Source organism: Apodemus sylvaticus, chromosome 4 (genome assembly GCF_947179515.1).
Source record: "Apodemus sylvaticus chromosome 4, mApoSyl1.1, whole genome shotgun sequence".
Classification (NCBI taxonomy): Eukaryota; Metazoa; Chordata; class Mammalia; order Rodentia; family Muridae; genus Apodemus; species Apodemus sylvaticus.
The window spans coordinates 156,752,702-156,824,790 of NC_067475.1; the positions used below are offsets into that span (position 1 = coordinate 156,752,702).

Genomic DNA, 72,089 nt, shown 5'->3' on the forward strand with positions numbered 1-72,089 from the left:
GAATGCAAAAGCAGCAAACTTTGCACCTGTCAATTTTGAGATTAGTGTTCAACATCTTGATTAAAAGGGTATTGGGTTAGTAGGGTACATCTTATACAAGCTAGGGGCTTATATGTTAGAGCATTTCTTTTCTTTTAATCTTTTATTATAGTTTTAATAATAACCATTACTGTATGATGACTTGCTTTTTCAACACATACTCAGGAATGGTGTGTGTATACATATCCATATGTATATACATATGCATATACAAACATATATATATACTACAAATAGTTATTTCACCACTGAACTAATATGCAGTCATTATTGTAACTATCAGGGCTCACTGTAGAGCAAGAACTTTGAAAACTTCTCCCACAGTCTGTATCTTATATCTGATAGCACCCTGAAAATTAGTTACCATGGAAGAATCTTCCAGATGAATACCAGATAAACATTACTATGTCTATTGACATAGTGGTATTTTCAAGAAATAAAAGCCTTTGAGGTTTAGTTGGCAATGATGATGCTATGGTAATTTGAGTGAAGGTTTACTTTGCTGTCTCCATCATAGATCTTTCTCTTCTTGGAATTTCTCTGGTTATTCCCAGTCTTTAATAATTCCATAGACATTTTAGGACTGTATTTTCTAGGTGTTCAAAGTATGCTAGTAATATTTTGATTGAATGTTTAGTTCGAGTTGAATTATGAGTTTTGAGTTGTAAATATGACTATTTTGACAATCTATAAACATAATTCTTTCAATTTTGAAATAACCCTTTTCTTTTTTATTAGATATATTCTTTCTATTGGATATATTCCTTATTTACATTTCAAATGTTGTCCCCTTTACTGGTTTCTCCTGAAAACCCACTAACCCATAACCCCTCCCCCTGCTCACCAATCCACCCACACTCGCTTCCCTGTCCTTGCATTCCCCTATACTGGGTCATCAAGCCTTCTCAGAACCAAGGGCCTCTCTTCACTTTGATATCCAACAAGGCCATCCTCTGCTGAATAAGGAGCTGAAGCAATGGGTCACTCCATGTGCAGTCTAGTTCATGGTTTAGTCCCTGGGAGCTCTTGGGGGTACTGGGTGCTTCATATTGTTGTTCCTCCTATGGGGCTGCAAACCCCTTCAGCTCCTTGGGTCTTTACTCTAGCTCCTCCATTGGGGGCCCTGTGCTCAGTTCAATGGTTGACTGAGAGCATCCACCTCTATATTTGTCATGCGCTGGCAGAGCCCCTCAGGAGACAGCTATATCAGTCAAGCAAGGCTATGTCAGGAGACAGTACATCATCAAGCACTTGTTGGCATCCACAATAGTGTCTGGGTATACAGGATGGATCCCCAGGTGGGGCATTCTCTGGTTGATCATTCCTTTAGTCTCTGATCCACCCTTTGTCTCTGTATTTCCTCCTGTGGGTATTTTGTTCCCTTTTCTAAGAAGGACCAAAATATCCATGCTTTGGTCTTCCTTCTTTTTGAGCTTCATTTATTGTATCTTAGGTGTTCCAAGCTTCTGGGCTACCATGAACATATCAGTGAGTGCATACCATTGTGTTTTTTGTGATTTGGTTTACTCATTCAGGATGATATTTTCTAGTTTCATCCATTTGCCTAAGAATTTCATGAATTCATTGTTTTTAATAGCTGAGTAGTATTTCACTGTCTAAACACAGTGGAATACACATTTTCTGTACCCATTTCTCCATTTCTGTACCCATTTCTCCATTGAGGGACATCTGGGTTCTTTCCAGCTTCTGGTTATTATAAATAAGGCTGCTATGCATATAGTGGAGCATGTGTCCTTATTACATGTTGGAGAATCCTCTGGGTATATGCCCAGGAATGGTATACTTGGGTCCTCTGGTAGTACTATGACCAATTTTCTGAGGAACTGAAAAACTGATTTCCACAGTGGTGGTACAAGCTTCCAATCCCACCAGCAGGGGAGGAGTGTTCCTCTCACTCCAAATCCTTTCCAGCAACTGCTGTCACCTGAGCTTTTGATCTAAGCCATTCTGACTGGTATGAGGTGGAATCTTAAGGTTGCTTTGATTTGCATTTCCCTGACGACTATGGATGTTGAACATTTCTTTAGGTGCTTCTCAGCCATTATATATTCTTCAGTTGAAAATTCTTTGCTAAGCTCTCTACCCCATTTTTTAATAGGATTATTTGGCTCTCTGGAGTCTACCTTCTTGAGTTTTTTACATATATTGGACATTAGCCCTCTATTGGGTGTAGTGTTGGTCAAGATCTTTTCCCAATTTGTTGGTTGCTATTTTGTCCTACTGACAGTGTCCTTTGCCTTGCAGAAGCTTTGTAATTTTATGAGGTTCCATTAGTCAATTTTTGATTTTAGACCACAAGCTATTGGTGTTCTGTTCAGGAAATTTCCCCCTGTGCCCATGTGCTCAATTCTCTTCTCCACTTTCTTTTCTATTAGTTTCAGCATATCTGGTTTTATGTGGCGGTCCTTGATCCACTTTGACATGAGTTTTGTACAATGAAATACGAATGGATCAATTTGTATTCTTCCGCATGCTAGCTATCAGCTGAACCAGCACCATTTGTTGAAAAGGCTATCTTATTTTCACTGGATGGTTTTAGGTCTTTTGTCAAAGATCAAGTGACCTTAGGTGTATGGGTTCATTTCTGGGTCTTCAGTTCTATTCCATTGATCTATGTGCCTATCACTGTACTGATACCATGCAGTTTTATCACTATTGCTCTGTAGTATAGCTTGAATTCTGGGATGCTGATTCCCCCAGAAGTTCTGTTATTGTTGAGAATAGTTTTCTCTATTCTGGGTTTTTTATTATTCCAAATGAATTTGAGAATTGCTCTTTCTAACTCTATGAAGAATTGAGTTGGAATTTTCATGGGGATTGCATTGAAACGGTATATTGCTTTTGGCAATATGACCATTTTTACTATATTAATCTTGCAAATCCATGCACATGGGAGATCTTTCCATCTTCTGAGATCTTTGATTTCTTAACTCAGAGACTTTACTTAAAGTCACACCATGGTATTTTATATTATTTGTGACTATTGTGAGGGGAGTTGTTTCTTTTATTTATTTTTCAGCTTTTTTATCCTTTGAGTACAAGGTGGCCACTAATATGTTTGAGTTAATTTTGTATCCAGCCACTTTGCTGAAGTTGTTTATCAAGTTAAGGAATTCTATTGTGACATTTTTGGAATTATTTAAGTATACTATCATATCATCTGCAAACAGTGATAATTTTGACTTCTTCCTTTCCAATTTGTATCCCTTTAACTTCTTTTTGTTCTCTATTTGCTCTGGCTAGAATTTTGGGTACTATATTGACTTGGTAGGAAGAAAGTAGGCAGCCTTTTCTAGTCCCTGATTTTAGTGGCATTGCTTCAAATTTCTCTCCATTTAGTTTGATATTGGCTACTGGTTTGCTGTATATTTCTTTTACTATATTTATGTATGGGCTTTGAATTCCTGATCTTTCTAAGACTTTTATTATGAAGAGGTGTTGGATTTTGTCAAATGCTTCCTCAGCATCTAATACAAATGACCATGTGTTTTTGTCTTTGAATTTGTTTATGTAGTGGATTACATTGATGGATTTCTTTATATTGAACCATGCCTGCATGCCTGGGATGAAGCCTACTTGATCATGGAGAATGATCGTTTTGATGTGTTCTTGGATTCAGTTGGCAAGAATTTTATTTAGTATTTTTGCATCAACATTCTTAAGGAAAATTGGTCTAATGTTCTCTTTCTTTGTTGGATCTTTGTGTGGTTTTGGTATCAGTGAAATTGTGGCTTCATAGAACGAATTGGGTAGTGTTCCTTCTGTTTCTATTTTGTGGAATAGTTTGAAGAGTATTGGCATTAGGTCTTCTTTGAATGTCTGATAGAATTCTGCACTAAAACCATCTGGTCATTTTGTTTTTGTTTTTTGTTTTTTGTTTTGGTTGGGAGACTGTCTATTTCTCTAGGGCTTATGAGACCATTTACATTATCTATCTGATCGTGATTAAACTTTGTTCGTTGATATCTGTTTAGGAAATTATCCATTTCATCCAGATTTTCCAGTTGTGTTGAGTATAGGCTTTTATAGTAGGATCTGATAAATTTTTGAATTTCCTCAATTTCTGTTGTTATATCACCCTTTTCATTCCTGATTTTGCCAATTTGGGTACTGTCTCTGTGTCCTCTGGTTAGTCTGGCTAAAGGTTTATCTATCTTGTTGATTTTCTCAAATTACTAGTCCCTGGTTTTGTTGATTCTTTGTATAGTTCTTTTTGTCTATACTTGGTTGATTTCAGCCCTGATTTTGATGATTTCCTGCTGTTACTCCTCTTGAGTGTATTTGCTTCTTTCTGTTCTAAAGATTTCAGGTGTGCTGTCAAGCTGCTAATAGATGCTCTCTCCAGATTCTTTTTGGAGGCAGTCAGAGCTATGAGTTTTCCCTCTTAGCCCTGCTTTCGTTGTGTTCCATAAATTTGGGTATGTTGTGCCTTCATTTTCATTAAATTCTAGAAAGCCTTTGATTTCTTTCCTTATTCCCTCCTTGACCAAGTTTTATTGAGTAGAGCATTGTTCAGCTTCCATGTGTATGTGGGCTTTCTTTTGTTTTTGTTGCTATTGAAGACTACCCTTACTCCATAGTGATCTGATAGGAGGCATGTGATTAGTTCAATCTTCTTATATTTGTTGAGGTCTGTTTTGTAACCAATTATATCATCAGTTTTGGAGAAGGTACCATGAGGTCCTGAGAAGAAGGTATATTCTTTTGATTTAGGATGAAATGTTCTATATATATTTGCTAAATCCATTTGGTCCAAAATTTACGTTAGTTTCACTGTGTCTGTTTCCCTGATCTGTCCATTGAAGAGAGTTGGGTGTTGACATCACCCACTATTATTGTGTGACGTGAAATGTGTCCTTTGAGCTATAGTAAAGTTTCTTTAATGAATGAGAGTACCCTTGTATTTGGAGCATATATGTTCAGTGTTGAGAGTTCCTCTTGGTAGATTTTGTCCTTTGATGAGTATGAACTATTCTTCCATGTCTTTTTTGATAACTTTTGGTTGAAAGTCAATTTTGTCTGATATTAGAATGGCTACTCCAAATTGTTTTCCAGTCTTTTAACTCAGAGGTAGTGTTTGTCTTTGACATTGAGATGCATTTCCTGTATGCAGCGAAATGCTGGGTCCTGTTTATATATCCAGTCTCTTAATCTATGTCTTTTTATTGGGGAATTGAGTCCATTGATGTTAAGAGATATTAAGGAATAGTGATTGCTGCTTCCTGTTATTTTTGATGATATTTTTATGCTTGTGTGGTTATCCTCTTTTGGGTTTGTTGAAAGATTACTGTCTTCCTTTTTCTAGGGTGTAGTTTCCCTCCTTGTGTGAATGTTTTCCATGTATTATCCTTTGTAGACCTCGATTTGTGGAAAGATATTGTGTAAATTTTGTTTTATCATAGAATATCTTTGGTTTCTCTCTCTATGGTGATTGAGAGCTTTGCTGGATATAGTAGTCTAGGTTAGCATTTGTTTTCTCTTAGGGTCTGTATGAGATCTGCCAGGATCTTCTTGCTTTCAAGGTCTTTGGTGAGAAATCTGTTGTAATTCTGATAGCTCTGCCTTTATAAGTTACTTAGCCTTTTTCTCTTACTGCTTTCAATATTCTTTCTTTGTTTAGTACATTTGGTGTTTTGATTATTATGTGACTAGAGTTTCTGTTCTGGACCATTCTGTTTGGAGTTCTGTAGGCATCTTCTATGTTCATGGGCATCTCTCTCATTAGGTTAGTGAAGTTTTCTTCTATAATTTTGTTGAAGATATTTACTGTCCCATTAAGTTGTAAATCTTTGCTCTCTTCTAGACCTATAATATTCTTGGTCTTCTCATTGTGTCCTTGATTTTCTGGATGTTTTGGATTACAAGCTTTTTGCATTTTGCATTTTCTTTGACTGTTTAGTCAATGCTTTCTATTATATCTTCAGCATCTGAGATTCTTTCTTCTATTTCTTGTATTCTGTTTTTGACTCCTGAATTCTTTCCAAGGTTTTCTATCTCCAGAGTTGTCTCCTTTTGTGATTTTTTTTAGTTGTTTCTATTTCCATTTTTAGATCCTGGATGGTTTCGTTCAGTACCTTCACTTGTTTGTTTGTGCTTTCCTCTAATTCTTTACGGGATTTTTGCATTTTTCTCTTTGAGGGCTTCCACCTGTTGACCCATGTTCTCCTGTATTTCTTTAAGTGATTTTTGTGTTTCTACTTTATGGGCTTCTACCTGTTGACCCATGTTCTCCTATACTTCTTTAAGGAATTCTTTTTTGTTTCCTTTTTAAGGGCTTCTACCCATTGACTCATGTTCTCAGATGGTACTTCTTCAATGGAGTTATTTATGTCCTTCTTGAAATTCTCTGTCAGCATCATGAGATGTGATTTTTAAATCCAGATCTTGCCTTTCTGGTCTGTTGGGATATCCAGGACTTGTTGTTGTGGGTGACCTTGGTTCAGATGGTGCCATGTTTCTGTTTGTTTTCTGTTGGTAATGTTCTTGCATTTGCCTTTTGCCATCTGGTTATCTCTGGTTTTACCTGTTATTGCTGTCTCTGACTGTGACTTATCTGTCATGAAAGTCTCTGTATCAGTGCTCTGGGAGACCCATTCTCTCTGTGTACACAGGTATATAGGTACTCCTGCAAGACCTGCTCTCTTGTGGTTGTATTTGGGTATGTAGCTATGTGGCTCCAATCAACTCTGAGTGTAGGCAGAAATTTGAAGTCTTATATCCCAGGCTGCTCCTAGGCTCTTGTTTCCTCAGGGTTTCTGGCTGTTTCCTCTGAGCAGCAGGGGTGGTCCTACCTGTGCTGTCTGGCTTCTCTGCACTTCTGAGTGGTTAGCTACCTCAGTGCTCCACTTGGATATGGTGTGCAGTGGTAGAGGTGGTCCTAAGCCAGAGACAGAAACTGGAGGGCTTCTGCCAGCATGTTCTGGGTACGATCCTCTGTGTGGCAGGGGTGGTTCTACCCGTGCAGTCAGGCTTCTCTGCACTCCTGGGTGGTTTAGCTATTTCCCTGTGCCACTTGGGTATGGTGTGCTGTGCCAGAAGATCAGTAATTTTTTCTCTAGGTATAGTAGTCTGGGCTGGCATTTGTGTTCTCTTAGGGTCTGTGTGAGATCTGCCCAAGATCTTCTAGTTTTCATAGTCTCTGGTGATAAGTCTGGTGAAATTCTGATAGGCCTGCCTTTATAAGTTACTTTCACTTTTCCCCTTATTGTTTTTAATATTCTTTCTTTGTTTTAGTACATTTGGTGCTTTGATTATTATGTGTGGGAGGAATTTCTTTTCTGGTCAAATCTATTTGGAGTTCTGTAGGCTTCTTATATGTTCCTGGGCATTTCCTTCTTTAGGTTAGGGAAGTTTTTTCCTGTAATTTTTTTTGAAGATATTTACTGGCCCTTTAAGTTGTGAATGTTCACTTTCTCCTATTCCTATTATCCTTAGGTTTGGTCTTCTCATTGTGTCCTGGATTTCATGAATATTTTGGGTTAAGAACTTTTTGCCTTTTGCGTTGTCTTTGACTATTGTGTCACTGTTTTCTATGGTATTTTCTTCACCTGAAATTCTTTCTTCTATCTCTTGTATTCTGTTGCTGATGTTTGCATCTATGACTCCTTATTTTTCCCCTAGGTTTTTGATCTCCTGAGTTGTCTCCCTTTGTGATTTCTTTATTGTTTCTATTTCCATTTTTAGATCCTGGATGATTTTGTTCAATTCCTTCACCTGTTTTCCTATAATTCTTTAAGGTTTTTTTTTCTATCTCTCTTTAAGGGCATCTACCTGCTTACTTGTGTTCTCCTGTATTTCTTTAAGAGAGTTATTTATGTCCTTATGTTCATCATCATGGGATGTGATTTTAAATCAGAGTCTTGTTTTGTTTTTGTTTTTTGTTTTTTTTGTTTTTTTTGGTGTGTTGGGGTAACCAGGCCTCACTATAGTGGGATAACTGGGTTCTGATGATACCAAGTAGCATTGGTTTCTGTTGCTTGTGGTCTTGCACTTGCCTTTAGCCACCTGGTTACCTCTGGTGTTAGCTGGTCTTGCTCTCTTTGACTGTAGCTTTTGTTTCCTGCAAGACTATGTGTCAGTACTCCTGGGAGACCAGTTTTCTCTGGGAGAAATTTAGGTATGAAGAGCTGTGTTACGGGGGTCATCCCAGTGCTCAAATGTATGTACCCATGCCTGGGAGACCAGCTCTCTCCTGGCAATATTTGTCTTTGTAGCTCTGTGGACCAGGATCAGCTTTGGGTGCAAAAGATAACAGGAAGACACCTGTTCTAGGTAGGCCCTGGGTTCCTGTGTCCTGAGGGCTCGGGGTGGGTTCCTCCAAGCATTGGGGTATTCCTATCTGTACTCATAGACCTGTCCATACTCCAAGATCCTCTGTCTAACTCAGTCGTCCTCCACACCACCAATGCCTTGGGCTTGGGTATATGGCTTCTTTGGTTTAGGGGTCTGCCTGAGCTCCTTCCCCACTAGGGCTTCCTCCTGCTTGGCATTTGATACCATTACCTTTAGGAGACATCTGTCTAGTCACCCCTTTCCAGATATCAGGTACCTCTCCCCACACCTCACCCCCACATACCTCTGTTTCTAGGCTGAATGTCCCCATCAACTGGCCAGAACACCTGAGCCCACGTCATTGGAGCCCAAAAGAGCAAGCAGCAGAGTAGGCAGAACCAGAATTGGGCTAGGGATGGCTATAGTTTATTGGGTCCCAGAGAGATTCCTCTAGGTAGGAGGCAGAGCTTCTTGGTGTATCTCAGCTTTGGAAGTCCTCATGAGAGGCAGGGAGGTGTAGCTAGAATTGTGGGGCCACTGAAATGACCTCTGACCTCTTGCCTTTGAATGTGGAATAGTATCTTTTCACTTAGGAATGGAGAACAACCCATGTCAGAGGACTCCAAAGTCGAGAGGTGGTCTGACCTCTTTAGGCATCAAGTTCCCTGTTTGATGGGCAAGGGAGATCCTATTGAAAGCCTTGAACAAGCATTTACATTTATCAGTGGTCCAGATCTTGGAGTGGTCAACTCTGGTTCTAACCTTGGGTCTGGTAGATAGAATGGACAATTTCTGTTGCAACATAGCCCAGGATAGAGCTGTGTTCTAACCACTCCTGAGGGTTCTTCTGAACTCCCAGTCCTAACTCCTCTCCAACCCAGATCCAGACCCTTCTTCTTTCACCCCATCTTTTTCCAAGTGACCTTCACTACCTTGCCCATCCCATCCAGGACCCAAGATCAGGAGCAGAGGGAAGAAGGGGAAGGTCTGGGACTTGATTCTCCCTGGGACTGAAGGGACTAGACTTTTTCAGTGATTTGCTTCAAGGGCTGTAGGCATGGGCTGTTAACGATGATTTATCGTTTCATCAGTAAAGCAATTTAGAACTGAACCCTGCTTCCCTCATCTGTCTGTGAGCGCCCTGCCACACCCTAGAGCCAGGGCTGGATTGGGACAGACCAATTGCAGCAAGGCCTAGTAGAAATGAACCAGAGATAATCACTCTGGAGCTCCCTAAGGTCTGTTTCCTTTATGGTATTGGTTCTAAAGGAACTGAATGACCAAAGGCCACTGCCTGCCCCTGTTTGCCCTCCACCCTGTCTCAGGATGTGGGAATTTTGTGCACTTGGCTTTTGAAATGCTCAATTAGGTCCTGAGGATGTACTCAGCACTTCAGCTTTTGCAAAGCTCCTTGTAAAGAGAAATTCTGTATCAATGCCAGAAATCTCACTTCTTGGAAGTGTGTGTGTGTGTGTGTGTGAGCATGTGTGTGTGTGTGTGTGTGTGTGTGTGCATGCACGCACGCATGAGTAGTAGGGATAGGCAGCTAGCTGTCTGCTTTTCTGATAGGGCCTCACAATCAGGTATACAGAAGAGCAGATTTGGGAAATAGGCTTGTCTGATGGGTTGTAGTGTTGTTCATCTTAGGCACACCTATTGTACCTAGAGCTAGGCTGTGTTGGTCCATGAAACTGTGCCCACTCTGAGTTTTTCAAAACATCAAGTAGAATTTAAACAATAGGTTTTATGCTTCTATTAGCCAGAGGGTCAGGCCAGCAATGCTTCACATGGGACTTACAACATAGAGCTAGGCAACACCTACCTAACAACAGCTGGAGATCAGAGTACCAGTCCTAAGTGGCTCTGACAGCTCCCAAACAGGGCTCAAGATCTACAGGAAGTTCTCAGGGAGATTTATGCCCATCTGACAAAGGTCCATTCCATAAAAACAAATGGATTCTCCTACCTGGGCAGGACACACAGAGTATCAGGTTGGATGTCTTTGCAGTTCAAAGGTGGAGATAGGTTGCCCTCTGCTGGCTGTGCAGGGCAGGTCTCGGCCCAACACAATACAGTTAGGCAGTCCCTGGTACGCTGTCTAACTCTTCCCCACTGATCTTCTCACAGATAGGCAGTGCAGAAGGGGCTGCACACATACAAAATAAAGCTTGGATGCCAGCGGGTGGCCATAATTTAGAGGAACGTGGAGAGCCGCAGGGATCTGCAAGCGCCGAACTTGCTGTGTACGGATAGACACCAGGTGGCGCTGTGGGGTCGAGGCCAAAGGCAGCCACTCAGGTTTTTTTTTTTTTTTTTTTTTTTCGTTTTCTTTTTCTAATTTCATTTTATTTTTGTTAGCTACTCCCTTTTGCTGCGGATGTTGATGACTCTGTGCTTCCAAGAGGGCATCTAATCCACCAAGGAGGTGTATTCTACTACTGACCTGTGGCATATCAAACAATGAGAATGACCCAAAGGAGAGAAGCTGACAGAGCGCCCCCCTCCCACTTTTTTTCTCTTTATAATTTTTTATTTTCAATATTCTTTGTTTACATTCAAAATGATTTTCCCTTTCCTGGTTCCCCCTTCCCCATAAGTTCCCTAAGCCCTCTTCCCTCCGCCCATTCACCTATCAACCCCCTCCTACTTCTCTGTCCTGGTATTCCTCATTTTAGGGAGACCTAGGCACAGTTCAGGATGCACTTAGTAGGAAAGAATGGCATAAAAGACGCCCAGTCCCATGAGTGACCTGGGCCTTTAGGGTGTGGTGGAAGAAAGCTGCCTGTGGTGATGGAAGTCCTCGTTAGCTCCATCAGTCTTGCTTCAAGAACACAGTCTGGGTCATCTAAAAGGGTGGCTTTCATGGGAAGTCAGACTGCAGAGATGAGGGAGAATATTTTTGGAAATTGAGGCAGGAAGAAATTGAGTGCAAAGCTAATCTTGCTTGTGTGTGTGTGTGTGTGTGTGTGTGATTTGCTACTAGGTGTTTAAGTAATCCCTAAATCAAGAGTACGTACGTATGTACTTTGTGAAGAACAGAAACCCAATGAAGCTACACTCCCCAGCTTCCTTAGGCCATGGCAAGTGTGGGGGTATTTTGAGAAACAGAGCAAAGATCCTTGGTAACTAGTCACTGGATGGTTCTAACTCCCTTCCTCCAGGCCCTGGTCGAGCATTCAAACATACACACATGTTATGGGAACTGTTGTGGGGCTGTGGATGGGTGCTTTTAAAATAGATCCCAGATCCACCTCATAGAGTCTGATCAGGTTGGGATGGAGCATCCGAAACTGTACTTGAAAAGTGCCTGCCTGAGGTGATGTCCATGGTCAGCCAGGCTGGAGCTTGCGTAGACAACGCCAGCTTTGGAGTCATGCTGGTCTTGTAGCAAGAGAGCCCTTTCCCCTGCAGCTCACTTGCCTTAAGACTAATGGTTACAGGAACTTCTGGAGTTGTCTCTAACTAGTTGTTGTAGAGAGGACTTACCTGAACTTTCTGTTTCTGTTCTCTAGAGTCCATGAGACCAGGTTTAGACTTCTCCCACCTGACAGCTTGCAAAACTTTGAAAACAGCTGTCCTCCAGTCTGACTGGGCTCCTCTTTAACCCCATCCCAGAGAGGTACTTGAAACCTTGAAGGTCATTTTTATTAGCTGAAGAAGAAAGAGGAGTTTTCAGTATATCTCCTTGGAAGAGCACTTAGCAGGTATGTGTGAGGCCTTGGATTCGATCCTCAGACCTTGGTTGGCCTGGCACACCTAGGCGCTTGAAGTACTTGGATGTGTCAAGGCAGAGACAGTGTAGGAAAGACCTATAAACTCCCTAGGGCTAGACTACCCTAATACTGTCTCCTTTCAGTAGTGTGGAAACATAAACTTCTCCTTTCTGGCTTATTCTGTGTCACAGATTATTTAAGGATCAATGATCTTTTGATACTGAGTCAACTCATTCATGGACCATTTAATCAAAGCCAGGAACCAGGGAACAATTTGGGAACTAGTTCAAGGTCAATTGGCAGAACAGGATCTGCATAGAATACCCAGACCCGGGACTTATTCCTGTACTGTAGTACTGTCTATACAGAAGCTGGCTGGTGTCTGGAGGTGGAAGGTTGGCCTGGGAGCAGAGAGCTAGGACTCTAGTGACTATCATTGTTTATGAAGCCTAATTTGTACAGTCTTATCTGGTGCATGCACAAGCACTTGGAGTCCAGTGTGATACCCTGAATTATAGAAGAGGAAAGTGAGAGTCAGTTTAATTTTTAATGGCTTACACAAGGTCTCTGGCAAGTGGTGAAGCCAGGATTAGAACCAGCTATGTCACTTTGGGCTAGCCTCTTTCCATCTGGGTGTCAGCACCTCATTTGTGAAATGAAAATTTTGGCTTAAATTAGTCCTGGGGAAGCACTTTCCAGGCTCTGATATATATATATATATATACACATCTCCTGGGAAATCTTATAAAACACAGATTCTAGTTTAGTAGTTTTGGGCAAAGCCTGAGACCCAATGTTTCTCACAAGCTCCCAGGTGGTGCTGATGTTGGGGATCCAGAGAGCACACCAGAGCAGCCAGGCTCCAGGAGATCCACCTAGTTCTTTGTGTATGAGCTTAAGAAGACTTGCCCCATAGGCCTTGAAAATTCAGGATGTAGATTATCCTGACTGAATATCTTAGTGCACACCTTCCATGTCTAGACAAGCCCTTGTGCCTAGTCTGAAGGGTCTGCTCCTGACCCTTCTATACTTCTGCTCTGTTGACCTTGGGCTGACAACTTCAGAGGGTTCAAAACACATACTGTCCCCTATAGTAGGTATAGAGAGGAGTACCCAAGATCTTTGGGTTACCCACCATCCTGTAGGAGCCATCTGTCTAATCCTTTAGGATTCTTGACAGATATCTACCAGTCTTCTGAGTTCATGGTAAGGCTATATATTTTCCTTCCTTTCTTTAACTTAGATGTGACCATGTACATTACTCATGTGTTCAAACTGAGACAAATTGAATCATATCATTCTGTACAGAATTCTTTGCTTCGTTTCTTGAGGCAGAGTTTGGTTATGTTGCCCAGTCTGATCTGGGGCTCGCAATCCTCATATGTCAGCGTCCAGGGTAGCTGTGATTGCAGGTGTGCATCACAATGTCCAGCGTGTACAGAATGCTAGTTCTTGCTTTGAGTTACAGCTTTGCTATGTAGTCAAGGCCATCCTTAAAGTCACAGTCTTTTGCCTTAGCCTCCCAAGTGTTGGGATTACAGAATGTTTAGAACTCTTTAGAATGTGGGACTGGAGAGATAGCTCAATTAGTTAATCGTCTGCTGTGCAAGCAAGAAGACACAAGTTCTATCTCTGCACAGGCATGTAGGGTTTACTTAAAATATCAATACTGGGAAGACAGAGACCTGGTGTTTACTAGGGAGTCAGCCTCCCTAACCAGTAGTCTTAGGTTCAGTGAAAGACTTTGTCTCCAAACTAAAGTATATGGTTCCTAAGGATTGATGCTCAGGTTGGCTTTTGACATACACATGCATGCCTGCTCACATGCCTCACACAACCATGGGTATACACTTGCACATGTATACACACATAACTCTTGAGGAGCTGTCATGGGGATTTTTACATCCCTTTTGTCTTCCAGTGAGGACGGGGACAAGTACAAGATGGAACTTGTACTCTCTGTGTCAGAGTGAGGAGATCAATTCTTGTCCTGAATAGGGCTGGTGGCAGCAGTACTGTAGCCTTTGCTTGGGAAAATAGTTTTGTAAGAGACAGTTCATCAGTGTAGTGTGAGTAGCCCATCCTGGTGAATATATGCATAACTTGTTACTTGTTAACTTAGATAGGCAGTGTTCAGTCCTAAGAAACATGTTTCCGTGAGGTGAGTATAATGGATTGTCAGAAAGCTAATGTTCTCTTCAGGGTGTCTCTTCAAGAGGGGTAACCTTGCTGAGGAAGAGAGGCTGTGTCCCTGAACCTATGAACTCCACTTCTCCTGCACTGGCAATTCCAGAAAGAGAACTCAGATTTCATTACCCTGGGGCTCAGTCAGAGCCTCACTCAAGAGACCTTCCATGATGCTGCAAGACTGGGCCTGACTTCCTCTCCTGAGCCCCTCCATCCATGTGTCCATCTCTTCTAAACTTGTTTAGACTGGACACCTCACAGCCACCTTCTCTACCTGATCATGGAATCTGGGAACTTGCCTATCCAAAAACTGACAGGAACATTCAGAATTCTTGTTGTGAAATACCTGAAAATCAGAGAGGAAGAAGTTGTGATGAGCTTTTCACCTAGAAAGACTCAGTGTGGACTCCTCTTCTCTGACGTTTTCCCTCCTTTCCCTGTCCTTCATGCCTGTTTTGGGGCCCTCCTGTGAAGATCAGCTCTCCAGAAAGAAAGGAAGGCATCATCAAGTACAGGGAATAACATAGCTGGAAGGAAACATATAGAACCTCCTGTAAATCCCATAGTACCAATGAGGGTGTTCCTTTATACTCTTCTGGGTGCAAACATATGAAATGCAAAGGCAAGTGTTTGGTAGGACCCAGGACCAGCTAAATGGATTGCCTGCCATAGACCTGGGGACCAGGTAGGTAGTGAAAAGATGTCATTCTGTTTTGAATGTTTTTATGGCGCAGGCCACAAGTCAGTGTGTTTCGTTAAGACTGTAATAAAGCCAAAATGGTTCTGTTAAAAAGAGTAAACCACAGAGAGATACTATGAATTGTAAGACACTGAATATTTTTAATGCAATTAAAGGAAAACAATCAGAGAACTCTGAAGTCCAAAATTAGAACAAGAAGTTCCATGATATAATAATATATAAGATGAGAATGGGAGAAGAGATGGAAGTTATTTAAGCTGAAGGCATAATTATAATACTATTATAAGGAAATGTGTCTTATTACAGCTCTTACCTCATTAGCTACTTAAAAATGTTGATTCCTTTATAATAAATATACCTATTTTTGGAATTCTATTGTATTAAAAATACATTTTAATACTTCCATGCTCTTTATTTATGTTTTGGGAGCCTTTGAGCTCAGAAGTTAAGTTGGTACTACATTGTTTTCTGCTGTGCAATAGATGAAAAAATTGTGTTTGAAAGAATATGTATTTTAAAAATATTTACAATATTTTATTTTACAAAGTAAATATTTAGTAGGCTAATTTTACTCAGCAACAATGTCTTTGTCTTGTTTGTCAGATGGAGAAACATTAAATAGCAATTAAAAATAACATGTTATTGTTACCAGAATTACAGTTACAATTATCAGAATGTTGATAAAGACAAACTTGATGCCAGTAAACCACAAGTTCACTGAAAAGAAAAATAACTTGATCGATATGCTGGACATTAGGAGACTGATCAATGATGTCAAAGGGAGAAATAAAGACAGAGCTGAAGATCCAAATAAAAGGGCAGACCCACCTGAAAGCAAAAGGAAACTTAAAATTAGTGGTGACTTTGTTTTCTATTTTTTTGACAGCCATAAAACATTACAAATATTCTAGAATCAAAGGACAAGGATAGATACAGCCTCAGTATTACCTTGTAGTAAGAATATTTACTTTGAAATTGACAAGTTGTGAAACCACGAAATTGTATCTAGCTATTATTGCTAAATTTCCATCAATTCTTCCACTATTTACAGGGTTTCCCATTTACTCACTGAAATTAATGATTTTGCATGGAACAGAGTGAAGCACAGATGGAAATAAATCATTTACCCTAGCCAATTCTTAATTAATATAAATTTGTTCAGTGGTTGCTGACTTTTTTGTTGTTAGATATTTTCTTTATTTAGATTTCAAGTGTTATCCCCTTTCTTCATTTCCCCTCTGAAATCCCCCTATCCCATCCCCTCACCACTTGTTCTTCAACCCATCCACTCCCGCTTCCCTGTCCTGGCTTTCCCCTACACTGAGATTTCGAGCCTTCACAGGACCAAGGCTTTCCTCCCATTGATGTCCTACAAGACCAACCTCTGCTACACATGCTCCTGGAGCCATGGGTCCCTCCATGTATAGTCTTTGGTTTGTGGTTTAGTCCATATGAGCTCTCATGGTACTGGTTGGTTCATATTGATGTTCCTTCTATGGGTCTACAAACCCTGTCATCTCCTTAGGTCTTTTCTCTACCTTCTCAATTGGGGACCCTGTGCTCATTCCAATGGTTGGATGCAAGCACCCCCCTCTGTATTTGTCAGACCCTGGCAGAGCCTCTCAGGAGACAACTAAATCACTGATAACTGGATATTAGCCTAGAAGCTCAGAATACCCAAGATATAAATCACAGATCACATGAAGCTCAAGAGGAAAGGAGACCAAAGTGTGGATACTTCGGTCCTTCTTAGAAGGGGGAACAAAATACTCATGGGAGGAGATACAGAGACAAAGTGTGGAGCAGAGATTGATGGAAAGACCATCCAAAGACTGCCCCACCCGGGGATCCATCCATATAAAGGTACCAAGACCGGACACTTTTGTGAATGCCAACAAGTGCTTGCTGACAGTTGCTGCCTTTTCTGACTTGAGGAATAAATAGTCTCACCTGTTTCATAACTGAGTATTCATTCATAATACAATTTTAAATTTGAGTATCTTTATAAAAAAACTTACAAGTTAAAAAGAACCCAAATTCATAAATGATAACCTACTTTCTTTTGGTTAGATAAAGCAAGTTTCTGTCACGGAAACTAATTTTTACTGTCCCAGTTTGCAATCTTGGAGTACTTAATAAATCTACCACTCAGATTTCAATAAGAATACTTAGTGCACATAAAAATGATTGCCAAGAAGCATGGAAATCTAGTTTACTATTAACATCATTTTCACATAATGCAGTACCTGGAATGGGTCATCTTTACCACAACTATTCCATGGTCAAGGCATAAAGCAAACACTATGGTACCTCATAGAATATTTAGCTTTCATTACACACAAATAAAATAAGTGAATAAAGCAATTGAGCAAATGAAAAGGAAATGAGGGAAATTAGGGAAAGTATATAAAAGAATAAATTTAGTTCAGAAGTATTCTCTTTATATTGAAAGCAACCACCACAAGGAGCAAGCAAAGAATTTGTTCTGGAGAGTCACACATATTTTTGATGTTGAGATCAGAAAATAAAGTAAACCTCTAATTGATTCATCATGAAAAAATTATTCATCACAACAGCAAAAAAATATGCCATGGCATAAAACAAATAAGCCAAACCAACTAACCAAGCAAACAGACAAAATCTGGCTCTTTCTTTGAGATTGTGTGATGCACTTGAGACCTACAATGATCTTGAATATAGATAAATTTGTTTAAAAGAATTTATGGCAGCTGGGTGATCTGTATCCACACATGCGTTCTTCTCATTCATGTTCCACCCAGTTTTCATTACCTTTCAAAAAATAACTTATTTTATTTCTCCTGCATTTGATTGCTTACATATTTCAACTCATATATGTGTACCCATGTTAGTGTTAAATATTGCTTATGCTCTCCTCACAATGGTCTGTGCCTGGGCTTCATGCTCCCTCTTCCTAGTGGAAAGAGAACGTATAATACAGTGGTAAAAGACTTTCCTAGAGTGTTTGTATCATTTGATCCATCCCTTAGTGTCAACAAGAAATGCATTAAAAGCTGTTTTACTAACCTGCAGTAATGATTCTATCTTGACAGTTAAATTAAAATCTGAGATGTTTTTTATAATCACCTAAGTTAATCCTTTTATTAATATCTCATAGAAATTTCATATTTTGCTGAGGAGATGAAAAAGAATAAACCTATATAATTTACCTGTGATGGCTATTAGATTCCCCCCCCCCCTTTTGCACAATGTCAATATTTAATTTTCCAAGTAAAAACATTGGGTAGTTTCCAAATCATGACAATAGTGATATCTATATTCTTGTTACAGATAAGTTAGAAGCATATACAGCTATAAAACAGCATTTCTAGTAATTCAATATTATTCAAGTAAGGTAGGTAGAAACATAATATTAGCATTTTGATTCACCTTAAAGGTCTTGGAAGTGCTGGCTTTTGGTACCTCAGTTTTAAGTAAAGCTATCATATATAACACTCCATGGAAATTGTTCATTAGTCCTACATATTTTATTGAATAGATTACGCTTGCACTTATTATTAAAACTGTAGATAAAATGACAACTTGAGTGACAGCTACAACAGGACTGTGATGGTCATTAAGCATTGAGAAGATGACTGGCATCTGTCTTTCTTGGCTAGCAGAGTAGAAAATCCTTGATGATGAAAGAATTATACAGGTGGTGGCCAATGATGAGAGGGAGATCCCCAAATAAATAACCCATTGCATGGAAGGATACACTCTGTTTATCCATGTGATAGCAACAGAATCTGCAAAAATTGAACAGAAAGTAAAGAACAAAAGTCATTTGGCTTGTTAAAAATATAGCAACACTCATTTATTCTTTCTGAGAGCAATGTGATTTTGTGCCTTCTTATAAAAGGGGGGAACTCTTCACTTACTTTGTGAATGTAATTTGGCTTTACGGTTTCCTTAAAAAAGATACATTAGAAATTGCTATTTTCCATGTTGATCCAACTTCATGATAACTTGTGGAATTTTTCTTGCTTGGCAGATATGTACAGTGAATATCAGCTGTATGACAATATCAGCTAATTTGCTATAGGGAGGCAAAACAATCCATGTTAGATCTGAAACCATTCCAATTTATGTTACAATATGCAAAGAATAGTTGTTGTAGGATTCAGTTGTTTTTCTTTTGGTTATCTGACAAGACATTACTGTATATAGATGGACTCATTGGAAAGAATAATGTCTATTATTTTGAGGACAGTATTGCTACAGAATTGTACAGCTGCTGGTCATATTGAGTCTGCAGTCAGGAAATAGAGAATATGCTAGCCATGCGGACAGATTTAAAACCCTCAGGGGTCATTTCTTGTGAACGACTTTCTCCAATAAGACTTCACTCCTACATTTTCCACGGTATTTCCAAGCTGGAGACCAAGCATTCAACCTCACATGCCTATGAGGGACATTTCATAGCCGAAGCATAGCAGTCAACTACTGCCCCGTTAAATCATTTCTGCCATTTATTAGAGCAATAAACTCAACTTTCCTTTCATGCTCCTTTGCATAGTTGCATAGTTGTCCATGAGTTCATTCTCACTTCATGTCTCCAATATAAATACTGACACTAATTCAACATTATACGTAGAATATCATTTTGGAATTTCTTTTTTGAAAGCAAAATCTAGCGATGGAGAGATGGCTCAGAGGTTAAGAGCACCGACTGTTCTTCCAAAGTTCCTGAGTTCAAATCCCAGCAACCACATGGTGGCTCACAACCATCCTTCACAAGATCTGAAGCCCTCTTCTGGAATGTTTGAAGACAGCTATAGTATACGTACATATAATAAATAAATAAATCTTTAGAAAAAACCCTAACTTATAAGTTAGAACCAAAATCCATGTGCATCTACAGAACAGCTGCTTTACAGGTTGATGGAATCTACAAATGTGAATAGCCTGATAGCAAACAGAATTTTTTTTCTGGGTTTATCCTAAATTGTTAGTATGCAGGCATGTAAACTATAAATACAGTTGACTTGTTCTAGGAAATATCTGAAGGAATTAAATATATATGTGAAACAGGCTTGAAAACTCCTGTCAAATAAATTAGAAATGGAATGATTCTTCAATAGATATCAAGATTATGTTTTTAAAATATTTATTTATTTACTTTGGATGTTTTATGTGTGTACAAGGTGAAATGCATTTACTAACACGTGTGTGTGTGTGTGTGTGTGTGTGTGTGTGTAGGTCATAAGATAAATTGTCAGGTCTCTTCTACAGTGTGGATTCTAGGTATTGAATTCAAGTCACCAGACTTGGTGGCAAATGAGCAGTATCTATGAGCCAAATACCACAGTCTTCACTAATCTAAATGTTTGACATCAGGAATATCAGTCACTATGTTGTAAAATGTACAATAATGTGCAAAATTATTTCAAATCATGCACATGGCAGTTAAAGTCTAGTTAAAATTAAATACCATCGTTATATTTTTATGCCAAAATAATGTTTTTGTATACCTATTTGATGAAATTCTAGTTTTATTCCTTTCTCTTTCTTTTAATCACACTTTCATACTTAGAATTTTCTTGTGCTTACTTGAAAAATAATGTATTGAGCTTTGTTTCTGCTGGTCCTCTGACTAATAACTCACAGTTTATTATTCAGAGGGAGCATTTCTTGCAGAATTTGAGTCAAGTCCTTCCCTTGAATCTTGAGATCTTTAACTGCATTTCAAATTCTCCAAGATGCGATAGTGTTGAACATTTAAGTGCAAGGAACTTCTTACATCTTAGAAGAAATGGTACTCCTCACTGTTACAGGTTTTCGCATGAGGCTGACAGCATATAGGTGGCATAATGGAATAAGCAGACAACATGATATATGTTTTGGAAATTTTATTTTAGAGTCTAGAGAATCCATGCGTAAGATAATGCAACTGCATTCAGGGAAGACAGAAGTGACTATTTCACTCTTGTTTATACCAAACCATACCGGAAGTTGTAATTTCCTTTGGTGTCAAAACTACCAGAAAGGCTACACCAGCCAGTAAATAAAACACAACTGTGATGGAAAGACAAGAAATCACAGACTTGGGAATTATTTTAGCAGGATTTTTTTTAATCCCACCTGTGAAACAAACAAAAGTTTGTTAGAAAAAAAATATTTTTTGTGAACCTTCACATTGTTGTAATAAAAGGAATGAAAAACATTATTTAATTGTCCTAGTTCCTTCAATTGCTTGTATGATACTGTTTTCGTGTTACACAATTTTGTTCTTAAATGCTGGAGTATTTTGTGAACCTATGTTAAATACCAAAGTATATAGATTTTCAAAAATCCCCCATAGATTAAGCCTGGACACCAACAACAGAAATGATAGAGAGCTTACAGTTATGTGGAAATGAAACAATTTACTACTGAATTCAAAAAAATAAATTGGTCAAAATGGAAATCAGTGAGGAGACCAAGTTGTTTTTAGAACCAAATGAAAATGAAAACACAACATATCTAAATGTATGATACACAATGAGGGGAATTTTAGCAGGGAGAGAAAGCGCTCATATTACCATCTTAGCAGCATAGCTAAATGACTTAGAACAAGAGCAGTAAACCACACCCAACATGTAGATGAAAAAATCATCAAACTCAGGGCTGAATTAAATAAAACAGAAACAAACAAACAAAGAAAGAAACAAGGAAAGCATTATATATATATATATATATATAATGAAGTAACATAGAGTTGATTCCTTGAGAAAATTAACAGAATTGTTAAACCCTTGGCCAAAGTAATTAAAAGACAGAGAAGATTAAAATTAATAAAATTAGATACAAATTCAGAACCTCATTACAGCCACTGAGGAAATCACAAAGACATACTTTAAAAATTTGTACCCCAACACACTGGAAAACCTAAAGAAACAGATGAATTTATTTATATATAACACCAAGCCCAGATAAATCAAAATCAAATAAGCAATTCAAACAGACCCATAAGATCTGGTAAAACAGAAGCATTAACTGAAATCTTCAGACAAATGAAAGTACATGACCAAATAAATTCAATGACGAAATTTACTGGGTCTTCAAAGAAGAATTAACAGCAATACTCTGTGGCATAAAATGGGTAGGGTCCACATACCCACCGTAGGGAAAGTAGACAGAGGGAAGGCTGCCCAGCTAAGGCTGCTGTGCTCCCCAGCTGTCAGGCAAACAGCCAGGCAGGGCCCTCATAGGGGAAAATGGGCTGGGCTGGAGCACCAAGCACCAAACCAGGGTAGGGATGGAGGGCGCCCAAGTACCTGTAGAAAGAGAGGCTGTCTAAGCAGGGAATCCTGGGTCCTTTCTGGAGAACAGTTACATGCTCCTACTTGGTGGGTTTTGATAAGAAGAGACAGTCCATAGTTTCAAGGCTTTATTATAAAATGTGTTGCAGTGTAGGGGAATACCAGGACAGGGAAGTGGGAGAAGGTCGATTGGGGAACAGGGGGAGGGGTGGGATTATAGGATTTTTGGAGGGGGGACCAGGAAAGGGGACAACATTTGAAATGTAAATAAAGAATATATCTAATAAAAAATAAAGTTTTGTTCAAAAGAAAAAAAAAAGAAGAAACGTAGGAAGAGAAAATGAGATAGAGTAGAGAGAAAAAAAACATATAGAGATGAGAGCTGGCCATGACCCCATGGAAAGAGGGGAAACAGGGGGACAAGAGCAAGGGCAAGAGAGAGAAGAGAGAGCTAGGAGGGCCCAAGAAGTCTTCTTTTAGAGTGGACTGGGTTACTTGTTGCTAGGTAACTGTAGGGTGGGGAAAACCTGGCTGTAGCTAGGTAACTGTAGGGGTAGAGTTCAGCCAGAACACTAGGGGCCTGAAGCATGGCCCTACATGACTGATGGTCACAGAGTTATGTGGTTGAGGAGCCAGGAGTCTGGGAGCATGGCTCACTGGTTTTGTTCCTTGTAGAATGTTCTACTGGGTTTCCGGAGTAAGCCTTGTTCATGCAGGCCACAGACTGCCTCACATGGTCCCACAATACTCCTCAATTATTCCACAAAACAGAAGTAAAGGAACATTTCCTAATTCTTTTCATAATTCCACAATAACTCAGACACCCAAAACAATCAAAGACCCACAATGGAAGAAAAAACCCACAACCCCTTATGAATGTAGATAAAATATTCTCGATAAAGTATTGCAAAAGATGCAAGAACATTTCCTAAGGAATATTCATCATAATTAACTTGGCTTCATCCCAACAATGCAGGGGTGGTTCAACATACATAAACTGATAAAGGTAGTCCAGTATACAAATAGACTGAAAGACAAATCCACATAATCATCTTCTTGGATAAAGAAAGACCTCTGACAAAATCTAACATGTTTTCATGATAAGACTCCTGGACAAATTAGGGATTTAGGAACATCTGTGTGAGAAAGACTAGTTACAACACAGCCATAGCCAACTTCCACCTAAATGAAGAGAAACTCAAAGCATTTCCACTAAAATTAAGAACAAGAAAATTTTATCCATTCTCCTCACAGCTATTCAACCTGGTACAGGAGTCTCTGCTAAAGCAATAAAACAGCTAAAGGAGATCAAGGAGATAAAAATAGGAAAGCAAGAAGCCAAAATATCAATTTGCAGATGATATGATTTTATATATAAAAGAGCTTAAAAACTCGGCCAATAGACTTCAACAGTTGAAAAACACTTTCAATAAATATACAAAATTAGCACAGTAAAATTACTAGCCTTCCTATATATAGAATGGCTAAGGTTAAAATCTCAGGAGACAGCAGGTGTTGGCGAGGATGTGGAGAAAAAGGAACACTCCTCCACTGCTGGTGGGATTGTAAGATGGTACAACCACTGTGGAACTCAGTCTGGTGGTTCCTCAGAAAACTGGACTTGCCAATTTCGGAGGACTGGGCTATACCACTCCTGGGCATATACCTAGAGGATTCCCCTGCATGCAATAAGGACACATCCTCCACTATGTTCATTGCAGCCTTATTTATAATAGCCAGAAGCTGGAAAGAGCCCAGATGTCCCTCAGTGGAGGAATGGATGCAGGAAATGTAGTATTAATACACAATACATGTGTAAATACACAATGGAATACTACTCAGCAATTAAAAACAATGAATTCATAAAATTCTTAGGCAAATGGTTGGATTTGGAAATACCATCCTAAGTGAGATAACCCAATCACAAAAGAATACACATGGAATGCAATCTGTGATAGGTGGATATTAATTAGCCCAGAAGCTCTGAATACCCAAGGCACAATTAGCATAACAAATGACTCCCATGAAGAAGTAAGGAGAGGGTCCTAATCCTGGAAAGACTTGATCTAGCTTTGTAGGGGCATATAAGGACAGAGAAAAAGGAGGGAGGTGATTGGAGAATGTGTGGAGAGAAGAAGGCTTATGGGACATATGGGGAGGGGGGGATTGGGAAAGGGGAAATCATTTGGAATGTAAACAAAGAATATAGAAAATAAGAAAAATAGAAAAATATATGAATTGGTTAAAAATAAAAAGGAGGATGTTTAGTGAAATAAAAGAATATTGATAAGAAGATACAATCTGAGGAGACATCAAAGGTGTAGCTCAGAATATTTTCAGTTCAGTTTCCCTTTTTGTTTCAAACTGAGAGAAAAAAAAACACAAGCATACATGTCCTAAAAGTACTAGAACTCTGGTAACACATTTCCAAGTCATTGTCAGTGAGGTTCTATGTTATTTGAAAGAGCCCATTTGATCTTGGCTTGTTTCCATATTGTGCTCTGAGGTTGTCAATATGTTTCTAGGGGTTTCTATTCAGGCAGGTGTTACAGATCCAAATGACCACAAAATCGTCAAAGTCAGGCATTTAATTGGGAGTTCTGGAGTTGGGCACTCAGGATAGAAAGGTTGAATTAGATAACTAGCTATTTGTAAGCTTGGAGTACCCAGTCCTAGACAATGAGAAAAAAATGTAATCCAAAAACTGAGGAAAGCAGCACAGGATCCTAGGATCTCTTCAGGAAATAATAAGATACTCCCCTCATGGGAAAGGTGGTTGCCATCTCTGTCAAAGAGAGGGCATTCATCATGCTCAGCAGGCCACAGCCTGCCCAAATACTGAGAGAAACAGGGATGTTCAGTGCAGAATATTTTAACATTCCTTTAGGAGTTTCAAAAATCCCTGCCCCTATTATGGCTCCAGTAGTATATTTATAAGGAAGAATCCTACTGCTCTTAAGAGATGCATGGTTTTGCCTTTTTCTAATGCTTGTTCTAAAAAAAAAATCTACAAAATTATTCAAGATTCTAAATTTTTGATCTTTCCAATCCAATTATGCTTGCCTATGTTCTCTTGTACAAAATATCATTCTTATATATGTCTAACTATCCAGCTTAAAGTTGTTATAATTAATTATTAACTGATCAGTTTTTTCCAAGAAATTCTGATCTCCTCTTAAGGCCAATTTAAAAATGTTTCTTATATTAAGCCTTGATTTTCAAAAATAAAATATGCTGCTGACCAACTTTGCAACTAGGAATAAGGAAATTAGTCCTTTAAATTTCTGCATAGAATTATTCATCTCTAGCAGTGCAAGAGAATCATTATTTAAGTATTAGTAATCATTAGTATATTTATACCAAGAGCTGAAAGTAAAGTTTAACCAGAAAAATCTAGACTTTGGGGTTCAGTGAACCAAGATGAGAATCTTGCATTTGTTTCTTTGAAGATACAGGGTGTTCTATATCTTTAAAATATATGTATATATTGTTTCCACAGTAGTGGATAGACTGATACATGAAAATGTGTAACATTTGCCAAATGAATGTTTATTAATAAACCTTGTACATATTGCTGCCTAATAGATTGCACCTAAATTTATGTGCTTAACACAAAAATATTATCTATTACTTTTAGTCTTAAATCTAGGTTCTACTTCTTGGTTAAGGGTGGCAATATCCTAAAACTAGCACTCAAAAGGCAGGCATCTCCAAATTCTCTTGCATTTTAATCAAAGTATAAACCTTTAATTGGATGGGAGGGTGTTTTTTCACTCTATTTGGATAAGTACTCATTTTTCAAAGTAGTATTTAGTTTACTACTAGAAATTATGAGTTCTTAATTCTTAAAAATGTTTAAAATATTGCATAAAAATTTCAGATATGTGTGCAACATATTTTCATCTGGCTGATCCTCCAATTCTACCTCTCTAGTTTGTACCATAATCCACCCTACTTTTTCTTCCAATTTCATGTATTCTTATAAATCCATGAGTCCATTTAGTGTTGCTGGTATATACATGAGAGTAGTGTTATTCACTAGAGCATAGACAGCCTATGAGAAGCCAAATCACTGGAGAAAATTTCTTCTCCTACTAGCCTGCCAGGGGCCAGCCCTGACAGGGGTTGGAGATCTTCTTTCTCTTAGGTTCTTCGTGAGGCAGCAGGTAGGGAAGAAGAGCATTGGGGGCTGGGGGATGACTTGGTCTTCTGAAATTCTGGGGTAAGACTTTGTCTTAAGAGGTATTTAAGGTTGCTGCATAATAAAACTTTACTTATCTATGTCTAAGTTACTATGCTGTTGTAGTGGTGGTGTACATGTAGCTGACTTACCTTCTGTGTTCCTCTTAGGCCAGAGACTGCAGGCTCAGGCACTTAGCACCTCATCCTAAAACAGCAGGAGATTAAGTAAAGGATTAGTTGTTAGAGCCTTTTCCCTATTGTCCAGATCCCTCTTGCTTGTCTGGCTAGAGAGGAGTTGGGAGCAATAAACTTCAGAAGAGAATGACACTGGCAGAAAGAAAAACTTTTTACATAAGTGAATATGCACAATTTCACATAAGTTCATACACAGCTTCATGCATGCAGAGTTCTCATTTACACACTTCCACACAAATTCAGTTGTGCCCTGGCCTGCGGGGGATTTCAACAGGGGACCCTAGAAGAGAAGGGCAGAGAAATAAAGACATGAAGAATGAGACCAAGACCAACTTTGTTCAAGACCCCCAAAATTATATTTTCTCAGGGAACTTATACAGGCGGGGAAGAAGTAAGGCAAGTGGGATTTTCCACGTGGCCTGGGCATTCTGCCAAGGTGAATCTCTGGCAGCTGTAAGATTTTTTCTTCTTCTGGGAGGGCACAGTGACCATTGACCACCTGATCTCTCCAAGGTCTGTAGCTAAGGAGAAGTCAAAACCTAGGCCTATCTTTAAAATGAACTCTAAACATAAAGTAAGGTCAGTTTGGCTCCTGGCATCTCCTCCCTTTTTATTTAATTTTTGTGAGGCTGGCAAGAAAGCAGACATCTATAGGTCTCGATGCACAAGTGGGCATTAACCAAAAAAGAGGGGAAGAATTGACCCCATCCCTCTCGTGGGGAACAGAGGATTGTTCTTTCCACATCTTAGGCGGCTCATGGTTTTTTTAGAGAGGAGGGGCAGAGCCTATCTTGGTGGGAGACCCCAAGATAATATAGAGTGGTCTGAGGACCGACACCAACCCCTATGCAGATCAGGTGTGCTTCACGGGGGACTCAGAAGTGGACAATTGGCTCCTCCCCCTGCAGTGCTTTGCTTTACACCCCTTGCAGGTGCCCACACTGAGTTCATGCCAGGCTGACGCAGTGTGCATAGTTCTGAGCTTCTATGCATCCCTTGTGGGGGCGATGTCATCGCATGGCTCAACCAGGCCTCTCAGCCAAATCAAGTTGATGATAATGTATTTGTATGGTTTTGAATGCCACAGAGTCAACTTGCTGTCTAATGAATCCTATCAATTGATTTAAAATAAAGGGCCCTAAAATAGCTATCAAAAGTACACAAAGCAAGGGTCCAACAAGGGGCATCAGGAGGAAAAAAATGGAGGATTCCCACCAATCACTGACAGCTCTAGAAAATTTTTATCTGTGTAGATCCTCACTCAGCTTATGGAGTTTATATACCAGCATTATGGAGTGATACTGTAATTCTATCAGGCCAGATTCATTAACAAAATAACAACATTCTTCTTTAAGAAAAAGGCATGCAATAAGGATGTATGCTCCACTATGTTCATAGCAGCCCTATTTATAATAGCCAGAAGCTGGAAAGAACCCAGGTATCCCTCAACAGAAGAATGGATGCAAAAAATGTGGTATATTTACACAATGGAGTACTATTCAGCCATTAGAAACAATGAATTCATGAAATTCTTAGGCAAATGGATGGAGCTAGAGAACTTCATACTAAGTGAGGTAACCCAGACTCAAAAGGTGAATCATGGTATGCACTCACTAATAAGTGGATATTAACCTAGAAAACTGGTATACCCAAAACATAATCCACATATCAAATGAGGTACAAGAAGAAAGGAGGAGTGGCCCCTGGTTCTGGAAAGACTCAGTGAAGCAGTATAAGGCAAAAACCAGAACAGGGAAGTGGGAAGCGGTGGATGGGAGAATAGGGGGAGGGAAGGGGGCTTATGTGACTTTCGGGGAGTGGGGGACCAGAAAAGGGGAAATCATTTGAAATGTAAATAAAAAATATATCGAATGAAATAAAAAAAAAGGAAAAAAAAAAAAAAAAGAAAAAGGCAGGTTCCACCCTTCTCAGCTGTGAGAAGGTCTAAGGCACGGCATTCTGCAAGGCAAGTTGGGCAAGTGGAGTTATTTGTCCCTGCAGAGAAGCCAAAGATTTAGCAGAAGCCTCTATAGCTAATTGAAATTGTTTATCTAACTTATTGGTGATTACAATGATCCACCCACCAATCCAGGGGCCACCACAGAGGTAGGCAGTCAGGGAAAGGCCGACTACAAAGGGAATGCATGTTTCTCTCTTCTGAATGTGCAGAATCTGCAGGGCGATGCTGAGTCTGCAGATGTCCACAGTGTCAGCACTAGCAGGAGGTGTCTAAAGGTGTCAAGGACCGAGGCACTAGCAGGAGGTGTCTAAAGGTGTCAAGGACCGCGGCCGTTTTCAGGGATCAGCATCTCTTGTTAAACACTCTGGCAGCTAGCATGCTCCTTCAGCATCCTGCAGAAAAAACACAAACATGCCCTCTTCCTCACACTCAGAGAGTTTTTTTGGCATTGAAATTTTAATTTTTTTTGGAATATGGAGATATGATTCTCCCCTCTTTTATTTATAAAAATATTGTTTTAAAGTTGTATGGTCCTGTTCCATAATATCTTCTCCTTGAGGATTATAAGGAATTTCAGTAATATGACTAATATTAAATTGTTAACAAAGCATCTCAAATGACTGACTGTAATAGTTATAATATTTGTCTTAATCTTATTTGAAACACCTAGAATAGAAAAACAGCATAGTTCTAATTTTAGTTGCTTCCCCTGTTATAACAGTTGTAAATAGAAAACTTAAAAAGCTGTCAAGAGTCATATGTACCTCTTTTATTTTTTTTAGATCAGTAATATGAGTTACATCTATTTGTCTTGATTCGGTATGAATCCTCAAGGATTAACACTATTAAGTGGTACATGAAAAATTTGAGGACACTGAGGACAAGTCTTTATAATTTGACTTGTACATTTTTAGAAATATTAAATTATTGTTTAAGTTATTATTATTTTGTTGATGTAAAGACTGAGATCATTTGACTAATTGTTTCTGTGTAATGTTTATAATCTGGCTTATAGGTAAACCTGCTGTGGCATTGTCCTCATTAAGGAGTCTGGACAATCTATTATGAGCTTTTAAGTGTCTGAAAAGCAAGAAACAGTATAAGCTTCTTAAATTAAGCTGTATTTGTATAAAATTTGAAAATTAGCAATATCTATAAAAATATATTTTTAAGCAATTGTAAGCCATGAGCTATCTATCTTAATTATCAGGATATAAATTAAAAGCTTGATTATACCATGTGGCTATAGCACGTAAATTAATTATTTGTGAAGCAGGAGAAATATTTAAGAGAATAAACATGTGATCTAATTATATATGTTTCTCTATCATTAGAGGAACTGATCATAAATATAGTAAATGTATTTTTTATTGGCTGCATGTATATATTTACAAAAGTATGAATAGAGCCAAATTCTAAAAACTTATCTTTGGAATAATGATTATCAAATTTTTCTAAAAAGTTTGTTATGTAATAGGCCAAATATTAGTATTTTGCAATAACCAATGTAATTACTGTTTGGACTAAGGAATAAATATTCTATTAAGTTCTTTTATAAAATACTTTTAAGATTCTATCTTATAATTTTGTATTAACATAGCAACAGATTTATAATAGGGTATTTAAACTTTTCTTGGAAATGAAGAAGTATGAATTTACATTAATGGTCCCTTAATGTAATGCCAAAGGACTGCTGTGAAACAGCCAACAATTGACTTTTTTGTGATGTAAATTATCCCTCATCAGTTAATTGTCTAGGGGATTAGGATTTGTAATCCCCTTGAGACTACCAGAGGTTTAAGTTCTCCTGTGGCAAGCTTAAGGTGAGGTCTTAACAAATTAACATTATTTTAAAGCTTTTGAAAATCATTTAAATCAAATAAACTATCTTTTCTTATTCAAATTTTCTGTGCCACAGTTTGTTTAGGATATAACTGATCCTCTTGTCTGATTTTTTTATTAATTACAAATATGGATGAGTTAAAATCTTAAGCTTGGGCGGTGGCGGCGGCAGCAGCAGTGGCTGGTCCAGCTGAAGGGCCATCAGCGGTGGAACCAAGGCGACACAGGGTCCAGTTAGGACCTGTGCCCACGACCACTGACCTTCGCTGACCAGCGGGGCGGCAAGCAACTGCGGTTCTGCGGAGCCTTTCGCTGCACGGAAGCCACTTCAGAACTCGGCTTCCCGCCAGTCGGGAGAGACTCACCTCCATCTTGATCCCGGGCTCCAGAGATCGGTCAGACTGAGGTACACAAACATAATCCTAGGCCCAACACCGCAGGGGTCTGAGCCTGACGGGCGTTGGCCTGCACCCAGGCCCTGGGCTGTTCGAGTGGCCATCGGGGCGCCAACCCAGCCAGGAGTTTTTTTTGCCCTGGCCGGCGCACGCGCCGCCATTTTGCCTACAGGAGCCAGAGTGCTCGGGAGGGCAGAGACGGCTAACAAGCGTAGCCTGAGGCTAACAAAACGGGGGTCTAGGCCCCAAAAGGCACAGGACTGACCCCAAGAACTGGGCGGCTTGGTGGGCCATCTGTGTGTCAACCCGCCCAGGAGGTTATTAGCACAACAGACTCTCCCGGTGCTTTCTGGGAGCGCGGACGCGCACGCCCGCCATCCGGGTCACCTGGCGGACCCAATTAACAGTCATAGCCCTAGGGGAACTTTGCTCGGACTTTGGCCTCCCAGGCTTTTGCCTGGACTCAGGGCCTGGGCGACAAGGCTAACCTAGTGTGCGCCAGCACGGTTGGGGAAATCGGCTGCCCAGCGGAGTGAGCGGAACACAGGGGAGGTCACAGCAGCATACACCTTCGGAGCTCCCTGGGGGTGCACACGGGTTCCATCTGGTCCACAGACACAATCTGGGGCAAGGCCTCAGGCGGAAGCCCTCAGGTCAACTCTCTCCGCTTCAGATCAGCCTGGGCGGCTGCACCACATCTCCAGGTCCCTCAAGAGGCTAGTGGGGGCTTCCGGGCAGCCAGCTGGGAGAAGTCGGTGTGCTCCAATAAATCCTGCAGGCCCCAGCGGGAGCCTTCAGGTGCCTGCTTCGGATCTGAACAGCCTGGACAGCAGCACCCTGTCTACAGGCAGTGCAGGGTGTAAGCTGTGCACCAGAGGCCAACGGGGAAGGGGCAGCTTGCACTGGTGAGTCCAGCACTGACAAGACCAAGTAACACCAGTGAGAGCTAGATGGCAAAAGGCAAACGCAGGAACGTCACTAACAGAAATCAAGGCAATATGGCAACATCTGAACCCAATTCTCCTCTACCAGCATGTCCTGGATACCCCATCACACCAGTAAAACAAGATTTGGAATTAAAATCACTGGTCATGATGCTGGTACAGGAAGACATGAAGGACATACTTAAAGAAATGCAGGAGAAAATGGATCAAAAGTTAGAAGCCCTTGCAAGGGAAACACAAAAATCATTGAAAGAAATCCAGGAGAATACAAAAGCCAACAAGGAGGAAATGCAAAAAACACTTAAAACACAAAAATCTCTTAAAGAATTACAGGAAAGCACAAACAAGCAAGTGAAGGAGCTAAGCAAAACCATCCAGGATCTAAAATCAGAAGTAGAAACAACTAAGAAAACTCAAAAGGAGACAACTTTGGAGATAGAAAGCCTTGGGAAGAAATCAGGGGACAGAGATGCAAATATCAACAACAGAATACAAGAAATAGAAGAAAGAATCTCAGATGCTGAAGATTCCATAGAAACCATGGACTCAACAGTTAAAGAAAATGCAAAATGCAAAAAGCTTGTAACCCAAAATATCCAGGAAATCCAGGACACAATGAGAAGACCAAACCTAAGGATTATAGGCATAGATGAGAGTGAAGATTTACAACTTAAAGGGCCAGCAAACATCTTCAATAAAATTATGGAAGAAAACTTCCCTAACCTAAAGAGAGAGATGCCCATGAATATACAAGAAGCCTACAGAACTCCAAACAGACTGGACCAGAACAGAAATACTTCCCGTCACATAATAATCAAAACACCAAATGTTCTAAACAAAGAAAGAATATTAAAGGCAGTAAGAGAAAAAGGCCAAGTAACATATAAAGGAAGACCTATCAGAATCACAGCAGACTCTTCACCTGAGACTATGAAGGCTAGAAGGTCCTGGGCAGATCTCATGCAGACTCTAAGAGAACACAAATGCCAACCAAAACTACTATATCCAGCAAAACTCTCAATCACCATACATGGAGAAACTAAGATATTTCACGACAAAACCAAGTTTACCCAATATCTATCCACAAACCCAGCCCTAAAAAGGATAATAGGAGGACAACACCAATACAAGGAGGGAAACTTCACCCTGAAAAAAGCAAGATAGTAACCTTTCATCAAACCCAAAAGAAGTTAAGCAATCAAATTTAAAAAATAACGTCAAAAATGATAGGAAGTAACAATCACTATTCCTTAATATCTCTTAACATCAATGGACTCAATGCCCCAATAAAAAGACACAGACTAACTGACTGGATACGTAAACAGGACCCTACATTTTGCTGCTTACAGGAAACACACCTCAGGGTCAAAGACAAACACTACCTTAGAGTAAAAGGCTGGAAGACAATTTTACAAGCAAATGGTCTCAGGAAACAAGCTGGAGTAGCCATTTTAATATCAGATAAAATTGACTTTCAACCCAAAGTCATCAAAAGAGACTCTGAGGGACACTTCTTGCTGGTCAAAGGAAAAATACAACAAGAAGAACTCTCAATCCTGAACATCTATGCTCCAAATGCAAGGGCACCCTCTTTCATAAAAGAAACTTTATTACAACTCAAAGCACACATTGCACCTAACACAATAATTGTGGGTGACTTCAACACTGCACTTTCCTCAATTGACCGATCAGGAAAACAGAAACTAAACAAGGACACAATGAAACTAATTGAAGCTTTGGACCAATTAGATTTAACTGATATATATAGAACATTCTATCCTAAAACAAAAGAATATACCTTTTTTTCAGCACCTCATGGTACCTTCTCCAAAATCGACCATATAATTGGTCACAAGACAGACCTCAACAAATATAAGAACATCGAACTAATCCCATGCCTCCTATCTGATCACTATGGAGTAAAAGTGGTCTTCAATAGCAACAGAAACAATAGAAAACCCACATACACGTGGAAATTGAACAATACTCTACTCAATGATACCTTGGTCAAGGAAGAAATAAAGAAAGAAATTAAAGACTTTTTAGAACACAATGAAAATGAAAACACAACATACCCAAATCTATGGGACACAATGAAAGCAGTGCTAAGAGGAAAACTCATAGCCCTGAGTGCCTCCAAAAAGAAAATGGAGAGAGCATACATTACCAACTTAATGACACACCTGAAAGCCCTAGAACAAAAAGAAGCTATTTCACCCAGGAGGAGTAGAAGGCAGGAAATCATCAAACTCAGGGCCGAAATCAATCAAGTAGAAACAAAGAGAACCATACAAAAAATCAACAAAACCAGGAGCTGGTTCTTTGAGAAAATCAACAAGATAGATAAACCCTTAGCCAGACTGACCAAAGGGCACAGAGAAAGTATCCAAATTAACAAACTTAGAAATGAAAAGGGAGACATAACAACGGAAACCGAGGAAATCCAAAAAATCATCAGATCCTACTACAAGAGCCTGTACTCAACACAACTGGAGAATCTGGAGGAAATGGACAATTTCCTTGACAGATACCAAATACCAAAATTAAATCAGGACCAACTAGACCATCTAAACAGTCCCATAAAGCCTAAAGAAATAGAAGGAGTCATAGAAAGTCTTCCAACCAAAAAAAGCACAGGACCAGATGGCTTCAGTGCAGAATTCTACCAGACCTTCAAAGAAGAGTTAACACCAATACTCTTCAAACTATTCCACAAAATAGAAACAGAAGGAACACTACCCAATTCCTTCTACGAAGCCACAATTACACTGATACCAAAGCCACACAAAGATCCAACAAAGAAAGAGAACTTCAGACCAATTTCCCTTATGAACATCGATGCAAAAATACTCAATAAAATTCTTGCCACCCGAATCCAAGAACACATCAAAACGATCATCCACCATGATCAAGTAGGCTTTATCCCGGGAATGCAGGGTTGGTTCAATATACGGAAATCCATCAATACAATCCACTACATAAACAAACTCAAAGAACAAAACCACATGGTCATTTCATTGGATGCTGAAAAAGCATTTGACAAAATTCAGCATCCTTTCATGCTTAAAGTCTTGGAGAGAACAGGAATTCAAGGCCCATACCTAAACATAGTAAAAGCAATATACAGCAAACCGGTAGCCAGCATCAAACTAAATGGAGAGAAACTTGAAGCAATCCCACTGAAATCAGGGACCAGACAAGGCTGCCCCCTTTCTCCTTATCTTTTCAATATTGTACTTGAGGTACTAGATCGTGCAATTCGACAACATAAGGAGGTCAAAGGGATACAAATTGGAAAGGAGGAAGTCAAACTATCATTATTTGCAGACGACATGATAGTCTACCTAAGTGACCCAAAAAACTCCACTAGAGAGCTCCTACAGCTGATAAACAACTTCAGCAAAGTGGCAGGTTATAAAATCAACTCAAGCAAATCAGTGGCCTTCCTATACTCAAAGGATAAGCAGGCTGTGAAAGAAATTAGGGAAATGACCCCCTTCACAATAGCCACAAACAGTATAAAGTATCTTGGGGTGACTCTTACCAAACATGTGAAAGATCTGTATGACAAGAACTTCAAGACTCTGAAGAAGGAAATGGAAGAAGACCTCAAAAAATGGGAAAACCTCCCATGCTCATTGATCGGTAGAATCAATATAGTTAAAATGGCCATTTTGCCTAAAGCACTATACAGATTCAATGCAATACCCATCAAAATCCCAACTCAATTCTTCACAGAGTTAGAAAGAGCAATTATCAAATTCATCTGGAACAACAAAAAACCCAGGATAGCTAAAACTATTCTCAGCAACAAAAGAAAATCTGGGGGAATCAGTATCCCTGACCTCAAGCAATACTACAGAGCAATAGTGTTAAAAACTGCATGGTATTGGTACAGTGACAGGCAGGAGGATCAATGGAACAGGATTGAAGATCCAGAAATGAACCCACACACCTATGGCCACTTGATCCTCGACAAAGAGGCTGAAAACATCCAATGGAAAAAAGATAGCCTTTTCAACAAATGGTGCTGGTTCAACTGGAGGTCAGCATGCAGAAGAATGCGAATTGATCCATCCTTGTCTCCTTGTACTAAGCTCAGATCCAAATGGATCAAGGACCTCCACATAAAGCCAGACACTCTGAAGCTAATTGAAAAGAAACTGGGGAAGACCCTGGAGGACATCGGTACTGGGAGAAAGTTTCTGAACAGAACACCAATAGCGTATAAGAATTGACAAATGGGACCTCATAAGGTTACAGAGTTTCTGTAAGGCAAAGGACACCATCAAGAGGACAGATCGGCAACCAACAAATTGGGAAAAGATCTTCACCAATCCTACATCAGATAGAGGGCTAATATCCAATATATATAAAGAACTCAAGAAGTTAGACTCCAGAAAACCGAACAACCCTATTAAAAAATGGGGTACAGAGTTAAACAAAGAATTCTCACCTGAAGAACTTCGGATGGCGGAGAAGCATCTTAAAAAATGCTCAACTTCCTTAGTCATTAGGGAAATGCAAATCAAAACAACCCTAAGATTTCATCTTACACCAGTCAGAATGGCTAAGATTAAAAATTCAGGAGACAGCAGGTGTTGGAGAGGGTGTGGAGAAAGAGGAACACTCCTCCACTGCTGGTGGGGTTGCAAATTGGTACAACCACTCTGGAAAGCAGTCTGGCGGTTCCTCCGAAAACTGGGCACCTCACTTCCAGAAGATCCTGCTATACCACTCCTGGGCATATACCCAGAAGATTCCCCACCATGTAATAAGGATACATGCTCTACTATGTTCATAGCAGCCCTATTTATAATTGCCAGATGCTGGAAAGAACCCAGGTATCCCTCAACAGAAGAGTGGATGCAAAAAATGTGGTATATCTACACAATGGAGTACTATTCAGCCATTAGAAACAATGAATTCATGAAATTCTTAGGCAAATGGATGGAGCTAGAGAACATCATACTAAGTGAGGTAACCCAGACTCAAAAGGTGAATCATGGTATGCACTCACTAATAAGTGGTTATTAACCTAGAAACTGGAATACCCAAAACATAATTCACACATCAAATTAGATACAAGAAGAAAGCAGGAGTGGTCCCTGGTTCTGGAAAGACTCAGTGAAACAGTATTTGGCAAAACCAGAACGGGGAACTGGGAAGGGGTGGGAGGGAGGACAGGGGAAGAGAAGGGGGCTTACGGGACTTTCGGTAGTGGGGGGGGGGCTAGAAAAGGGGAAATCATTTGAAATGTAAATAAATTATATCGAATAAAAAAAAATCTTAAGCTTGTGATTGAATTGTAAACTTCAACTAATGGAACATTCACAACTTAAATATTTTTAAGTTTCTTTTTGTAATATTAGAGCATGCCCATAATTTTGAAGAATAAAACTTAGTTTTAAACAATCTATTCTCTTTAAAATTAATATCAAGAGCATTACTTTCACATACAAAGATATCAAGAGCATTACTTTCACATACAAAGTTTGACTGCCAGTTCTTACTTATACATGCATGACAGTGTAGCTTTTAATACATCAGTAAAGAGACATTGTTTTAAATTTTATCTTTTATAAGTCTAGTTTCTAGGATAAGAATTACATAAATATTATCTCAATTTAGAAATGTCTTTAGAGACCTGTTTTTCTTGGTTGGTTCATGTCATATGATTTTTAGAATGACTCCAACTCTGAGTTACCAATTTAAGCTCACTTTCTGTTACCAATGTTATAGATTTTTAAACATACCCAATAACTTATAAGCCAATACTCTATAACCAAGGCATATAGAACATATTTATATCTTAAAAACCAGTCAGAAACAAAAGTGAAGTTGCTATAAACATATACTTATTTAAACCAGACAAAAGTTTCTTACATTTTTTAACTGTAATTTCAAGAGAAAAGCACTTTGTCACTTGTTGAACCCAATAAACACAATCACAGAGGTTTCTCTAGGAAAAAACAGCCATCAGCTCTCTTACCAAAGATGTTGAAAAGCTGTTTGCTCCTTTAAGAACGACTTGTGTAAATAACCAGCCTCTAGCAGGACTTCTCCAGTTGCACTTGACTCCAAGCCACAGTTCAGGGTAACTTATCAGTTTCTCTTGTGCAAATTGAGACTGCTTTTTAAACAAGTTAAACTAAATCAAACCGTGGACAGCCAGCAGATAAAGTTTTATCCATTTTTTTTCAACATGAAATACACAACAATCAATCATTCAAACAACAAAATAAGCATTAATTGACAGACATATGAACAGACATATGGTGCACCAAGGACAGATAATAGACCGAGAGGGAAGAGAACTTAATGTCCCAAAGATGTCCCAAAGCAGGATGTTTCCTGCTTCCCTCTCATCCCCAGGAGATACCTGAAATAGCTTATAACCATTTTTCTTCTTTTGATACAACGTCCCAGACATGGAACAACTGCTTTTCTGAAACCTACTTTCTCTCTCTGTCTCTCTCTCTCCCCCTTATTTAAGACCTAACTCTTTATCTCCTTCTTGTTCTGGGAATTCTGCCAGAGAAGGGAGAGGAGGCACAATGGCAGCTACTGATAGTTGCTCCCCAGTGCCCTGCTTTTCTAACTTTCCTCTTTAACATGCCCAGACCTTCTATTTACTTACCCATCACTTTTACTTCCAAAAGCCATGCATAGCACAAATATACTTGAGCTAAGAATCTTTTTAGCATGGTTTTTTTATTTTTGTCATTTTTTTTTAGTTTTTTAGTTATTTTATTTTATTTTATATAAAAATAAAACATTTGTGAAGATCTTATTTTTTTGTTGTATTCTGTAGCTGCCTGCAGCTACTGCGAACTGGGTTCCTGGAACAGAAGTTGAGGGATGGATGGGAAAGCAGCAAAACCAACTAGGGCCAGGAGGACAGTTTACCAATAGAGGCTGAAAGTTTAATGTAGGTCAGACCATTTAACAGTTTGGGCAAGCCCCTCCCCCAGACTCTGGGCTGAGTTCTGGGGAAGTCTTCTGGTGGTTCTTGGCTCCACTGCTCAGGCAGCTGGGTGGGTCACCTGCTTAATTCAGAAATTCGTAGACCTGGAGGAACAATGAACTTCATTGTCACTCTGAGCACTCCACCCCAGGTGGAGCAGGTTCCTGTATAGCACAGGAATCCCTGTTCAACAAAGTCTGGGAGAAGTTCACCTTGATCAATGTCCAGTTCCTACCAAGTGGCATGACACTCCGTTATGGCTCTGTACATTTCCTCCCTTTTTATTAATTTGAAAATGAGGAGGTAGAAAACAAGAGGATAAACATCTGTCATAAGACAGTGAGCCTTAACCAGGGAGGGAAAGCATTGACCGTAATTCCTCTTAAATATTATATGACGTCTTTTGCAGAGGAGGGGTAATAGGCTCCCTTATTATTTTAAGGACGGCCTCTTGATGTAAACCCCTAGGCAATTATGCATACTTCCTGTGGACTCAGAGGTAGAAATCATGATCCTCCCCTTGTGGTGCCTTGCCTCGCACCTCTCACTGGTGCCCATGTTTGCTCATAAGCAAACACACATAGATCTGAGGTCTATGTGGCTCCCTTTTTGGAGATCCACTTTGAAGCCAGGGGGTCTGCAAGTGTCTTTAACAGATACTTTCTATCCAGGTGAGTCTGGGTGGAGACAGCCAGTCTGCTTAACAAACAAAGTCAAGAGTTGAAGGTGGAACAGGATTAACTTGTCTGCAGATGTCCCTGAGGTATCTAATTCAGTTGCAAATTAGCAACTTAAAAGACACAAAACCTGGCCTCTGGGATGGGGGAGGTAGATTTGTGTATCAATAGATAAGCTGTTACTTCTCAGGAAAAGTGGAAACTATATTTTAAATTAACTCAGCTGCCTGAAGATGATTGTTAGCCATCTTCATAATTGGAATCTCCAATATTGGATTTGTTTCTAGACCAGTTTATTTTTTATGTTTACAGTTTATTATTGAGTCAGCTGATCACATTAAAGAAAAGAGGAGAGTCATTATAACTCCTCTTTAGATTAATTTTTCATAGTTTAACAGTCTCCATGTTCTGTCCCACAAGGTCTAAAAGCTTGAAGCAAGGCAATTTATCTAATCTGAGATACTTGACAATTAAACTAAGTCAAGAACATAATCCCAATATAGCTCTTATGTTACCGTTGTCTGGGCATTCAGCAAGCCCACAGTCAGCATATCTTCAGCATGCCACACCAACTACTCTGGCAGCTAGCATGCTTCTGCAACACTCTGTGGAAAAAATCATAGACATGCCTTCTTGCCCAATATTAAATCAGAATCATGGCATATGTCAATAAGCAAATTCCTTCATTTCACCTAGGTATCAGTATGCCTAGTTACAGGATATCATATACACTAAGCAAGGATTTCTTTGGCATCCAAAATTTAACATTTTCTTAAAAATATACAAGCATAATTTTAATGATATGCACAGGGATACAATTTTTTTAAACCATTATTCTTTGTGTCTTGAGGACCTCCTTGAGACCATTAAGAAAAGCCTCATGCTTATCTAATACCTGCCCCATAATACGTTGCCTGGATTACCCCAGATCTTCCACAGACGGGTGTTTCTGTGGTGACCAACTATCCCAGATCTCCCACAAACAAGTAGCTCAGTGGTGACCATTTATCCCAGATCTCCCAGAGACAAGTGTTTCTGTGGTGACCAAATATCCTAGATCTCCCACAGACAAGCGTTTCCTTCTGTGGTGACCAATTACCCTGGATCTCCCACAGACAAGCGCTTCTGTGGGAATCAACCATGACCTGATGAGTCAGTGGTTCCAAAAGATGAGTGGCCGCTCCTTTAAGAGGACATTCTCTGTGATCCTTACTCAGGAAGGTGCCCCATATCGGGCACCAGTTGCCCTGGACTGTGGGGGGTTTTGACCCCCACTAGGGGACTAGGGGACCCTAGGAGAGAAGGGCAGAGAAATAGCACAGGAAACATGAAGAATGAGGCCAAGACCAACTTTGTTCAAGGCCCCCAAAACTATATTTTCTCAGGGAAACTTATACAGGTGTGGAAGAAGTAAGGCAAGTGGGATTTTCCACATAGCCTGGACATTCTGCCAAGGTGAATCTCTGGCAGCTATAAGATTTTTTTCTTCTTCTGGGAGGGCACAGTGACCAGTGATCACCCAATCTCTCCAAGGTCTGTAGCTGAGTATAAGTCAAAACCTAAGCCTATCTTTAAAATGAACTCTAAACATAAAATAAGGTCAGTTTGGCTCCTGGCAAAGTTGAACCCAGATTGCATGCATTCTCACAATTACATACTTACATACACATCCATACTCACATATGCATATGGAGCAAGGGACCAAGCATCTGTGCAGAAAGAACTCACTCATTCTGGATGACAAATGAGCTCCTATATTTATTGCATAGAGAAAGAAAAGCTTCTACCCTTTTAATGCTAAATGAATTAAATCCATGTTTGTAAGGAAAAAAAAACAAACCTTTGTTCCTTTTAATAAGACTAAGCCTCTCTTGTCTTTATCTTGGGACCTGTTCTGTCCCATCATAGGGAGAAGCCTGCCTGCTCCCTCTGCTCTCTGCAGTGTTTTTCTTTTTTCATCTTTCCCTTTGCATTCTGCACATTGCTCTCTTAGGTTTTTTATGTTACCTATAGTTTCTAAGTTATTCCACTTTTCATTCTCCTTCTAATCTTGTTCTCTCATCCTGCTCTGAAGTCAATGCTTTTATTCTCAATGCCTTTTCTCTGAAACCTATGCCTATACACAAGTTCTTGCATTTAGTTCTGCCTAAAAGTTGTTCTGACTAAAAATTTCTTAGTTCAGTTCTTCTCTCATTTCAGTTCTTCTCACCTCAGATCCTGTCACCTCAGTCCTTCAGTTCTGATTCTTTTCTTTGTCCTCAGCCCTGGCAGATTTCTCATCTTAGTTTTGACTATCAGAAAATGACCTAATAGCCGTCTCACTATAAAAGCTTAATAATTACTGATATAATTTTAGGATTTCTTATAGGACCATCATTAAAACTTAAGTCATCTATTTGTCTACATAGCATCACTATAAAACAGTACATCTTCATGAATTTGCAGAGATCTGCTCCAAGAGGGTGTGCTATTACTTATTGAGTATTATATATTTGATAATAGGAAAAGCATATTAATAGCAAATGAGTTCATTACAGCCTTGCTTAATAACTGCTCACCTATCTCAGATTATATAATAATTCGAAGCAGGCTATTTCAGGATGATGACCAGCTAGTATATAGCTTGCTCCATTATGGCTCCTGACACTAGCCATCAATTGTAATGGTTCCTTAATTTTTAGATCTAAGACCATTATAGTACCGTGTATTCTGAGATGCAATTCATGAATTCATTTGGTAAGTTTCCCTCAGCAAGCTATGCACTGAGCAAGCACAGAGTCCTAGTTTACTTTTCATTGCTATGAAAAAAAAAAAACACTGGTCAAAACCGACTTTGAGGGAGTTGGGTTTGTGGACTTTAAAGTATATAGTCCATCACAGAGGGGAGCTGAGACAGGCACTCAAGGCTGAAACCTGGAGGCAGAAACTAAAGCAGATGGATAAATGTTAATTAATATTTTGTTCTCCACAGTCTGTTCAATGTGTTTTCTTTTGTAACTTGCCCAGGGGTGATGTTTTCCCCAATAGGAGGGGAACACCCACTTCAATTGTAAATTGAGAAAATGTCCCTACAGTCTTATCTACAGACCACATTTATGCAGCATTTTCTCTACAATGTTACCACTTTCTGGATTATGCTAACTTGTATCAGTTGAAAAATCAAACCAAACCAACCCAAACCAACCCATCCCAACCCAACCCAAACCAACGGAAACCAACCCAACCCAAACCAAACCAAACCAAGCCAAACTAAGCCAAACCAAATCAAAAGAAATCCTTTCTAGCACAATTGACCCCTGTCACCTTGACAGAAACATATCACTATTAAAATAAAGCTGTACCAAAAAAAGTAGGCGGCGGCGGCGGCGGCAGCAGTGGCTGCTCCAGCTGAAGGGCCATCAGCAGTGGAACCAAGGCGTCACAGGGACCAGTTAGACCCTGCGCCCACGACCACTGACCTTCGCTGACCAGCCGGGCAGCAAGCAGCTGCAGTTGTGCGGCGCCTTTCCTGCACTGAGGCCACTTCAGAACTCGGCCTCCCACCAGTCAGGAGAGGAGCATCCATCTTGGTTCCGTACTCCAGGAATCGGACAGACTGAGGTACACAAACATAATCCGAGGCCAACACCGCGGTGGTCTGAGCCCGACGGGCGTTGGCCTGCACCCAGGCCCTGGGCGGGTCGGGGGGCCATCGGGGTGCCAACCCAGCCAGGAGGTTTTTTGCCCAGGCCTGCGAGCGCGCCGCCACCATTTTGCCTGCAGGACGACAGAGAGCTCAGGCGGGCAGACCTGTAACAGTCATAGCCTAAGGCTAACAAAGCGGGGGTCCAGGCCCCAAAAGGCACAGGACTGACCCCAAGAACTGGGCGGCTTGGTGGGCCATCTGTGAGTCAACCCGCCCAGGTGATTGTTAGCAAAGCAGACTCTCCCGGCGCTTTCAGGGAGCGCGGGCGCGCACGCCCGCCATCCTAGTCACCTGGCAAACCCAATTAACAGTCATAGCCCTAGGGGAACTTTGCTCGGACCTTGGCCTCCCAGGCTTTTGCCTGGACTCAGGGACTGGGTGGCCAGGCTAACCTTGTGTGAGACAGCCCGGTTGGCGGATCGGCTGCCCAGCGGAGTGAGCGGAACACAGGGGAGGTCACAGTAGCATACACCGTCGGCACTCCCTGGGAGTGCACACGGGCTCCATCTGCTCCACAGACACAATCTGGGGCAAGGCCTCAGGCAGAAGCCCTTAGCTCTACACTCTCCGCTTCCGGATCCAGATCAGTCTGGGCGGCAGCATTACATCTCCAAGTCCTGCAAGTGGCTAGCTGGGCTTCCGGGCGGCCAGCTGGGAGAAGTCAGTGTACTCCAGTGAATGCCTGCTTTGGGATCGGAACAGCCTGGGCAGCAGCACACTGTCTACAAGCAGTGCAGGAGGTAAGCTGTGCACCAGAGGCCAACTGGGAAGGGGCAGCTTGCACTGGTGAGTCCAGCACTGACAAGATAAACTAACACCAGTGAGATCTAGATGGCAAAAGGCAAACGCAGGAACGTCACTAACAGAAATCAAGGCAATATGGCAACATCTGAACCCAATTCTCCTCTACCAACATGTCCTGGATACCCCATCACACCAGTAAAACAAGATTTGGATTTAAAATCACTGGTCATGATGCTGGTACAGGAACACATGAAGGTCATACATAAAGAAATTCAGGAGAAAATGGATCAAAAGTTAGAAGCCCTTGCAAGGGAAACACAAAAATCATTGAAAGAAATCCAGGAGAATACAAAAGCCAACAAGGAGGAAATGCAAAAAACACTTAAAGAAATACAGGAGAACTTTGCTCAACAGGCTGAGGTCATGAAAGACGAAACACAAAAATCTCTTAAAGAAATACAGGAGAACTTTGGTCAACAGGCTGAGCTCAAGAAAGAGGAAACACAAAAATCTCTTAAAGAATTACAGGAAAACACAAACATGCAAGTGAAGGAGCTAAGCAAAACCATCCAGGATCTAAAATCAGAAGTAGAAACAACTAAGAAAACTCAAAGGGAGACAACTTTGGAGATAGAAAGCCTTGGGAAGAAATCAGGGGACAGAGATACAAATATCAACAACAGAATACAAGAGATAGAAGAAAGAATCTCAGATGCTGAGGATTCCATAGAAACCATGGACTCAACAGTTAAAGAAAATGCAAAATGCAAAAAGCTTGTAACCCAAAATATCCAGGAAATCCAGGACACAATGAGAAGACCAAACCTAAGGATTATAGGCATAGATGAGAGTGAAGATTTACAACTTAAAGGGCCAGCAAATATCTTCAATAAAATTATGGAAGAAAACTTCCCTAACCTAAAGAGAGAGATGCCCATGAATATACAAGAAGCCTACAGAACTCCAAACAGACTGGACCAGAACAGAAATACTTCCCGTCACATAATAATCAAAACACCAAATGTTCTAAACAAAGAAAGAATACTAAAGGCAGTAAGAGAAAAAGGCCAAGTAACATATAAAGGAAGACCTATCAGAATCACAGCAGACTTTTCACCTGAGACTATGAAGGCTAGAAGGTCCTGGGCAGATCTCATGCAGACTCTAAGAGAACACAAATGCCAACCAAAACTACTATATCCAGCAAAACTCTCAATCACCATAGATGGAGAAACTAAGATATTTCATGACAAAACCAAGTTTACCCAATATCTATCCACAAACCCGGCCCTAAAAAGGATAATAGGAGGACAACACCAATACAAGGAGGGAAACTTCACCCTGGAAAAAGCAAGATAGTAACCTTTCATCAAACCCAAAAGAAGTTAAGCATTAAAATTTAAAAAATAACGTCAAAAATGATAGGAAGTAACAATCACTATTCCTTAATATCTCTTAACATCAATGGACTTAATGCCCCAATAAAAAGACACAGACTAACTGAATGGATACGTAAACAGGACCCTACATTTTGCTGCTTACAGGAAACACACCTCAGGGTCAAAGACAAACACTACCTTAGAGTAAAAGGCTGGAAGACAATTTTACAAGCAAATGGTCTCAGGAAACAAGCTGGAGTAGCCATTTTAATATCAGATAAAATTGACTTTCAACCCAAAGTCATCAAAAGAGACCCTGAGGGACACTTCTTGCTGGTCAAAGGAAAAATACAAAAAGAAGAACTGTCAATCCTGAACATCTATGCCCCAAATGCAAGGGCACCCTCTTTCGTAAAAGAAACTTTATTAAAACTAAAAGCACACATTGCACCTAACACAATAATTGTGGGTGACTTCAACACTGCACTTTCCTCAATGGACCGATCAGGAAAACAGAAACTAAACAGGGACACAATGAAACTAATTGAAGCTTTGGACCAATTAGATTTATCAGATATATATAGAACATTCTATCCTAAAACAAAAGAATATACCTTTTTCTCAGCACCTCATGGTACCTTCTCCAAAATCGACCATATAATTGGTCACAAGACAGACCTCAACAAATATAAGAAGATCGAACTAATCCCATGCCTCCTATCTGATCACTATGGAGTAAAAGTGGTCTTCAATAGCAACAGAAACAACAGAAAGCCCACATACACGTGGTAACTGAACAATACTCTACTCAATGATACCTTGGTCAAGGAAGAAATAAAGAAAGAAATTAAAGACTTTTTAGAACACAATGAAAATGAAAACACAACATACCCAAACCTATGGGACACAATGAAAGCAGTGTTAAGAGGAAAACTCATAGCCCTGAGTGCCTCCAAAAAGAAAATGGAGAGAGCATACATTACCAGCTTAATGACACACCTGAAAGCCCTGGAACAAAAAGAAGCTATTTCGCCCAGGAGGAGTAGAAGACAGGAAATCATCAAACTCAGGGCCGAAATCAATCAAGTAGAAACAAAGAGAACCATACAAAAAATCAACAATACCAGGAGCTGGTTCTTTGAGAAAATCAACAAGATAGATAAACCCTTAGCCAGAATGACCAAAGGGCACAGAGAAAGTATCCAAATTAACAAACTTAGAAATGAAAAGGGAGATATAACAACGGAAACTGAGGAAATCCAAAAAATCATCAGATCCTACTACAAGAGCCTATACTCAACACAACTGGAGAATCTGGAGGAAATGGACAATTTCCTTGACAGATACCAAATACCAAAATTAAATCAGGACCAACTAGACCATCTAAACAGTCCCATAATGCCTAAAGAAATAGAAGGAGTCATAGAAAGTCTTCCAACCAAAAAAAGCACAGGACCAGATGGCTTCAGTGCAGAATTCTACCAGACCTTCAAAGAAGAGTTAACACCAATACTCTTCAAACTATTCCACAAAATAGAAACAGAAGGAACACTACCCAATTCCTTCTACGAAGCCACAATTACGCTGATACCAAAGCCACACAAAGATCCAACAAAGAAAGAGAACTTCAGACCAATTTCCCTTATGAACATCGATGCAAAAATACTCAATAAAATTCTTGCCACCCGAATCCAAGAACACATCAAAACGATCATCCACCATGATCAAGTAGGCTTTATCCCGGGAATGCAGGGTTGGTTCAATATACGGAAATCCATCAATACAATCCACTACATAAACAAACTCAAAGAACAAAACCACATGGTCATTTCATTGGATGCTGAAAAAGCATTTGACAAAATTCAGCATCCCTTCATGCTTAAAGTCTTGGAGAGAACAGGAATTCAAGGCCCATACCTAAACATAGTAAAAGCAATATACAGCAAACCGGTAGCCAGCATCAAACTAAATGGAGAGAAACTTGAAGCAATCCCACTGAAATCAGGGACCAGACAAGGCTGCCCCCTTTCTCCTTATCTTTTCAATATTGTACTTGAGGTACTAGCTCGGGCAATTCGACAACATAAGGAGGTCAAAGGGATACAAATTGGAAAGGAAGAAGCCAAACTATCATTATTTGCAGACGACATGATCGTCTACCTAAGTGACCCAAAGAACTCCACTAGAGAGCTCCTACAGCTGATAAACAACTTCAGCAAAGTGGCAGGTTATAAAGTCAACTCAAGCAAATCAGTGGCCTTCCTATACTCAAAGGATAAGCAGGCTGAGAAAGAAATTAGGGAAATGACCCCCTTCACAATAGCCACAAACAGTATAAAGTATCTTGGGGTGACTCTTACCAAACATGTGAAAGATCTGTATGACAAGAACTTCAAGAATCTGAAGAAGGAAATGGAAGAAGACCTCAAAAAATGAGAAAACCTCCCATGCTCATGGATCGGCAGAATCAATATAGTTAAAATGGCCATTTTGCCTAAAGCACTATACAGATTCAATGCAATACCCATCAAAATCCCAACTCAATTCTTCACAGAGTTAGAAAGAGCAATTATCAAATTCATCTGGAACAACAAAAAACCCAGGATAGCTAAAACTATTCTCAGCAACAAAAGGAAATCTGGGGGAATCAGTATCCCTGACCTCAAGCAATACTACAGAGCAATAGTGTTAAAAACTGCATGGTATTGGTACAGTGACAGGCAGGAGGATCAATGGAACAGGATTGAAGATCCAGAAATGAACCCACACACCTATGGCCACTTGATCCTCGACAAAGAGGCTGAAAACATCCAATGGAAAAAAGATAGCCTTTTCAACAAATGGTGCTGGTTCAACTGGAGGTCAGCATGCAGAAGAATGCGAATTGATCCATCCTTGTCTCCTTGTACTAAGCTCAAATCCAAATGGATCAAGGACCTCCACATAAAGCCAGACACTCTGAAGCTAATAGAAAAAAAACTGGGGAAGACCCTTGAGGACATCGGTACAGGGAGAAAGTTTCTGAACAGAACACCAATAGCGTATGCTCTAAGAGCAAGAATTGACAAATGGGACCTCATAAAATTACAAAGTTTCTGTAAGGCAAAGGACACCATCAAGAGGACAAATCGGCAACCAACAAATTGGGAAAAGATCTTCACCAATCCTACATCAGATAGAGGGCTAATATCCAATATATATAAAGAACTCAAGAAGTTAGACTCCAGAAAACCAAACAACCCTATTAAAAAATGGGGTACAGAGTTAAACAAAGAATTCTCACCTGAAGAACTTCGGATGGCGGAGAAGGATCTTAAAAAATGCTCAACTTCATTAGTCATTAGGGAAATGCAAATCAAAACAACCCTAAGATTTCATCTTACACCAGTCAGAATGGCTAAGATTAAAAATTCAGGAGACAGCAGGTGTTGGAGAGGGTGTGGAGAAAGAGGAACACTCCTCCACTGCTGGTGGGGTTGCAAATTGGTACAACCACTCTGGAAATCAGTCTGGCGGTTCCTCCGAAAACTGGGCACCTTACTTCCAGAAGATCCTGCTATACCACTCCTGGGCATATACCCAGAAGACTCCCCACCATGTAATAAGGATACATGTTCTACTATGTTCATAGCAGCCCTATTTGTAATTGCCAGATGCTGGAAAGAACCCAGGTATCCCTCAACAGAAGAGTGGATGCAAAAAATGTGGTATATCTACACAATGGAGTACTATTCAGCCATTAGAAACAATGAATTCATGAAATTCTTAGGCAAATGGATGGAGCTACAGAATATCATACTAAGTGAGGTAACCCAGACTCAAAAGGTGAATCATGGTATGCACTCACTAATAAGTGGATATTAACCTAGAAAACTGGAATACCCAAAACATTATCCACACATCAAATGAGGTACAAGAAGAAAGGAGGAGTGGCCCCTGGTTCTGGAAAGACTCAGTGAAACAGTATTCAGCAAAACCAGAACGGGGAAGTGGGAAGGGGTGGGTGGGAGGACAGGGGAAGAGAAGGGGGCTTGCAGGACTTTCGGGGAGTGGGGGGGCTAGAAAAGGGTAAATCATTTGAAATGTAAATAAATTATATCGAATAATAAAAAAAAAGCTGTACCTTTATTTATCTACATTATAATATCATTTTAAAATCAATATTGGGCTGGAGAAATGGCTCAGTAGTTATGAGCACTTACTGATCTTCCAGAGATCCTGAATTCAATTTCCAGCAACCACATGGTGCCTCACAAACATCTGTAATGGGATCATATTCCCTCTTCTGGTGTGTCTGAAGACAGACATTTCATTTGTCTCACTGTCTTTAAATACATTCAGATTTCAAAATTTTAGGCTCTAAGACATCCAATGACTATTTAAAGTCTCTCAACTATAGATTGTAATAAAATAAATAACAAGCCATCTACTTTCTTATTACAGGAAGAAAGAAAGAACCAAGGAGACAAAACAGCCGAGAAGATCATAGTCAAACTAAGAGGAAAGAAGGGGAAAGAAGGGAGAGGAGCAGAGAGGGAGAGAAAGCTAATGCTAGCAGGGTTTTTGTTTTGTTCTGTTTTTGTTGTTTGCTTTGTTTTGTTTCCCTTTATCTCCACTCATTATGCCTAGAATTCCAGTCTATCAGATGCTTTGCCACATTTTGGGTGGCTCTTAATTCTCCAGTTAATTCTTTCTTGAAGCACCTTTTATTATTCTTCTGAGTGCTTCTTAATGTAACCAAGTGGAGAATCAACATTAATCATAATTAGTCCAGTTCTTACAACCCCCCCCCCCCAAATAAAAATATTCCACTGTAGTTTCCCCAAAGCCATGTATATCTTCAAGTGGAAAATGTTCTAAGTTCATCTCCAAGTGTCTCCATGATCTTAAGAAGAGTGGTAACATTGATCGAAGGTTAAATTACCTTTATTCATTACACTTAAACCTAGTAATTATCTTTAAAATAAAAAATAAAAAACAAAAAACAAGTTACATTTATGTACAAATGGTCCAGAATAAACATTTTAAATCAGAAAATAGAGGAATGAAAGCAGAAAAAAGGATAAAGCAGAAGTATGTCTGTAATATATCAATTCAATGTTAAGACCTGTAACTATATGGTAGCATTCTAGTATGTTGTACTATAAACATAGCTCCAGAGAACTTGAACAGAAACTTTTTTTTATGTCATTTGTAGCCCATATGGTTTCCCTTGCTTAAAATGTTTCTGTCAACTGAAACATTCCTTAATGGGTATTTCATATTCTGAAACATGAAATCCTTGAGTCTCTTACTCTGCAAACTTTATTTACAACAAATGTGTCAAAATTTAACACTCCATCATGACATTGTCATCTTCAAATGCGGTGTCCTATTTTGATAGCAGTTTTGGGACATATATAGCTTATGGATCACAAGTTACAAATACCAAATTTGAATTGCCATGTGTTATTTTTTTCAGAGGAAAGCTAAAGACATCAATCTCTATCATACATTGTCTTTACCTTTTAAATGTATGTTAAAACCTTCTTGTGGTGCACCTTTAAAACCATCATTAACTGGACACCTCAGAGTTCACAGGAACTAAACCCCCATCCAAATAATATATGGGCCAGTCTGTGGCTCCTGCTACACAGGTAGCAGAGAACTGTCTCATCTGGCATCAGTGGAAAGGTAGGCACTTGATCCTGTGGAGACTTGATGCCTCAGAGAAGGGGCATGCAAGAGGAAGGAGTAAGACAGGAGTGGGTGGGTGGGGGAGCACCTTCTTAGAGGCAAAAAAGAGGGGGAGGGGTGGAGGTTTGTGGAGTGGAAACCAGGAAGCGAGATAGCATTTTAAATGTAAATAAATAAATGATTATTAAAAATATAATAAAATAAAAATATCCTAATGACATTATTTGCCACAAACTTAAGCCATTACTTAGCAAACTTAGATCAATGAATCTGTCTTAGTTGGTGTCCTGTTGCTGTGAAGAGACACCATAACCATGCAACTCTTATAAAGAAAAGCATTTGATTGGGACTTGCTCACAGTTTTACAGGTTTAGGTCATTATCATTATGGGAGGGAGCAAGAAGCATGCAGACAGACATGGTGCTAGAGAAGTAGTTGAGGTTCTGAATCTGGAGTGTTAGGGCCCAGGAAGAAACATACTCTGGGTTTGGCGTAAGCTTTTTGAAACCTCAATATCTACCCCCAGAGATAAATTTCTTCCAAGAAGGCCACACCTTCAAATAACTCTCAAGCACTGCCACTCATTGGTGAGGAAGCACTCACTTACATGAACTTACAGTGGGTATTCTTATTTCAGCACACTACCTTTGCCCCTGTGCTTGTCACCACATAGTAATGGAAACACTACATTCTGTGCACTTTTAAAAGTCCGCATAGTTTTCCAGTTTTGATCTCCAATGTCATTCACCCTTGTTGATTGGAAAAGACCCTCTCTCTTAGGATGGTTCCATGTGTAGTCTGCAAATTTTCTTAGCAGGTGTCCTAAGACTCTGGCATCTCCAACATCCTCAGATCTTCAAAACAATCTAGGATTCACCTTCTCAGCTTCTCACAATGGCTTTTCTGGGTCTCTGTATGGGGACAGACCAGACCCACACCTGATCTCAGCAGCTTACAGTAGCTATAGAGTGCAATTCCACAACTCCTTTCTTGTATTCTAGACTCTAAAGCTGCCAAATTCTTCTGATACTGAGGCGAGAACATGGCCCTCTTGTTCAGTTTCATCTGCATAATCCCTCAGTTGTTGATGGTTCTTTTCAATGCTTAATTTTTTCTTTAATTATTTTTTGTCACAAGTTGGAAACCTTACCTTGGTGAGGTCTTTCCCTGAAGTCATCACTCCAATTTTTTGATTTGTAATCGGGTTTCTCTTTGAGCTTTTTATCTCTCTGAACACAGGACTAAACCTCATTATATTTTCCAATACTCCTTTCCCCCTCAAACTGTGCATTTTGTATTTTTTCTTGCTCATTTTCACCATATATTTACTTAAAAGTGACCAGAAAAAAACCATACAACAGAGTCAATATCAGGCTGTCTTGAAGTCTCCTCTGCAAAGGCCATTAATCCAAACTCTTCAATTTAGCCTTAAACAGATTTTTTTTTTTTGGATGAGAGTAGAAAGTAGCCACATTCTTTTGCTAACATATTACAGAAAAGGTCTAATATTCTTCTCTGAAATCTCTCGAGCTCAGACCTCATATTCCACATTACCCTCACCACTAGTCTCTTCCATGTGCCTACTATGGTAAGCCATTAAGCTCAGTTTAAGTATTCAATTGTTTTTCCAGTCCAAAGTCTCAATATCTTTCCAATTTCTTCAGGTAAAAGCATAGAAAGGCCTATCACATCAATACTCCACTCCCAGTACCAAATTCTCTGTTAGTCAGTGTTCTATGGCTATGAAGCAACACTATGACCATGCAACTGTTACAGATGGAAGTATTTAATTGGGCTTTCTTAAAGTTTCAGAGGTTTAGTTTGCTATCTTCATTGTGGGGAGCATGGCAGCACATAGGCAGAGATGGTGCTAGAGAAGTAGCTGAGAGTTCTAAAACTGGGCCAGGAAGCAAAGAGAAGTTCTGGGCTTGGAATGGGCTTTTGAAAACCTCAAATTCCATATTCAGTGACTTACTTCCTCCAACAATATCATAGCTACTCCAAAAATGCCATACATTCTAATCCCACTCTAATAGTTTCAATTCCTGATAACAAAGCTTCAAATAAATGAGGCTATGGAAATATTTTTATTCAAAATATCATAGCATCCAAGGTTTTTCAGTGCTTGAAAGCTGAAGCAAAAAAAAAAAATTATGGAGATAATTGTCTCAGTGTTTCTATGCAAGAAGCATCCTTGGCTGGTGCTCTCTTACTAACAGAAAGTTTTAAGTGAGTTTATGCTTTCATTTCCTGGAGCCTGTGATAATGCTTTAGATGTGCTAAAGTCATGCTTTTTAGTTTCACAACAGAAAATACTCAGCTTATTGCTTCAACTTCATTGTGATTGTTTTGTCTGCATGTATATATTTGCAGCATAGAGATTCCTTGCACTTATGTACCTATAGAGACCAGACAACGGTTTTGGATACCATGGCACTGATGTTACAGGTAGTTGGGAGACATCATTTCCCTACTGGGAATTGAACCTGGATTCTCTGCAAGAGGAATGAGTTCTCTAAACTGCTGAGTCATGTCTCCATTGCCACTTGGCTTCTTTTTAACAATTGTCTTCAGAAAACATGACTTTTTCATCCCAGACTTGGCAAGTTTGGTTTTATTGGATAAATATTGAAGGTTTCTAGATCCGCTTACTCTGTTTGTTGCTCTTTTTATGATAAACTTGACCAAAATATCTAGTAAAACAATCCCAAAATCTAAATGAAAGGACTCATTGAAATTTTGTTTGCTTAATTAACCTCATCATTAATTTTAAGGTTTTTACAAAATTTTTGGAAGAAGATAAATTGTAGAAAGTTTTGTTGTTACTATAATATAACACAATTATCTTGTATTCTAATCCCTAAGGAAATTTTTATTATCTCATAAACATGGTATTTTCTGTCTGCATTCATATATATTTTCGGTTTACGTAACTAATACTAGACTCATACTTATCTGCTACATTTCACTGCTGAACATATTCTACAAGGTCAGAAGCCTGCATTTTCTTACATTTTCAAATTTCTTCACTAATTTATACTTATTGTTCTAAGAACTACCTCATCGGGTGCTTAGAACATTGATGCCATATTTCTGGTACCGATTTTCTGTATCAGTGAGACTTTCTGACAGTTGACAAACTATCTTTTACAATCAACATAACAGAAGAAAGACTTATTTTGAAACATGGTTTCTGAAGTTTTAGTCTGTCATAGTAAACAGAGTTTGGTAAAGTACTTCATAGGATCAGCAGGCTTTATTTTTAATCCCCAACTGTCCCATGAGGGCTTCCAGAATCTTGCACAATGTAACCCACAGTGAGGTAAATGTTACCTTTTTAGTTAGTTCTTTCATTTCTTCTCAGAAAAATGGTTTACTAATTTTTCTGGGTATTTTATAAGCCAATCAATATTAACTATCACCCTAGGAAAGGGTTAGTCTTAATGAGAAAATGGTTAAATATTGTTAAATTTCCATATCAAAGTGAGTGGCTAAAACATTAAGCCTTTTTTAGGATACCTTGGGAAGAAGATGATGAAAAGAAAATTGTAGTAAGAGCAATAGAAGGTATTTAATTTTCAATTTTGTTAGAAGAAAAGCTGTTTCCATTAGCTTGGTTGAATGGTCAGGAACCTAAAGGTGAGAAGTAAGTTTTGAAGAGAGGTGTGCATATATATTTTCCTGTTTCTGAAAAAACAACAACGCTCTCTTCCAGTGAATGCTTACTCAAGTATAACTTGAGTAGAAAAGAAAATTAATGATCCATTGAAAAGGATAATCTATTCTGTAATTAGCCATCATTCTTGTCACTGAGTAATGAGTGTATGAACAAAGTCTCATGCTAATAGGCATAAAATTATGCAAAGGATATGCAATATGAAAATATTGATTTAGGTTTTTCTGGATATAGAACTGTGAAACTTGTAGGTTCTGCCAATAAAGTTTAGTCTTGAATCCTTTATACAGCACCATGTTGCTTTTCTTAGGGTTTAATGGATGTGTAGAGAATCCATGACCATAGCAACTCCACTAAAGGGAAATATTTAATTGAGGCTAGCTAACAGTTTCAGAGGCTTAGTCTGTTATCATCATGGCAGGCAACATGGAAATATACGAGCAGACATCATGCTGGAGACAGAGCTGAGAGTTTTATATTTTAATCTGGAGGCAGCAGAAGGAGATTATGTCCACATTGGATGTAGTTTGAGAAAAGGAAACCTCAAAGCATGTCCCCACAGTGACACATGTTTACCAACAAAGCCACACATATCTAACAAGGCCACACATCTTAATAGTTTTACTCCATATGGTTTGTGTATTAAAACACATGAGTCTATGGGGGGCATTCCTATTCAAACATTCCTTATTGTCTTGAAGGTGCTGGTTTGATAAATTAGATACACCAGTCTATTTTGAATAGATCAGTTTTTCTAAAGGTTAGAATTTATTTTTGAAAGAATGTAGTTGGGCTTCAGGTATTCACTCTCCTTTACTGACTCCTTGTTCCCTATTCCGATCCATTGATCAATTCCAGGCTACTTATTGTGGCCTCTCTACTCTCTTCCCTCATTTGCAGTGGATGGATCTGCATGGAACAATCTGTTTTCATCCACTCTGTAATCCCCATCAACCACAATAATTAGAAACAAATTTAACCAGGAACTCCAGTGGTTACACCAATTAAGACTGCAGAACATCCTTATAGGCTACACATAGCTATTGTAATACCCTAAGAATAAGAGAGGACAAAAGCAACCAAAGAAGGAAACACACACCCAACAAAGGCCAGATACTAGCACCCAGAATTACAATCTTTCCAAACACTAATGCCTAGAAGCAAGCATATAACTACAACCAATGGTAGCCAGGACAAAAATGAATAGTCTAGAGCATAGCAAACCTACTATAGTGTTCCTTGAGAATCGCAACATGCCTAAAGCACAAGAAAAAAAAACCTTAAAATACTTTTTATTAATATAATAGAAGTGCTAAAAGAGAAAATACTTAAAATATGCTTTAGTGCTCAAAGAAATCCAAGAAAATTCAAATAGTGGAAGAAAATGAATGAAAGCGGTCAAGACTTGAGTAGGAGGTAAAACTGATAAAGAAAATCCAAACTGATAGAAAGATTAGTAACTAAAACAGAAAGCACAGAGGCAAGCCTCTGAGAATGCAATAGAATACAAAAGATAGAATTAGAATTCTCAGGCATTGAAAACATGATGGAAGCAATGGTTCCTTCATTTGATAAATGTCAAATAGCATGTTAAAAGTAAAAAATCCTGCAAAACCAATTAGGAAATCTGGGACACTATGAGAAGAATAAATCTAATGAAAATAGGAATAGAAGTAGGAGAATACAGGCCAAAGGCATAGAAAATTTCCATAACCCAGATAAGAGGGTGTCTTTCAAGGTACAAGAAGTACACAGAGCTCAAAAATTAGAGAATGAAGTTCCCTCAAAACATCAAAACAACAAACATAAAGAACAAAGAAATATTATAATCTGCAAGGGAAAAGATAAAATAACATAATGGCAAACCCACTAGAATAACACCTGAATTCTCAATGATGAAACTAAAAGCCTGGAGAGATGTTCTATAGTATTTTTTCTTTTCTTTCTTTCTTTTTTAACATCTAACCAGATGCTTCACAGATTTTTAGCCCAGAAAACAATACCCAGAAAAGGTTTTAAATCAAAATAGTTGGAGAAAATAAGACATTCCAGAGTAAAACAAAATTTAAGCAATATTTTGTGCAAATCCAGCCAAATAGAAGGTGCTAGATGAAAAAAATCATTATAAAGAAGTAACCAGACTGACGAAAATATAGATGATAAATACACAAGAAAATCCGAAGATCAGAAACACACATAGGTAGACACAAATACAAGACAGACAGACAGTCAGTCAGATACACACACATACACACACACACACACACACACACACACACACACACACACACACACACAAGCTGAGAAATTAAAAGGAACCACCAAACATCTTTTAGCATCAATGGTCTCAGTTCTCAAAAACAAAACAAAATTTGACAAACAGATTAATAGACTAAGCAAGACACATTTTCCTGATGAATCCTAGAAATATACTTTAATTTTAAGGGTATATTTTACTTAAGGGTTAAAAGATATAAAAAGATGTTCTAAGAAGAAATGTCTAAGAAACAAGATGGTATAACCATTTTAATAACAGCCAAAATGACTTAAACCAAAACTAAGACAAACAGATGGGGAAGAAAATTACATACTCATCCAGGAAAAATTCACAAAGAGGACATTACAATTATCTGTCTGTCTGTTTGTGTATGAATGTATGTATGTGTAGGAAGCCATTAGAGATCCTCACTTCGGCCTGGAGGGCTGACAGAGCAAAGGTCCTGAGTAAAACAAAGAAGATTTATTTATTTATTAACGGAGGAGAGGCCCCTTGTTCTGAAAAGACTCAGTGAAGCAGTATAGAGCAAAATCAGAACAGGGAAGTGGGAAGGGTTGGGTGGGAAAACAGGGGGAGGGAAGGGGACTGATGAGACTTTTGGGGAGTGGGGGTCCAGAAAAGGGGAAATCATTTGAAATGTAAATAAATATATCAATAAATTAAAAAAAAAGAAAGGGATTGCAAAAAAAAAAAAGCAGTTAAGTGGTGGTCAAGTTTATCACATAAACATGGTAAAACAAACAAACAAACAAACAAAAAACGAAGAAGAGCCTCTCTCTGTGATTGCCGGTGGAAGGAAATCCTGAGATAACTGTGGGGTGCTCCAGACAATGCAAACACCAGATGTCTCCATGGAAGACCCTTATCTCTTCCTGCTGAAACTGCTAAGATTGCCTTTCCCTCCTTTGTTCTTGCCTTAAGAAGAGCTCTTCCTCTGAGAGCTTAAAACCTGTGTACCCTGAAACATTAAATGAAGCCTTGCCAATTGAAGCCCCCTTGCCTGGCTTCCTTCTTTTTCTCCCCTCTTTTGATTCTCAGGTAGCATCTCTTTGGGACCCTGGAATAACTGGACCTGCTGGATGGGTCATATGTATGTATGCATGCATGTATGTACATATGTATGTATGTATGTATGTACATATGTATGTATGTATGTATTTATGTATGTGTCTATCTATCTATCTATCCATCTATCTCTCTATCATCTATCTATCTATAATCTATCATTTATCTATCATCTACCCATTTCTACAATTTCCTCTGCTCCAAGTACCCCTGCCCACACACATCCATCTCCTGGCCATCCACTACTTTAGTGTTTCTCTTTATGAAAGGACGTGCCTCCCATGGATATCAAGCAGCTATGGAATACAGAGTTGCAATAAGAATAGGTACTTCCTTTCCTAGGAGGAACAGGTCCCAAAACCTGGACACAGAATAAGAAATGGCCCCTATTCCCACATTTGAGAGTCCCACAAGAAGGCTAAACCATAACACTGTACCATACATGCAGAGGACCTGGATCAGAACCATTCAGGTTCTCTGGTCAGTGGTTCATACTCTGTGAGTCCCTATATGCCCAGTTTAGTTGATGCACTGGATTTTTTCCTGGTTTCTTTGACTCTTTTGGCTCCTCTAATTCTTCATCCTTTTCTTTCAAAGAAGTCCCCAGCTCTGGCTCTGGGTCCCTGCATCTATTTCCATCAGATACAGATAACAAAATGAATTTGCAAAGGTTTATTTTTCAGCACCTAATGAGATGATCATGTGGATTTTTTTAAAGCTTATTTGTATGGCAGATTATATTGGTATATATTTTTTTATATTGAATTATCACTGCATCTCTGTAATGAAGTCTATTTGATTGTAGTAGGAATCTTTTTGATGTTTTTTTTTTTGGATTTGGCAAAGTTCATACTGGAAAATGTTCTGTAACTTTTTGTTGAATCTTTGTGTGCTTTGGGTGTCAGGGTAACTGAGACCTCATAAAATGAATTTAGCAATGTTTCTTCTGTTTCTATTTTGTGGAATAATTTGAGGATTATTGGTATGAGCTCTTCTTAGACAGACTAGTGAAATTCTATAATTGCATTTATTTATTCATTTATTTGGTTGGGAGATATTTAATGATCACTTCTATTTCCTTAGGGGATATAGGCATATTTAAATTTTTCATCTTATTTTGATATAAGTTTGGTAAGCTATATCTATTGATAAAATTGTTCATCTCACTTAGGTTTTATAATTTTGTGGAGTAGAGGTTTGTGAAGTAAGACCTAATGACTCTGGATTTCCTTGTTGTTTGTTGTTATGTCCCTATTTTCTCTCTTCTTTCTCTTTTTTTCTGCCTTCCTTCCTTCCTTCCTTCCTTCCTTCCTTCCTTCCTTCCTTCCTTCCTTCCTTCCTTCCTTCCTTCCTTCCTTTCTTTTTGCTTTTGAATGTACTGTATGTTCTCATGGCTTCTTTTTTCTTTTATTTATTTACATTTCAAATTTTATCCACTTTACTGGTTTCCCCTCTGCAAAACCCCCATCCCTTCCTGCCTTACCCTGCTTCTATGAGGGTACTATTCCACCCATCTACCCACTAATGCCTTACCACCCTAGCTCTTGTATTCCTCTACACTGGGATATCAAGTCTTCACAGTACCAAGGGACTGCCCTCCCATTTATACCAGATAAGACCCCTTGAGCTCCTTCAGTCCTTCCACTAACTTGTCCATTGGAGTCCTTGTGCTCATTCTGATGGTTGGCCATGAACATCTGTATCTGTACTGGTCAGGATCTGGCAGAGCCTCTTGGAAGACAGTTGTATCAGGGTCCTGACAGCAAGCACTTCTTGACATCCACAATAGTGTCTGGGTTTGGTGTCTGCATGTTGGATGGGTCCCCAGGTGGGTAAGTCTCTGGATGGCCTTTCCTTCAGCCCCTATTTAGCTCTGTGTCACTGTATATCCTTTAGAGAAGGACAGTTCTCAGTTACGAATTATGAGATAGGTGGATAGCCCAATCACTCAGCTGGGGGGAGGCATATCAGTTTCTGTTGTTATATCTCCCTTTTCATATCTGATTTTGTTAATTTGGATATTGTCTCTGCATACTTTGGCTAGTCTGGCTAAGGATTTATCTATCTTGCTGGTTTTCTCAAAAACAAACAAGCAAACAAACAAACAAACAAACACCCCAAAAACCCAGCTTCTGGTTTTGTTGATTCTTTGTATAGATCTTTTTGTTTCTATTTGATTACTTCCAGCACTGAGTTTGATTATTTTATGCCTTCTACTCATCTTGGGTGTATTTGCTTCTTTTTGTTCTACAGCTTTCGGGTGTGCTGTTGAGCTGCTAGGGTATGCTTTCTCCAGTTTCTTTTTGGAGGCACTCAGAACATTGAGTTTTCCTCTTAGCACTGCTCTCATTGTGTCCCATGAGGTTGGGTATGTTGTGCCTTCATTTTCATAAATTCTAAGAAGTCTTTAGTGTCTTTATTTCTTCCTGGAAGAAGTCATCATTTAGTAAAGCATTGTACAGCTTCCACGTGTATGTGGGCTTTCTGTTGCTTTCATTGTTATTGAAGACAAGTCTTAGTCCATAGTGATTATTTCAGTCTTGATGTATCTGTTGAGGCCTGTTTTGTGATTGATTATATGGTTAATTTTGGAAAAGGTACCATAAGGTGCTGAGAAGGTATATTATTTTGTTTTAGGATAAAATATCCTATAGATATCTGTTAAATCCATTTGGTTCAAAATTTCCAATAGTTTCATTGTGTTTCTGTTTTTCTGTTTCTGTGATCTGTCCATTGATGAGAGTGGAGTGTTGATGTCTCCCATTGTTTTTGTGTGAGGTGCAATGTGTGCTTTGAGCTTTAGTAAAGTTGTTTTTTTTTTTTTTTATGAATGTGGGTGCTCTTGCATTTGGAGCATATATGTTGAGAATTGAGAGTTCATCTTGTTAGATTTTTCCTTTGATGAATATGAAGTATCCTTGCTTATCTGTTTTGATAACTTTTGGTTGAAAGACCTTTTTTTTCTGACATTACAATAGTTACTCCAGTTTGTTTCTTGGGACAATTTGCTTAGAAAATTTTTGCTCTGAGGTTATATTCGCCTTTTTCACTGAGGTGAAATACTATTATTTTTATTTTAATCCATGTCCAAATAATTCTTCCAGACAGTCCTCCAAACAAGATATCCTATCAGAAATTAGCCAGGACATTCACAGCTCACACTTTTAAATCTATGACCTGCTCTTTTGTTTTGTTTTAGTTTTTTTCATTGGTGTGATTTTTTTATTTTTTATTTTTTAATCGATATATTCTTTTTTATTCGATATATTTTTAATTTACATTTCAAATGATTTCCCCTTTTCTGGGCCCCCACTCCCCAAAAGTCACATAAGCCCCCTTCCCTACCCCTGTACTCCAACCCACCCCTTCCCAGTTCCCTGTTCTGGTTTTGCCTTATACTGCTACACTGAGTCTTTCCAGAACCAGGGGCCACTCCTCCGTTCTTCTTGTACCTCACTGGATGTGTGGATTAGACAACAATTTTCTTTCTACAGACTGACATCAAGGACCCATTGTTAAAGACAGCACCCACATAAGTCACTTTAGATGGACAACTCAAGCTTGTAGCTGCATAGGGCTTTTATATCTATGTCTTATCATATTTGGTACATATAGTTACTCTTCATGTTCCCAAAAGAGAAATATAAACAGCAAAACAGCCTCCAAACCTTTGATCTGCTACACACTTAACAAACATTGATGCACTGGGCTCAAGACAATTAGGTTCAACGGCGCCTCTCCATACTTTACACTTGACTGCATATGAAATAATTGAAAGAATGAATAACATATTAAAATAGGAGCAAACTATCTTAAATACAGACTACATCTGTTACAGTCTGTGGGTCTGTCTCAGGATAACCAGGATTCCTTCGTCCAGGAAAGCACGGGTCCAGTTGAGATGACAGACAGAACAAACCACACACACACAGAGGTGGTTTGAATCTGAATGTATATTTTGGGTATCTCCCAAAGTCCAGTCAAGTTAACATCTCAAATTAAGCATCACATACATCTTTAAAAGGCTAGCTAGGTTTTCTCGGACAATACAGGGTGTTTACCCAAAATACATGGGTGTTTACCCATGTGGCTAAACTGCTTCTTCATCTTGGTCTTGATGTTGCGATGATGGAGCTGAAGAGGGATGGTTCCTGTGGCTAGCCTCCTGGCGTGCCTAGCGTCCTGGCGTTCTCGTGTCTAGCCTCCTGGCAAAAATGGCGGCATTGTAGAGCTTGGGAAGCTGCCTGGCTTGCACTGTCTTTCAAGAGTCCTTCTGCCTGGTCTGCCGGTTGCATTCTTCTCTGTGCCATGCCTGGGGCCCTTGTAGGCCCTCCGAGGCCCCTGGTGATCAGTTCCTTGTAGTCCCTAGTTCTTCATTTTTAAATGATCAATGAAAATAAGTAATTTTTACTGTATTAAGAGAGAGTTATATTAAAGGATGGGTGTGTAGTAGAAGCAACATATCAAAAGGAAGAGATCTTTCATATATGGTATATCTGGGTCTCCAGAAAACAGAGAGTCTACAAAACTTGTCACAGGGACCATGAGATGAGCAGTGTGAGATGTGGAATATAGTTTCAAAATTCCTGGGGATAGAAACAACCAAAAGTCATTAAAAAAGACATGGAAGGAAACTTCATACTCATCAAAGGAAAACTCCACCAAGAACTTTCAATTCTGAACATCTATGCTCCAAATACAAGGGAACCCTCATTCATAAAAGAAACTTTACTAAAGCTCAAAGCACACATTGAACCTCACACAATAATTGTGGGTGATTTCAACACCCCACTCTCCTCAATGGACAGTTCAGAGAAACAAAAATTAAACAGAGACATAGTGAAACTAACAGTTTTGGACCAAATGGATTTAATAGACATCCATAGTACATTTCATCCAAAATGAATGAATATACATTCTTCTCAGCACCTCATGGTACCTTCTTTAAAATTGACCATATAATTGGTCACAAAACAGACCTCAACAGAAATAGGAAGATCAAACTAAGCCTCTGCCTCCTATCAGATTACTATGGAGTAAGGGTGGTCTTCAATAGCAACAAAAACAACAGAAAGCCCACATACACATAGAAGCTGAACCATGCTCTATTGAATGATATCTTGGTCAAGGAACAAATAAGGAAAGAAATAAAAGACTTTTTAGAATTTAATGAAAATGAAGGTACATCATACTCAAATTTATGAGACACAATGAAAGCAGTGCTAAAAGAAAAACTCATAGCTCTGAGTGCCTCCAAAAAAGAAGCTGGGGAGAGCATACACTAGCAGCTTAACTTGAAAGCTTTAGAACAGAAAAAAAACTAATACACCCAAGAGGAGTAAAAGGCAGGAAATCATCAAACTCAGGGCAGAAATCAACCACGTTGAAACAAAAAGAACTATACAAAGAATCAACAAAACCAGGAGCTGGTTCTTTGAGGAAATCAAGAAGATAGATAAAACTTTAGCCAGACTAATCAGAGGGCACAGAGACACTATCCAAATTAACAAAATCAGAATTGAAAAGAGAGATATAGCAACAGAAACTGAGGAAACAAACAAAAAAATCAGATCCTACTAAAAAGCCTATACTCAACACTACTGGAAAATCTGGATGAAATGGACAATTTCCTAAACAGATACCAAGTAGCAAAGATAAATCAGGATCAGATAGACCTTCTAAACAGTCCCATAACCCCTAAAGAAATAGAATTGGTCATTGACAGTCTCCCAACCAAAAAAAGCACAGGTTTTAGTGCAGAATACTATCAAACCTTCAAAGAAGACCCAACACCAATACTCTTCAAATTATTCCACAAAATAAAAACAGAAGGAACACTACTGAACTTGTTTTATGAAGCCACTGATATGAAGCTGATACCAAAACCACACAAAGATCCAACAGAGAAAGAGAACTTAAGACCAATTTCCCTTATGAATATGGATGCAAAAATAATAAAATACCTAACAACTGAATCCAAGATTACATCAAAATGATCATTTACCACAATCAAGTACACTTCATCCTGGGGATGCAGGAATGGTTCTATATACTGAAACCCATCAATGTAATTCACTACATAAACAAACTCAAAGAAAAAAAAACCACATGGTCATTTCATTAGATGTTGAAAAAGCATTTGACAAAATTAAGGACCCTTTCATGTTAAAAGTCTTGGAAAGACCAGGAATTCAAGGCCAATACCTAAACATAGTAAAAACAAAATACAGCAAACCAGTAGCCAACATCAAACTAATAGTGAGAAACATGAAGCAATCCCACTAAAATCAGGGACTAGACAAAGTTACCCTCTCTCTACATATCTATTCAATATAGTTTTTAAGTTCTAGACAGCAAAGGCAGTCAAAGGGATACAAATTGGAAAGGAAGAAGTCAATTTATCACTATTTGCAAATGATAGTATTAGTATATTTAAGCGACCCAAAAAACTCCACCAGAGAACTTCTACGGCTGTTAAACAACTTCAGCAAAGTGGCCTGATAAAAAATTAACTCAAACAAATCAGTAGCCTATACTCAAAGGATAAATCTATACTTAAAGGATAAAGAGGCTGAGAAAAAATTGGGGAAATGACACCATTCACAATAGTCACAGTCAATATAAAGTTTCTTGGCATGACTCTTACCAAACAAGTGAAAGATCTGTATGACAAGATCTTTAAGTCTCTGAAGAAAGAAATGGAAGAAGACCTCAGAAAATGGAAAGATTTCTCATGGTCATACATTGTCAAGAATAATATAGTAAAAATTGCCATCTTTCCAGAAGCAATCTACAGATTCAATGCAATCCCCATCAAAATTCCAACTCAAGTCTTCATAGAGTTAGAAAAAGGGAAGAGAGGTCCCTGGTCCTGGGTAGACTCAATGCAGAAGTGTAGGGGAATACCAGGACAGGGAAGCAGGAGAAGGTTTATTGGGGAACAGGGGGAGGGGGAGGGGAGATGGCTTATGGAATTTTTGGTGGAGAAGGGGAACCAGGAAAGGGGACAACATTTGATATGTAAATAAAGACTATATCTAATTTTAAAAAAAAGAGCTTTTGGAGAACCAACCAAAGCTAATCTGCCCAGGTATTTGTTAATATATATTTTGAATCTCAGAGTTGTTATTTCAGGAGCTTGAGGCCAGGAGGCAAACTCAGTTTTTAGAGTTGGGGGTCACCACAACATGAGAAAGTGTGCAAAAGGCTTGCAGCATCAGAAAGGTTGAGAACCCCTGTACCTATCACTCCACTTGTTATTGGAAAGCTGCGGCCTGCCCAAAGTCTACACTGAAGATTCTTGTTTTCCTTCTAGAAGCATGAAATTTTTCATTTGATATCATTATAAGCTAACAAAGTTGAACATATAGGCTGTGTTTCAATTCATTTTTGTTTTTAAAAGGTATTATTAACAAACTTTCTGATTGACAAGTCATAATTAAGTATATCAATGTGGTGTATTTTGATATTTTGATATGTGCTATACAGGTGAAATGATTAAAATAATCTCATATAACAATCACCTTACCTATAATTTTTTATCTTGAGACATAAAATTTGTTTTAGCTATTTTGAAATAAATGATAGTTTCTTATTAAAAAACAAAACACAACAAAACAAAGAAACAAACAAAAAACAAAAAGAGGATTGCAACAGGAAATGTTTGAGTTAAGCATCTGAGTATAGTGGTGGCCTTGAGATTAAAGTTCAAAGAAAGTGTAACCAAGATGTTCTAAATAACTCAGTGTAAAGCACATTCTGGTTAGTTTAAACATCAATCCCTGTTATGCACCCTTGCATGTATTCTCAGTAGTTAACCAGTAATATTGCAGAAGTTTTAATATGTAATATATCCTTACAAAGGAATTTAGTTTTTGTTCACTTTCTTATTCTATAGCTGTCCAGTTAACAAAGTGTGCTTAAGGTTTTTTGTTCCTTTTTAAAAATTTTTTATTAGATATATTGTTTATTTACATTTCATTTCAAATGATTTCCCCTTTCCTTGTTCCCCCTGGCATGTACAAAAAGAATAAAGAAATAAAATAACTAAACAAACAAAAGCACAATTTCCTGGGTATGCACCACAGCAGTGAACTGCACAGGGTCCCCTGTTCAAACAATTACAGCTAATTGTTTGCTTGCATTCCCAAAGATCTACAGGCAGCAGAACACCCACGTAGGACCCTGTTCCAGGTCTCCACCAGGTCCCCTTAGGACATACCTAGCAGCACAACTGTGCCCTCTCTCCTGCATCTCATGTTCTGTCCCACAACTCTGACTGCATTCACAAAGTCCAGACTTCACAAGAGAAAAGCAGATTATACCACTCAACCCTATTGCCTGTCTAGCAGGTCAGGTAAAGCACACCCAACAGCTGTAAACATTGCCTGCACTGCATTCCTTACTTACATTCCTACATTCCCAGAGGTCTGTGTAAAAATGTAATTCACAAAAGTCAGGGCAATGTGGTACAACTAGAGTCCACGTATTCTACTATAGCAAGCCCTGGGTATCCTAAAATGGTAGAAATACAATAAAATGATCTTAAATTTATTTTTATCCTTATGAAGTCCAATCTTAAATGTTAGGAAGGTGATAGAGGCCTTTAAAGAAAAAAAAATCCCCTTAAGACATACAGGAAGATATAGTCAACTAAGTGAAGGAAATGAATAAAAAAATCCAAGACCTGAAAATAGAAATAGAAACTGATGAGTTAGAATCGCAGTTCATCCAGACAGATCACACCAAGCCAGCACAGTTCCACAAGAGAGAGGTTTATTGGGTGGTAAGGACAAAAAGGGTGATGACAAAGAGGAAGAAAAGAGAGAAATTCAGGGGGCTCTGCCTTTTATTTGGGCTGTAACGCAACCTCATGCCCACCAGCGCAGGTGAAGGTGGGCATGTGGACCAGGTAGACACAAGAAATGTATGGTGCTTGCCATGGCAACAGACACATGGTTGTCTTTCTTGGTTGCCTAGGGGTGATATCACCATCATTGCTGGTTTTAGAGGTGACCTGCAACCATAAAGCCAGTTCCTGACTGTAAAGCCAGTTCCTGATGCCAACAGAAACCATAAAGAAAACACAAACAGAAAGAATCCTGTAGATGGAATACCTATATATGTGAACAGAAAAACCAGAGTAGAAGCCCTCCCAGCAGCTGACTGAAGCAGCCACAGATACTGACAGCCAACCATTGGACTGAAGCCTGGCGCCCCTGTGGTTGAATTAGGGGAAAGGTTGAAGACACTGAAGGGAAGAGCAACCCTATAGGAAAGACCTGCATTCTTAACTAACCCAGACACCAGGGAGTTTCCACAGACTGAACCACAAAGCAGGAGCATACCCTGGCCAATCCTAGGTCCCGGGAACCTATATAGCAGAGATCTGTCTGGTTTGGTGACAATGTTAGAAGTGGGAGGCCTGATGGGGGGAGTGCCCTCTTGGAGGAAAGAAGGAAGAGAAATGGGATGACATAGGGGGTACAGGGGGCAATGACTGAAAAGTAAATAAATAAAATAATCAAAATAAACAGTTAAATCATAAAAAAGAATAGAGAAGAAAATACAGAGGCAAGTATTACCAACAGAATTCAAGAGATAGAAGAGAGGATCTCAGACATAGCAGATACAATAGAAGTGGATGTATCAGTCAAATAAGCTGTTAAATCTAAAGTTTTTGACACAAAAATACCCAGATAATTTGGGACACTATGAAGACATCAAAGCTAACAATAAAAGGAATAGAAGAAGAATCCTGACTCAAACCCAGAAAATATTTTCAACAAACTCATAGAAGAAAACTCTCCTAACCAAAAGAAAGAGATATCTATCAATAAATGTACAAGAAGTTTACAGAATACCAAACACATTGGATCAAAAAGGAAAATCTTCCTGTGGCATAATAAGCAAAAGAGTAAATGTAGAGGACAAAGAAAGAATATTAACAGCCTCCAGGGAAAAAGGCTAAGTAACATGTAAAGGGAGACTTATTAGAACTTCACTTGACTGCTCAAGAGAGACTTTAAAAGTAAGAAGAACCTGGACAAATGCCTTTTAAAAGTCTACTTTAATTATTATTATTATTAATTATTATTATTATATATTTGCTTTATTTATATTTCAGATATTATCTCCTTTCCTTGTTTCCCCTCCAAAAATTCCTATCCCCTCCCCCTCCCCATGCTCAACCCTCCCTACACACCTTTACTGACCTGGCATTCTACTACTCTGGGGCATCGAACCTTCATAGGACCAATGGCCTCTCCTCTCATTGATGTCTGAAAAGGCCATCCTCTGCTACATATCTATCTGAGCCATGGGTCTATCCGTGTGTACTCTTTCTTGGTGAGTTAGTCCCTGAGAGCTCTGGGGTTACTGGCTGGTACAACTTATTGTTCCTACTATGGGGCTGCAAGCCTCTTCAGCTCCTGGGGTCCTTTCTCTAGCTCCTCCAGTGGGGACCCTATGCTTAGTCCAATGGTTGGCTGTGAGCTATGGGTATTTTGAGCCCTCTTTTAAGAAGGACAAAAGTGTCCACATTTTGGTCTTCCTTCTTCTTGAATTTCATGTGGTCTCTGAATTGTACCTTGGGAATTCCAAGCTTTGGGGCTAATATCCACTTATCAGTGAGTGCATACCATGTGTGTTCTTCTGTGATTGGGTTACCTCACTCAGGATGGTATTTTCTAGTTCCATCCATTTGCCTAAGAATTTCATGAATTCATTATTTTTAATAGCTGAGCACTACTCCATTGTGTAAATGTACCACATTTTCTGTATCTATTCCTCTGTTGAAGGACATCTGGGTTCTTTCAAGCTTCTGGCTATTATAAATAAGACTGCTAAAAACATAGTGGAGCATGTGTCATTATTACATGCTGGAGAATCCTCTGGGTATATGCCCAGGAGTGGTATATCTGGCTCCTCAGGAAGTACTATGTCCAATTTTCTAAGGAACCACCAAACTGATTAGTAGAGTGGTTTTACCAGCTTGTAATCCTAACAGCAATGAAGGAGTGTTCCTCTTCCTCCACATCCTCTCCAGCAACTGATGTCCCCTGAGTTTTTGACCTTAGCCAATCTGAATGGCATGAGGTGGAATATCAGGGTTGTTTTGATTTACATTTCCCTGATAATTAAGGATGTTGAACATTTTTCTTTAGGTGTTTCTCAGCCATCTGGTATTCCTCAGTTGAGAATTCTTTGTTTAGCACTGTACCCATTTTTTTTTTTTAATAAGCCTATTGGGTTATCTGGAGTCTAACTTCTTGAGTTCCTCATATATATTGAATATTAGCCTTCTGTTAGATGAAGGTTTGATAAAAATCTTTTCCCAATATGTTGGTTGCTGTTTTGTCCTATTGACAGTGTCCTTTGCCTTACAGAAGCTTTGCAATTTTATGAGTTACTATTTGCCAATTCCTTATCTTAGATGATAATACGCTATTGGTGTTCTATTCAGAAAAAAATTCTCTGTGCCCATGTGCTCCAGGTTCTTCCCCAATTTTTCTTCTTTACATTCAGTGTATCTGGTTTTATGTGGAGGACCTTGATCCATTTGCATTTGAGTTTTGTACAGGGACAGAAGAATGGATCAATTTGCATTCTTCTACATGTTGACTGCCATTTGAACCGGCACCATTTGATAAAATTGCTGTCTTTTTTCCACTGGATGGTATTAGCTACTTTATTAAAGATCAAGTGTCTGTAAGTGCTTGCTTTTATTTCTGGTCTTCAATTCTATTCCATTGTTCTGCCTGTCATTGTATCAACACCATGCAGTTTTAATCCCGATTTCTCAGTAGTATAGCTTGAGGTCAGTGATGATGATTCCACCGGAGGCTCTTTTATTGTTGAGAATAGTTTTCACTATCCTGGGTTTTTTGTTATTCCAGATAAATTTGGAAATCGCTCTTTCTAAGTCTATGAAGAATTGGATAGAAATTTTTATGGGGATTTCATTGAATCTGTAGATTGCTTTAGGCAAGATGGACATTTTTACTATATTAACACTGCCAATCCATGAGCATGGTAGATCTTTCCATCTTCTGAGATCTTCAATTTCTTTCTCTAGAGACTTGTCATACAAGTTCTTGTCATACAGATCATTCACATGCTTGGTTAGAGTCACACAAAGGTATTTAATATTATTTGTGACTATTGTGAAGGATGTCATTTCCCTAATTTCTTTCTCATCTTCTTTATCCTTTGAGTATAGTAAGGCTACTGATTTGTTTGAGTTAACTTTATATCCAGCCACTTTGCTGAAGTTGTTTATCAGGTTTAAGAGTTCTCTGGTGGAATTATTGGGGTCACTTAAGTATACTATCATATCATCTGCAAATAGGTATCTTTTGACTTCTTCCTTTCCAATTCAAATCCCTTTGACCTACTTTTGGTTTCTAATTGCTCTGGCTAGGACTTCTAGTACTATATTGAACAGGTAGGGAGAGAGTGGACAGCCTTGTCTAGTCCCCGATTTCAGTGGAATTGCTTCAAGTTTCTCTCTATTTAGTTTGATGTTGGCTACTGGTTTGCTATATACTCCTTTTACTTTATTTAGGTATGGGCCTTGTATTTCTGATCTTTCCAAGACTTTTATAGTGAAGGGGTGTTGGATTTTGTCAAATGCTTTCTCAGCATCTAATGAAATGATCATGTGGTTTTTTCCTTTGATTTTGTTTCTATAGTGGATTACATTGATGGATTTATGAATATTGAACCATCCCTGCATCCCTGGGTGAAGACCTAGAAATGAACCCACACACCTATGATCACTTGATATTTGACAAAGGAGCTAAAACCATCCAGTAGAAAAATGACAGCATTTTTTTCAATTATTATTTTCTATAATAATAATAGTTATTATTATTATTATTAATCTTAAATATTTTTTTACAGTACAATCATTATCCCTGCCCTTTATAATTTTTTCATCCCACTCTTCCTGCCACTCATTGTATCTCCAAGAGGATGTTCCCCCTCCCACTACACTCCAAACCCCCACTTCCTGGGGCCTCAAGTCTCTCAAGGGATAGGTGCATCTTCTGTCACTGAGGCCAGACCATGCAGTCCTCTCTTGTTCATGTATCAGGAGACTTGGACCAGCTAGTGTATGCTGCCTATTTGGTGGCTCAGTGCCTGAGAGATCTTGGGGGTAAGGTTAGTTGAGACTGCTGATCTTATGGGATTTCCCTCCTCCTCAACTTCTTACAGCCTTTCCCTAATTCATGCACTGGGGTCCTGGACTTTAGACCATTGGTCATGTGTAAGCATTTGCATCTGCCTCAATCAACTGCTTGTTGGGCCTCTGAGGGAAGCCATAATAGGCTCCTGTCTGTAAGTACATCATGACATCAATAATAGTGTCAGGTCTTGGAGATGGGTAACAATTTGGGCTGGTCACTGGAACTCCTTTCTCTCAGTCTCTTCTCCATTTTTGTCCCTGGAGTTCTTTTAGACAGGAAAAATTCTGGATCAGAATTTTTGACTGTGGGATGCAACCCAATCCCTTCACTTGATATCCTGTCTTTCTGCTGAGGGTGGACTCCACCAGTCCCCTCTCTCTACTGTTGGGCATTTCATCTAAGGTCCCTTCATTTGATTCCTGAAAGTATCTAATCTCTCAGGTCTTTAGTACATTTTAGAAGATCCCCCCCCACCTTCTATCTCCCAAGGTTGCATATTTCCATTCATTCTGGTTACACTCAGGACTTCACTCCTGTTACCCAATTATCTAATCCTGTTCCTATTTCCCCTCCCCTTCACCTCTTCCACAAAGATCCCTCCTTCCCCCTGTCCTTTGCTTTCTTCTGCTTCCTAAGTGGGATTGGGACATTCTTTCTTGGGTCCTTTGGGGGCTTGTTAACCTTCTTGGGTTTTATGGATTGTATCCTGGGTATTCTGTACTTTTGGGGGCTCATATCTACTTATTAGTGAGTATATACCATGAAAGTCCTATTGGGTATGAGATACCTCACTCAGGATGATATTTTCTCATTCCATCCATTTGCCTGATCAACTCAGAATGATTACTAATGTGTTGTATAAATAAACCACATTTTCTGTAGCCACTACTCTATTTTGGGATATCTTGGTTGTTTCCAGTTTCTGATTATCACAAATAGGGCCATTATAAACATAGTGTACTATGTGCCTCTGTGGCATGGTGGGAAATCTTTTGTGTATATGCCTACGAGTGATATAGGTGGTTCTGCAGGCAGATCTCT

At 39.2% G+C, this 72,089-nt stretch overlaps 1 pseudogene; it reads right to left on the reverse strand.

Moving 5' to 3' along the window:
• Window positions 1-18,335: 18,335 nt before the first annotated feature.
• On the reverse strand, window positions 18,336-51,910 carry LOC127683753 (solute carrier family 7 member 13-like; annotated as a pseudogene).
• Between the last annotated feature and the right edge of the window lie 20,179 nt (window positions 51,911-72,089).